The 60,205-nt window shown below is 42.5% G+C and overlaps 2 protein-coding genes across 2 annotated transcripts; one reads left to right on the top strand and one right to left on the bottom strand.

Annotated features, from left to right (window-relative positions):
- Positions 1-7,154: 7,154 nt before the first annotated feature.
- Amdhd1 (amidohydrolase domain containing 1) lies at positions 7,155-29,265 on the top strand. The gene is made up of 9 exons (XM_026398258.2): positions 7,155-7,396; positions 11,677-11,783; positions 13,093-13,157; positions 15,742-16,019; positions 17,633-17,858; positions 20,444-20,568; positions 26,953-27,046; positions 27,915-28,075; positions 28,890-29,265. The coding sequence occupies exons 1-9, from the start codon at positions 7,260-7,262 to the stop codon at positions 28,975-28,977; spliced, it is 1,281 nt and encodes a 426-aa protein (XP_026254043.2). The 5' UTR covers positions 7,155-7,259; the 3' UTR covers positions 28,978-29,265.
- A 7,854-nt stretch (positions 29,266-37,119) lies between these two features.
- Hal (histidine ammonia-lyase) lies at positions 37,120-56,537 on the bottom strand. Its single transcript, XM_026397410.2, has 20 exons — positions 56,196-56,537; positions 55,486-55,546; positions 55,354-55,381; positions 54,811-54,885; positions 54,640-54,712; positions 54,475-54,541; positions 54,195-54,232; positions 53,389-53,514; positions 52,805-52,944; positions 50,963-51,010; positions 50,188-50,335; positions 49,427-49,522; positions 49,274-49,332; positions 47,207-47,287; positions 44,851-44,916; positions 44,608-44,773; positions 43,751-43,885; positions 39,605-39,713; positions 39,436-39,505; positions 37,120-37,869 (listed from the first exon to the last, which is right to left on the bottom strand). Exons 1-20 carry the CDS (start codon positions 56,440-56,442, stop codon positions 37,732-37,734), a joined length of 1,971 nt encoding a protein of 656 aa, XP_026253195.1. The 5' UTR covers positions 56,443-56,537; the 3' UTR covers positions 37,120-37,731.
- Between the last annotated feature and the right edge of the window lie 3,668 nt (positions 56,538-60,205).

Below are 60,205 nucleotides of genomic sequence, written 5' to 3'. Positions count from 1 at the left end.
ATATGCAGTGTCATTCAATAAGAAGTTGATTAGCTATGTCATGCCCCTTACATGTATATTATAGACACACACAGAAACCCCTGAGAGTTGTTTGAAAAGCTGTGTGCCAGACATGAAAAGGAACCAACTCTGGTTTGGTACAATCTCTGCTTTCATCCTGACTATGTTGAAGTTAGAATTTGGTGATTGAGGAACTCACCTTAGCTGTAAAATTTAAGGCCTGTCAACACAACAGCCACTTAAGTTATCAAGATAAATGTCAACCCAGTATTCTAAAAATCCCAACTTAAAATCTATGATGGATGCCATAGTCTTGGCCTCCATAGTGGCCTCCATCGTTGGGAGATGGTGGAGCTTTAATATAGGTGGGGCCTAGTGGGTGGGCTTTAGGGCATTGAGAGCATGCCCCAGAAAGGAACTGTGGGACCCTGGTCTCCTCCTCTTTCTCTCGACTTCCTGTTCCTGAGGTGAATTGCTGGGCTCTGCCACACACTGCGACCACAATGTGCTGCCTTGCTACAGGCTCAAAGCAATGGGTCCAACACATCAAAGAATGGAACCTCCAAAACTTGAGCCAGAATAAGACTTTAACTTTCATAAGTTGATTACCTCAGGTATTTTGTTGTAGTGATGGTAAGGTAACATATTGAATGAAATATCAAAATTGTAAAGCAGACATGATCTGACTGTGCACTTGTATGCATTGATCTCAACCTATAGGTCTTATCTTTATTTACATTTTTGTGATATTTTGTTCATCGTATATTTTTGTGCTAATTTTTTTTTTGAAATAGTAAATTAAAATATTGCTTATTTTGACTACTGAGTTTTTGTTTCTCTCTTAAAACTTGTGGCTAAGGCAGAGTGTTCCTTGCTTGGCCTTAATTCTTATTCTAATTTCTATACTTTTGAGGTATTATTCAGATTTCTCCGTGAGCTTATGTATCTTTCGACCATGAGAAAAGTTATAAAGATATGTTTATTTTTTGGGGGAAAGGATACTCAGGATACTGGGGTTGGGGGTGCGGCTGAGGCAGAAGGTTCACAAGTCCAAAGCCAGTATAGGCAACTTAGTGAGATCCTGACTTAAAACAAAATTTTAAAAGTCCTGGCTATGTAGCTCAGTAACACAGCACCTGCCTAGCTCTGTGAGCCCCTAGGTTCAATCCCCAGGACTGAAAAAAATAAGTGTTCCCATGACAGAACTGATGACAATACCATTTAAATTTATGCTTCAGTAATCACAGAGAGCCATATTTAAAAGCCAGCAGTTCCAGAAACACAGCAGCAAGTGATTAAAAACTCAGTCTTTCATGTGGAAAAGCCTGATTTCAAATCTCAGTTTGCATTTACAGATATGTGAGCAAGTACATTTAACATTCAGAATATATATATATATTTGAGTAACTACTCTTGTGTCAAGCACTGTTCTGGCTGTGGGAGACGGGGCAGTGTTTAAAAAGATAAGGCAGAAGGACAAAATGGACTGTCCTTAGGCATGTCTTTATTGTTGTTTTTAATATCTCAGCATCTCTGAGTTCCTATACCAGAAAATAGGAATGCGAGTTCCAACTAATATCAATGAAGCAATGCATTTTAAGCAACCAAGCAGGAAGTCCAGCATACGGAATAACACAGTAAGTGGCATTATGTGCTAATGTTTGCTAATTAGCATGTGATATCACCTCTGGGACTTATAAAGCAAAGAGAAAAGAATTATGTGAAAGCTTCAAAAAGGCAAAAAATTAAAACCCTACATCTTTGACAACAAACTTTTTCAAATCACTAAAGATTCCCTGCCCCCCAGGTGTTGTGCTCATTTTAACAGGTGCAAAAGAAGGGTTGGTAAAAAACGGATGACAATTTGTTGGTTTGATAAGTATTTGGAATTTGGGCGGCTAATGCTAAAAAGATTTGTAGGTTTTTAAAATTCTATGCTGTGCACTCATCCCAAGATTCTGCTCGCCTCTTTATTGTCATGCCTTTCTTCCTTCCAGTCTTCTATCTATCCACCCTCTCTCCACTCTCATTCTTCTCATCCAAAAAGTCTATCTGCAATGAGCATCTTTATCTATGGCTTCTGGTACCTTTCTGCTCACAAATAAAATAAAATAAAATAACAAACAAAGATACCAAAGTTCCTATTCCTCTAAGTAAAATGCAAATAGCCCAGATCTGCTCTAATTCCATCTCCTCTGTAATTCATAGGACACATAAATGCAGCCATTTATGTACTTCTGTACTTCCAGATGAATTAATCTCTCTATTGATTCATGAAGGGTTGGTGGAGAACCAAAGGTAGGGAGAAGAAGATAACCAGCTCTTCTTAGGAAGAAACAATAAAGTTCCTTTTCCAACCACCAAAAAGTTGAAGACAGGCTTGCTGTGTAAAATAACAAAGCATGATGACTACATAAAGGCTCGGCACCCAAAGAGAAGTGAATTACTCACAAAATGCCTGAAAACTCACATCTTAAATACATGTTCAAATCCAAAGAGCTCAGAAATATCAGCTGGAGTGAGCTGGTTGTGGTGATGCACACCTGTAATTCCAGTCACTCAGGAGGCTGAGAGAGGAGGATCGAGTTCAAGGCCAGCCTCAGCAAATTAGTGAAGTGTTGTCTGAAAATTTAAAAATTTAGGGCTGGGGTTGTGGCTCTGTGGATGAGCACTTGCCTTGCATGTGTGACGCACTGGGTTCGATTCTCGGTACCACATGTAAATAAATGAATAAAATAAAGATCCATCAACGACTAAAAAAATTTAAATTTAAAAGAGCTGTGGAAGTAGCTCTGTGATAAAGCACCCATGGGTTCAATCCCCAGTGCCAATATGTACATATATACATGCATACATAGTGGTGGAGTGTTATTGTAAGCCATTTTTAATTTTAATATTAATTTTTTTTCAGTGCTTGGGATTGAACCCAGGGGTGATCAACCCACAAAGCTACATCCATAGCCCTTTTTAAGACAGGCTGTTACTAATTTTCTGGCCTCAAATTTGCAATCTTCCTGCCTCAGCCTCCCCAGTAGCTAGGATTATAGGTGCGTGCCTCTGCGCCCAGCTAAAACATTATTTTCAGACATGGCACAGATGTGTGGTAAGTACTCTGTAATTGTAAGAGAGTTTAAAGGGTGGAATATGCCTGGCATGATTGCGGAGCCCAAAGGAGGCCACTGGCTTAAACACAGTGACCAGATATAGTGATATTGATAGAGCCAGAGAGAGAAGTTCCTAGAGGGTATGGCAGGTCGCTTCTTGATGAAATGGAGAACCATCAGTGAATCTCTGATGAGAAGAGATGATATAAGGCGATGAGGGTAACACAAGGAGACCTATTTGGGGGCTCCTGCCTTTGCAAATCAAGAAATAATAGGGTCCCTGGGACAATAGCAGAGGTGGGGAGAAGTGGTCTGATAGATGTATTCTGAAAGGACAGTCTACAGGATTGGCTGAGGATTTGGATGTGGGGTATGAAATAAAGGGATGAGGTAAGAAGCCTGGAGTTGCCATCAACGGTGACAGAGAACACGGTGGGGGAGGGGATGGTTGGGAAGATCAGAGGTTCAGTTTGGAGCACAGAAAATTTGAGCTATTTATTAGATAGACAAAGGGACATAGGAGTACAAAATAGTATTTTTCCAAATGAACACCCTCCTGGTTAATTTAACCAACCCTTACATTCCCCTGATAGTTATGCATCATATCTGTTCAGTGAGTTGAGTTTTTTGAAGAATGGTCTCACAGGGACAACAGAATGACAAGTGGAAAGTCCTCAGCCTCAGTGGGCAGGCAGGGTGACTCCTGCCTCCGGCTCTCACAGCACTTTCTCTCAGGCCTAGTGCATCTCTTCTGCCAAATGTAGATCACAATACATTTCTTATAGGATCGTTGCAATTTTCAAATACCGTGGGCTAATGGGGAAATGATCACTTACACTTTTTTTTGAGCTGGACACTGTCTAAATCTGTCCTCTTTCTAGTCCCCTCTGACTTGGGATTAACCACCAGCATTTGACAAACACTCTTGAATCCAAATTCTTGAAACCTAGTCATTAGGGAGGACTCTACTGCAACATCAGTGCAAATTTGGGGGAGCTGGTCCACATGGGTGCAGATTCTTAACATTCCAAACTAGGGAATGAGGGAGAAGGGCTGGGGTTTCATAAGGTCCAATCCTAAAGTGGTAGGCCAGTCCTAAATATCGTTAACAATAACACTGTCTCCCAGACACTACTGAAGGCAGTTTGTGTTTGGTTTTCGCAACCCTGCCTACAACCCAGTGTAAACGGATGTCCAGACTCAACTTGAGATGGAGGGCTGGGGTGAATTTCCCACATCCCTATATGGGATGACCGGTTCTCTCAGACCCAATACCTTTCACACTTTTTTCCCCACCTCCTCCCCGCCCACCTTGGACAAATACTGTGAACTGCGTCCTTGGATGGTGTGAGGACATCACAGCTAGCAGTTTTTTGTTTACCCCAAAGCCAGGAGCCACTAGGTCCTTGGCCTGCAGCCTGATCTGCCTCTTCTGATTAGGTCAGGGCAGAACATAAGGCTGAGGAAACAACTTTCAGCCTGACCTCTAAGTCTCAGCTGGCGTCAAGCTTCCTGTTTTGTGCGGACTTTTCTGTTGACATTTTGGACTGCCCCTTTTGCAAACTGAAAAAACAACAACAAAAAAACACTTGAGGTCAATGAGGGAGGAGGAATAGGGGAAGGGAGTCCACCAATATGAGCCAGGAGATGTGAAAAGTACATATAAACTAAGAGGTGCTATAGGGATGCAGGTTATTACTAAGGAAACTTCTGATCTCCTTGTCCTTTTATAACACTGAACAGTAAGCTCTGATCCCTCCTGCTTCTGCAAACCTCTTGTTTGCAGGTGCTTCCCAGGTAATGTTTTCTATCTGAACTGTCAGTCAGATGCAGTCAGTTCAGCCACAAGCACCAATGCTCATGAAAAAGAAGTATAAATTCTTTAGACTTGCCTGGAACTTGTAAGCTTTCAATATAGTACGTGGTTTGTTCTGTGCATCAGGAAAGGAACTAGAACTACTGGCTGAAGTCTAGTCTTTAACTGACAAACAGCAGGACTGAGATAAACTACTACTGCTACTAACACCTGTTACTTGTTCAGAGTGAGGCACTAGGCTAAGTGATTTACATTTTATTTTACTTAAAGCTCAAACAAATCCATAAAGTGGAAATAATTATTCCTATGGTAAGGATAAAAAAAAAAACAGAAATTTAGGAAAATATTAAGGAATGTCCCTCAGATCAAGCAGATCATAAGTAACAGTAATGGGAATATGACAAGTTTATTGAACCCCAAATCCTTCTATTTTTTCTGTATTTTTACCCTTTATAATTGCATGAATCTGCAAACATGCCTGAAATTGCAAGATCAAATTAACAAATTAAGATATTAAATGAAAATTAAAGTCCTATGCAAAAATTAAATAATATAAAATTTTATAATACAAAAAAATTCTTTTAAATTTTTACAGTATTTTAATAAAATTTTTCTATGACTTAGTGACTATTTCTATTCCCCACTGTTGTCTTTTTTATATATTTATTTTTTATTTTTAGGTGGACACAATATCTTTATTTTATTTTTATGTGGTGTTGAGGATCGAACCAAGCACCCCATGCATGCCAGACGAGCACACTACTGCTTGAGCCACATCCCCAGCTCCCCACTGTTTGTCTTTTTAAAACTGTGTATACACACCCCACACACATCTCTGTGTATCTGAGCTAATTTGTGGGTAACCTTAGGATGTTTCCCCCTTTTAGAACCCTTTCACTCACATTGTCTATGTAACTACAATTTCTTTCTCTTTCTTACCTGAGTTCTGTCACTTATAGGCCCTAGCATAATGCTAAAGTATATTTTTATTGTGTTCATACAAAGGAATTTTTGCTGTTTTTAATTTTAGGATGGCTTTAAAATGACACGAAATTAACTTCCTTTTATATTTTGTGTTTTACAGGTGTGGTCTGCTTTTTGGTGTGTTATTTGTGTTCACATTTGTCTTCTTTTTGATTGTAAATCTTTGCTGCACAGGGGAAGTGTCTTTCTTGTCTTCTTACATTCCACAAGACCTAACAAAGACTTTCTAATAAAAATGTGCTGCATGAACCAAATAAAGTAAGTAAGAATCAAAACCTAGTGCCTGCCAATGTTTTCCTAGCAATTGATGGGCCGGAAGAGACGAGGGCGAGAATAACACACCATCTTACTGAAACTGACTTGATTCTGTCTCCAACCTTGACCGTGCAGACCCCACTAGATACCGTTGACCAGGGGCAGGGCGGACACCGAGCTCAAACCTGTTTTACCTCAGCGACTCTGAACCCAGGAACCGCTTCAATTTATCCTTCAGGAAGGCGTTGGGGACAAGGTGGCCAGAGGTGCCAGTCGATTGTCTAAATCTCGGCTCTATCCTGCCCCGCCCCGGTGTCCCTTCATCTTGGGAACCTAGAGCAGAACTGGCCAACCGAAAAGCGCGCTGCACCCGCCACCCTGCTTGGTGACCGCGCGCCCCCCTGAGCAGCTCCGCCACCGCATCCCCCTCCTCCCCACTCCCAGGCTCCCCTTTCCTTTGCCCGTGGCCCTCCGCGGCCCCAGCCCCCTGTGCAGAGTTTTGTGCCCTCCTGGGGCTCCAGCCCCAGGTTCCCATCTTAGCCCCCTGGGCACAGCGTCCCACCATGCTGTCCCCTCTGGGGATCTAGCCCCGAGTTCCTGCACCTGCTCCTGGACAGAAGTGTCCCACGCACCCTAAACCCTTCCAGGGGCTCTATCCCCAGGTTCCTGCACCTGTCCCTGGGCCAGGTTTCCCCCGCTGCGTACCCTCCGGGCGCCTGCACCCTTGAGGGGACACCCTTAGTACCAGCGATCGATGCGTCCCGCCCCATCTGCAGGTGACAGAGCTTCAGTGTCCTTACGTGAAAAGTAGGGACATAAGATCTACCTTATTGACCCAAAACGTGTAAAGGCGACCTAAAAAGACTGAAGTCCGTGATAAAGTTTATTAGTAATCGTCAAGCTTGTTGGTATTATTATTGTCGTTGTTACTGAGCTATCGTCCGCAGCGACCCAAGGACAGCGTCTACTGGCGCCCGCCCCGCCCCGCCCCAACCTCCCGGCCTAGCGGCTCAGCTTGCGGACCCGCTGGGGACTCCGCCATCCCGCTCGCGGCTGGAGCCCGGTGGCCTACCCGAGAGAGACTTGAGACGCCCGGCGACATGGCAGGCGGCCACCGCCTCCTGCTGGAGAACGCGCGGCAAGTGGTGCTGGTGTGCACCCGCGGCGAGCGCTTCCTGGTGGGCGATGCTCTGCGCAGCCTGGCGGTGCTGGAGGGCGCCAGCCTGGTGGTGGGCACGTAAGTGGCCGGCGCCCAGGGGGAAGGCTGCTAGCGCCCAGCGCCGGGGCGCGATCAGCATGGGCTCCCGCAGCTTGCTGAGTACTTTCAGGGGGAACCGGTTAAAAGCTTTCCTGCAATCTAAAGAGACAGTGGCAATCCTGTCCTTTAGACTCCTGGTGTGAACATGTTGGACTGCTTTGGGTTGTCTTCCGTGAAAAAAAAAAGTGCTCAAACTGAGGGCTCCATTAGAATACATCAGGTCCCCGCCTGGGTTGCTAAAATACCACTGTCCCAACAATCAGAGGGGTTTCATGGCCTCTTCTTGGAGATGCAGCCAGGGACCACCTTTGTCAGATGGAACCAACCAACCTTCCTTCCTTCCTTCCTTCCTTCCTTCCTTCCTTCCTTCCTTCCTTCCTTCCTTCCTTCCTTCCTTCCTTCCTTCCTTCCTTTTTTCTTTTCTTTTCTTTAAAGGTAGGTTTCTGACTCCACCCTTTATTCCCCGACTTTTTTTTTTCCCCTTGTACCCGAGTTTGAATCCTGGGGCCATATCCCCAGCTCTTTTTTTAATATTTTGAGACAGGATCTCGCTGAGTTGCTTAGGACCTCGCTAACTTGCTGAAGCTGGCTTTGAATTCACAATCCTTCTGTCTCTGCCTCCCAAGTCTCTGGGGTTACAGGGGTATGCCACCACACTCAGCATATTCCCAGACCTTTAAATCAACACCTCTGGGGATGGAGTTCTGAGATCTGAACATTTTAAAAAGCACCTCTCTGATGCCGGTGAGCACACTGAAGTCCAATAACAGGAAGACCAATGACAGTGACTTTGGGTGATAGGGTTCAGGATTTGGTCTGATTAAAAGAAGGTATTTTCGGTTATTTTCTCTTAACCTTCTGAATTCTGGGTCAAATGTGAATAAAAGAAAAAAGTTTGGGAGGGTGACCTGGATTCGGATTGGGGGTTGGATGGGGTTTTGCATCCTATCCCCAAGGTGCCAGCTAAGATCCAACCAGATGTGGCAAACAGACCTCTGCTTATCTGAGGCTGCTCACTATTGCATAAGAGCCCGGATTATAGGAACTTTGGTTTTGTTTTCAATTAACATAGGAATAAAAACAGTGTCACTCTCGAAAATTTGTTAAAATCAGAATTGCACCCTTGCTTGGAAAGTTAAGAAAATATCTACCCCAGGTGGGGAAATAGAGGATCCAATATGATATCTTGGATTCCAAGACATTCTATTTCATGTTCACATCAAAACCATATAAAACAAAAATGAGGCTTTGGTTTGGGAGGTGGTTTTCTTGACTTGAATCTGCTCTATGGTTAGAATTTGTTGGATTTATTATATTAAAATGCAGTTACAGGAATATTCAGAACTTTACTGCTCAAATATGACTGGTACTGGATTGAGTGAATCATTTAGGTAATTGCCTCAAATTTTCACATCATTTCCTTATGCAGAACCTGAGTGTTCAAAGACAACCTGATCCTGCTTCTTTTTTGGTAGACAAGCAAACTGGGAGTGAGAGTGTGAGGGGAAGAGGGGTACAGAGAGGACTGGAAGAAGTTCTATTTCAAACTCTGGAAATGAATGGGTTTTGATGGTGTGTTCTGATTAGAATGAATCCCACCCAGTGAGATCACCAGCAGTCAATTCCTTCTAGGCTCTACACAGAGAAAACAAGTCCTAAAAAAAAGAAAAAAGTTGGAGGAATTCCAGAAACTCCCCCTTCCTAAAATTATCTCAGTGATTATCTGCCATGCAGCCTAAATTCCACCAGTGGGCTGTGTGTGTGTGTGTGTGTGTGTGTGTGTGTGTGTGTGTGTGTGTGTTTGGCACCAGAAGATGTCAGAAGAGAAGCACCAACTGTCACTTCCTTTACAAGTGTCTCCTCCAAAGGCTAAAACCAAGATGGAAATGTCATAATGAACAAAAGAAGTAGGAATGAGAATATAGATTCATCCACAAGGGCCATTTGTAATAGTTCTTCAGAGAGGCAAAATAAATTTTAAAAAAATGGAAATGTTGAAGCAAAAACCGATGAGTGCTTTGTCTTCCCTCTTGGAAGCCAGTAAGAGTCAGGTAGATGATGAATCTAAAAAAAAGCAGGACCTTTTCATTCATTCATCAAACATGTACTGAGCTGTCAGATAATGCTGAGCCTTAGGGGTGCAAAATGGCTGAGACTGGTCCTGCCTTCAAAGAACCACGTCTACTGAGGGACAAGGTGCAGGGAAAGATCATTGGAATACTGAATGGTAAGCGCAAAGGTAGAGAGGTATGTGCAGGGTAGGGCTTTTAAGAACTGTGCAGAGAGCCACCTAACTGATGGGAAGGGTGTCATATCTGTAAATTCAGAGCAGTTTTTAGGTTTTAGTAATTGAGACAGTCTATATGTCAATTCTAAAGTTTCACAAAACTCTTGGAGAGCCACTTGAAGCACTGAGCTGCCCTTGCCATCCTCATTATTGTTTTCGTGTGAGGACGGTGCTGCACGTAGCAGTAGGCTTGCTGATTTGCTTTGCTGCTTTCAGAAGATTCTGTAGAATTTTCCTTTCTAAACTTTGCAAAGTTAAGAAGTAAATAAAACAACAGCAACATACCTATTCTCTTTTTCCCTTAAAAAAAAATGACCTGTAGGTATATTTATTGTGGAAAAGTGAGAAGTAACAAAGAATCCCAGCACTATGGACAATAAAAAATATGGAAAAAAAGTGAAAAAAATACAGATGCATGAAAAGAAAAAATGAATCACTCAAATTCAACATTTAGTGAACCAGTGTTGACATTTAGGTGCTTCTCCTTTCAGAAGTTTTTCTATTTAGATAGAATTGCATAAACATACATTTTTTAATGAAAAGAAAGGTACGTATACTATTTTTATACCCTTGATTTTTTTTTGTATGTCACTTAGTAATAAACAAACAGTGAAAATCTCACCAATAGTTAACACTAATAGATATCTTTGTCATAGTTAATGTCTACTTAAAACATTTTTAGGAGAATACATTTTTTGTTTCCTTTGATAACTGTCCTTGGACATAAGTCTTTGTTCAAACATATATTTTGGAATCTACTGATGAATGAATAGCCATAGATGGTAGATAATCATGTGATTAGTGTGGTCTGGAAGAGGACCCAGTGCCCTCAAAAGTCTCCTCCCACACAGACTGAGCTGTTAGAGATTTACTTCTTAGGTTTGGCCCTGTTGGAACACAATCCCTCCTAAAGCAGTGTCAGTCATTAACTCTTTCTGCCGGTAGTTTATCAGGTCTTTTGTCCCATGGCTCCTGGTTAGTACAATTTCCTGCCAAATGGGACATGGTTCTGATAGAGAAGGAGAAAAATAGTCCTGAGAGCATTTTCTTTGACCTTTCCCATTCAAGGGTCAAATTCTAACCCTGCTGGTCTTTTCCACTACCAGGTTCACGGCACAGTAGGAAGACTATTGAATTGGGCTAGATGAAAGCTGTTAGTGACAAAGAGTTGTATAACTCAGGATATAAAACCAAATTTCAAATTTTAATTTCTTATTCTATCCTTAAATGTGTCCTCCTCATAATACCCACCATCTCCCCTCTCCCCAGCCCGTTTCATAATAGCTACCTTTTTATCCAGTTTCTGCTCCTCCTCTCTTATATTGTTAGGTTACCCAAACCTCTTCAGTCCCATTTCTGAATCTCTTATCTTCACCTGCTTTTCGAGGCACTTTCCACCTCTCAGGATGATAGCCCTGAACATCTATTTTGGAAACACTAATTTGTAGTGAGTAACAAAAACCCAAATTAACAATGACTGAAACAGAATAGAGGTCTATTCTCTGCTACATAGAACTCCAGAAGTAAGATTCAGGGCTAGTTGATGGCAGCACTCTGTGGAGTTGTCCGGATCCATGGCCAGCTTTTTACAGAGACTCCATGATCCAAGATGGCTGCTCCATCTCTAGTTATGGATTTCATTCCAGCCAGTGAGAGCAGGGGGTGAAAACAATCCTACTGGCTAGAATGTGGTCACATGGCCACACATGGCTGAAGGGAGCCTGGCTTAAGGTTCTAGTACTGTGAGAAAAGGGGACATTGATTTGGGAACAAGCAGCAATCTCTGCTACACATGGTTTGACTTTCTGTCTTCAGTATAGCTTGAGTCACTTTCCCAAAGACTCAGGTTCAAGAGGGAAGCAAAATAAATGTTAACTGACATCAAGGCATCCAAAAGCATAGTTTAAATAACTAGTCAAATTTATCACAGGATTTCCCCTAAATTTAGTAATATTTTTTGATTTCTCTTCAGTGACGGGTATATAAAAGCTATTGGTCCTGCGGATGCTATCCAAAGACAGTTTTCTGAAGAAACCTTTGAAGAAAGAATTGACTGCTCTGGGAAATGTATCCTACCAGGTACTTGCCTGTTTTTCACAAAACTCTGAAAGCATCTTTATCAGTTACTCTAAGAACATAAAGAGGAAGAATGGCAGCTTGTTTTAAACAGGGTCTTAAAATAGTATGAAAAAATAATAATGGGTCCATGGATTGAGTTTTTCTTCTTGAATGCCTAGTTGCTTTATAAACATGAGTTCATGAGTTCATGTTGAATCCTTGTAACTACCGTGTGAGGTAGAAGTTATTATCTATGTGTTACAGATTAGAAAACTGGAGGTTAGGGGTAAAATATCTTACCCAAGATTGCAGAACAGGTAAAGGAAGAGCTGGGTATCAAATCCACTCGTTTATTCCACTTCTTCCCACTCACATGCTGAAGAGAAATCAGCCATGTTGTGTTCAAGTTCCAGAGTAGTTGGAATAACTTTTTAATCCATCGCATAGAGGAGGCAAGCAGGGCTGTCTCTAATGTTATAAATACTCTAATTTTGTATGAAGACCTACAGACACTGTAGATAATTCACCCCAGTTCACTTTTAACACAAACAAATCATTTTATTAACTACCATCTATGTTCTCTCTCTAGTATGGTTTCACGTGATCACCAGAGAGAAATCTCAAAAACTTTGAGTTTGATGCAAACATAGGGGCTTTATATTTAATTAATTTATTTATATAAAACTATATATACATTTTAATAAAATTAATTTATATAAAATTTTTATAGTTTAAAAATGTGTATTGACACATCGGACAGAACCTCTATGTTCTGATTTTTGGGGGCCAGAATACAAAGTCAGGGTGAAATGTCATAAGAAAAAGAAGACCATGATAGGAAATAATCTGGATAGGGACTTTGGATTTAGTCCAATCAGAACCATTTATGAGCTGCTTTAAATATTTGATAACAACACACTTTACTAAAATGAACGGGATGAACAAAAGTTCCAAGCGATTGCTTAAATGTTTTAAAGATAGATTCATCTTTCATATTTTTCTTTCTCAAAGTTGCCTCGGGGGTTGAGGGTTGTATGATTGTTCCTTGGTGATACGGTCCTTGGTTTTGCTCAACTAATGATTTGGACAACCTGGTTTAAAATCCTGTTTGCTGAGCATGGACTTACTGAGTAAAGAAGCTGTAGCTCTATATGGTTGAGTTACTTTCTTCCATTAGAACATTCTAGATGAGCCATACAGAGGAAACCTCCCTTACCTGGAGGCTGGATGGCCACTACCATGCTTCCCTAAGAGCAGCATGATGCACACTGCCTGCTGTCCAAGTGCCCTCCACTTTTAACTCTAAGGTGAACTGATTTATTGATTGCAGGTTTGGTGGATGCCCACACACATCCCGTATGGGCTGGTGAAAGAGTCCATGAGTTCGCAATGAAGGTAACTGCAATGAATAACCGCAAATCCAAATAAAGCACAAAGTCTTTTGTTCTAAAAAGTTCATAGGCTGTCCACCTTTGCTACATGTTATATCTTTTTAATAGATATTTTTGCTTGGAAAATGGGAAACAAAAGACAACAAAATGTATTTACAGCTGCCCCAAGTCTTTCTATCATGTGTCAAACTGGCAAACACTTGAAGTAGAATAGCATTTGAAAATTTTTAGCCCTGCCGTCCTTTTAGAACAAAGGTGAGCAACTCGCCCACTGATTTTTCCTTTCTTTCCCTCCCACCCCCCATTCCAAGTCACTACCTACAGGAGCATTTGAAAGAGCTCCAAGAAACGGTTTGAAAATTACCATTCATTGGGGTCAAATGTGGAAAAGTGCTTGACAAAATAATCACAAAAATAAAATGTACAAAGTTATTCTCTTTTTTAATAAAAATGAGACTTATTAAGAATTATAAAAGTCTCTGTTAGTTGAATATTAGCCTTAGTCAATTCCAAAATCCTTGGTTGGAGCCATTTTCACGTTGTTTGGCAGGGGTGGGCGGGGTGCAGCTAAATGGAATTATTTCAGAAAAAAAAAGGAAAAACTTCTTCAGGTATATTCCTTCTTCAACAAACTAAAGCTGTTTTTAAGACCATTTTATTAAATCAAGAATTTCAGAGCCAAAGCAGCCTTGGAGATGCATAGTCCTGGGCTATCATTACATACATGGAGAAAGTTGGGTCCAGAGTAGGGAAGGTGTTTACTGAGGATGGCACAGTCAGATGAAAACTCTGGCCAGGAGATCCAGGCCCACATAGTCTGTGTCCCACGCTCTGTAGTACAGAGTAACTGGAGCCTATGAGACCCCAGGAAGAGCCTCTTTATTTGCTTGAGTGACAAAGGTCAGGCTTCCAAATCTGGTGCCCAAATATTGAGACACAAAAATGGCCCTGGGTCTCTTTAGTGGAGATTTGAAAAATTGTAGTGGGGTTCCCTGAACCCTTGTGCTTTGTTGTCTCAAACCCACTCAAAGATGCAGAGAGGACTGAGACTTAGCTGGTACACAGTGGGGACCGACTGGGTTGATAAAATATTGAAATAGTCCTGCAGCAAAGCATTAATTAATTGCTGCTTCCCTGAGATCCCAACTGCCTACACACCACATCTCCCATCTCTGTCTCTCCAGCACCTTCTTGGGAACCTCTCCCCAGCTCCCTTCAATCTGGCTACTGGCAGATGACAGGGCTTTAGGACAATGCGTGTCTTTTTTTTTTTTTTTTTTTTAATTTTGGTGCTGGGGATTGAACCCAGGGCCTTGTACATGCAAGGCAAGCATGCTACCAACTGAGCTATATTCCCACCCCAATATGTGTCCTTTCTGATCTGGTCAGTTAGTGCTTGTGCCCTATTACTGCTGTTTGTTTTTTCTTTTTAACTTTTATTTGCAAAAGTGTGACTAACAATAAATATTTTAAAAATTGTATTTATGCACACACACACACATATAGACAACATAAATTGGCTTTTCTATTGAAATTTTCAATAGAAAATTTATTTTGTAAGATGAGGAATTATGGTAAAAATACTAGCAACATCCATAGGTGTTTTTTTTTCTTTTTAAAATTTATTTACTTGTTCTAATTAGGCATGCACGACAGCAGAATGCATTTCAATTCATTGTACACAAATGGAGCACAACTTTAGATTTCTCTGATTGTACACAATGCAGTGTCCCAACATATGTGTAGTCATACATGTACCTAGGGTAATGATGTCCATCTCATTCCACCATCTTTCCTGCCCCCCTGCATCCTCCCCACCCTCCCTTCCTTTTGCCCAAAGTTCCTCCATTTTCCCATGACTCCCCACTCCCAGTTTTGGATCAGCATCCACTTGTCCGAGAGAACATTTGGAGATTTTGTTTTTTGGGGATTGGCTTACTTCACTTAGCATGATATTCTCCAACTCCATCCATTTACCTGAAAATGCCATAATTTTACTCTCTTTTAATGCTGATTAATATTCCATTGTGTATATATACCACAGTTTCTTTATCTATTTACCTATTGAAGGGCATCTAGGTTGGTTCCACAGTTTAGCTATTGTGAATTGAGCTGCTACAAACATTGATGCGGCTGCATCACTAATAACATGCTGATTTTAGGTCCTTTGTGTAAAGACTGGAGGAGTGGGATAGTTGGGTCAAATGGTGGTTCCATTCCAAGTTTTCTAAGGAATCTCCATACTGCATTCCAGAGTGTTTGCACCAATTTGCAGTGCCACCAGCAACGTATGAGTGCACCTTTCCAAACCCCCACATCCTCATCAACACTTATCATTGCTTGTATTCTTGATAATTGCCATTCTGTCTGGAGTGAGATGAAATCTTAGGATGAGTTTTGATTTACATTTCTCTAATTACTAGAGAAGTTGCCCATTTTTCAAATATTTGTTCTTCAATGGTATATCTTCTTCTGAGAAAGTGACTGTTGGGTTCCTTAGCCCAGTTATTGATTGGGTTATAATATCCCCCATGGAGGTAGGTTCTATGCCTTGTCTGCAACCTCCCCTGACCCAGCGGTGTGTTCAGTTGGCAGGAGCCACATACATGGATATTCACCAGGCTGGAGGCGGGATCAACTTCACGGTGGAGCGCACTCGCGAAGCCTCGGAGGAGGAGCTGTTCGGCTCTTTCCAGCAGCGGCTTCAGTGCATGATGAGGGCTGGCACCACGCTGGTGGAGTGCAAGAGTGGATACGGCCTCAACCTGGAGACCGAGCTCAAGATGCTGCGCGTGATCGAGCGTGCCCGGCGAGAGGGGCGCATGGGCATCTCGGCCACTTACTGCGGGGCTCACTCAGTGCCCAAGTAATCTCAGCGGGTGGGATCAGGGTGTAACTCAGGTAGTGGGAATGAAGCGGAGACTGCGTTCCCCAAGGATGGAGGTGCATCAGTACTTTAGCTCTTGCAAGGAGATAAGGCTTTGGAAAGATGTTCTGCTTCTATGACCAGACATTTAGGACAGGTGGTTTGAGGATGGAGCTACATTCAGTGTTGGAATAATATGAGTCGTTTCAAGCTCTTTTGGTATGCAAAAAGAAATGACCCTTTGTAGTCCTTTGAGACTATAGATGCTAATGTGAATAATTTTATCTGATAAACGAATTCACATAAGGCAGTAAAGTAGCATAAAAGTAGAGGTTAATAGTAAGATCTTATAGAGATCAAACCTTGTAGTCTAGATGACTCAGAGAACTGCCCCCCCCCCCACCATTAGAAGAATTAAAAAAAAATTAACATTAAGTTATAAATATTCCAAGGATCTTTGTTGTAAGTTTTAGCATTTATATTTCTGAAGTTGTTAAAACTTTAAACTTCACTGAGATATTTTTACACAGCCTGTCTATGGAAAACAGTAGATTTTTCCCCCCAAATGAAATAGAAAGTGTATGAGAGTCTGTCCTCCCTGCATACACACAGAAAAAGCCATGTGGTATGGCAAAGTCTCAGACTTTAGAGTGATAAAACTTGAGTTTAAATCCAGCTTATCTGAGTGACTTTGAGGATGTGACAGCTTTTTGGAACATGAATTACATGTCTGTACACAGAGTTCATAACACCCTATTCCTTAGGATTGTCTTGAGAAGTAGAAATTATTTATGTAAGTGCTCATCTCCTCATCATCGACCTCTATCCACCCTCTGAATGGTGTTACTGAGCAAAAGCTTTCTGTGTACCCAATATAGGGTTGAGGTGTTGCAGAAATTCTCTCCATCTGCCAACAACCCTCCGAGTTCTGTGTCTTGATTCCCTGAGGTGCAAATCACAAGAGGTAGAGCTCTGTGTCTGACTGTAAGAGTCCAGTCCTTTCCAAGAAAGAATGACCCCAAATTTTAAAAAAGCATTTCAAGGTCTCTTATTGTCCTCTTTGGCCATGTCTGCTGAGAGTGAGACAGGAAGCCTTAGCAGATGCTTCAGGAAACATTGTGGAGAGAGAGGAAGAAAAAGGCAGGGTGATAACTAGGGCCTAGGTCATGGAACCACAGTTGGGTTTTCAGGGAATCGTCCAGGATGTCTTAAAAGGGTCCTTGGTGGAAATTCACCTTTGCAGTCAGGTGGCCTTAGTGGCATTCCCAAAGGCAGCATGGGTGTTTTAGCATGGGTGAGCAATTTGCATCTCTGTCTATGAGGTTGGTGCATACAGAAACCTCAATACCTCTGCTGTGTTGGCATGGCTCAGCTATAAAGAGTCCTGAGATTTAGCTCTTTTGAGGTTAGAGGTTATTTACCTATACTTCAAATGCCAGATAACTGTTTCTCCATTAAAAAAATACATATATACATGTATATATATATATATATATATATATTTGTGTGTGTATGTATATACACATATATACATATATATGTATTTTGTACAAAAATATATATACATACGGATACATATATTTGCCCATGGTAATCTCATTTTCTTCCATCAGAGGAAAAACTGCCAAGGAAGCTGCTGATGACATCATCAAGAACCATCTCCCGAAGCTGAAGGCACTTGGCAGAGATGGGGAAATGCGTGTTGACAATATAGACGTGTTCTGTGAGAAGGGCGTCTTTGATCTGGATTCTACCAGAAGGATTCTTCAAAGTGGAAAAGAGATGGGGTTACAGATTAACTTCCATGGGGATGAGCTGCACCCAGTGAAGGCTGCTGAGGTATGGCTGACCTTTGGCACATCCTTGTCAATATGCGTTCTTGCACATTCCTGCCATGGGAAACCTAATCCATCTGTTCAAAGTCGCCTTCTGAAAAGATAGAGAGTGGGGAAATTTGTTTGAACAATGTGCAGATTGGTCTGGTTGGGCCTGGAAAAAACCCTGACCTCTACTAAAAAACTTACTTTTTTTTTTCTTCTGCAGATCATTTACTTCTTTTCTTTTGGATGCTAGGGGTTGAACCCAGGACCACACTCACGCTAAGCACATGCCTTACCACTGAGCTACATCCCCAGCCTGATCATTTACTTTTATTATTATTGGCTGGTGGTACTCGTAGAGAAAGAAGTATCTCTGTGATCTCAGTTATTAAACTCACAACATATTTTTGGTTGGCACACAAAGCCACACTGGCACAGTACAGTAATTTCACATGTAGCTTCTAGAATCTTCTTGGGGCGGCATCTGGATCAATGTTGGTGGAGCCCACCATGAACAGTCACAGGGTGGTTTCAAATCTCCCTGTCTTGCCCAGGTTGAGTTATTCATTCTTTCAACCTGTGTGCTGGGCACTGTTCAAGGTGTGACGAATTCAGTAGTGATTAGGACTGTCCCTACAACTGTGAGTCTAGACATCTCTCTTCTGAGCCCTAGAGCTTAAAAACAATTGCCCTGGGTACATAAATACAGCTGCAAACATTCCACCTGCATCTCAAGCACAGCATGGCCAACCAGATGTCTTAATATCACTTCCAGCCTTGTCTTGTGCTTTCTGCCCCAGTGGACAACGCCATCATCCATCTGCTGCCTAAGCATCATTTTGACTCCTCCATCTACCAACGAATCACCAAAGCCTCCCAATTCTCCTCCTATGTCCATCTCTCTCTCCTTACTGCCTGGTTCAAACCACCTTCAGCTCCCACCTGGATTCCTCAATAACTGTCCTCTTGGCCTCCAATCTAGCATCCACCTTAATCCCTTCCCTTAACCCATTCCCTCAATGCAGTTTAACCTTCCCCTCCATCCTTCCCCTCCATTGCTTAGGCCACATAAAGGATGAACGTGGTTCGAATTAGAACAAATTCCAAACACAGTGTGTGGCTTACCAGGATCTGACCCTTCCTTACCTCTCTACCTCCTTCCTCCTTTCACTCCATCCAGCCTCTCTGTCATGAACCAGCCACAAAAAAATCTACTCTCAATACCCCATGCCTTTGTACATACTGTTCCTTTCATCTGAAGTCCCCTTTCCCTGACTAGTCCTAACTCCCGTGTTTCATCTTAGCTACTTTTTCTGGGACTTCTTCCTAGCCCTCTCTAAGACTAGGTTATGGCTTCTCCCAGTCCTTATCCCACTGGGTTAAAATCGCCTCTGGACTATAGCACCCTGAGCGTTGCACCCGATCCTCGCCCGATCCTGGAGGTCAGCACAGCGCCCAGAGTACAGATGGCCTTTCGTAAATCAATACTTGTTGAAATTTTGTTGAATGAACGCAAACTGGATGGTCACCAAGATACCGCTAGATTAAATCAATAGACGTCAATACCCATAACCGGCAAATCGAGTTTAGAAGAGTGAGGGTGGGTCCAAGGTCAAGAAGAAACTTCCCCTGGGGAACATCATCAGTCCTGTGGACCACCACACTCCCCAGAGCCCCAATTCAAAGCTTCTTAGGCCAGAGCAAGCTGCCTGAAGAGGGGTCAGCTCTTCCCTGTCCTGGATGTGGCAATACAGCCTCCCTAGGCCACATCAATGTCAGCCTACTCTCCTTTCCATGTCACCTGTTACGTGCGCAAACTCACTGGCTGGGAATATGGACATGAAGATATTCAGCCGAGGGGACCTTTAAAGCAATGCTTCCACCGTCATCAGAGCCTTCCTTCTTCTTTGAGTGCTTCTAGTAATCTAGCCCCAGCTTCTCACCTGGAGGGAAATCAAGTTCAAGTTGATAGTCTCAAATCACTGATATAATTCCACATTTTTTGAAGTGTATTCTCCCAACTGGTATGTTTCGCAGAGTGCAATGACATTCCCCAAACACACATCTCTGTTGTCTTTTTACGATGCTATTATGATAATTATAATTTATTTCCTTCGGATCTGTAAGCTTCGTAAAAATTTCTGTTTCAGAACTGTCTGAAAGCATTTTTGTTTAAAACTAGTTTTAAAAGTAGCACCTAGCAACTGGGCATTGGTGGCACACACCTGTGATTTCAGCAACTGGGGAGGCTGAGGCAGGAGGATTAAAAATTTGAGGCCAGCCTCAGCAACTTAGGGACACCCTGTCTCAAAAACAAAAAAATAGAAAGGGGTGAGATGTGACTCAGTGATGAAGTGCCCCTGGGTTCAATCTCTGGTACCAAAAGGGGGAAAAAAAGTAGCACCCAGCTAATTTTCAAATGAATGTCAATTATAAACCATGTGTCCATTGTGGGACTTGTGCTTATTTTAAGAGAGAGTTGACAAGAAATCTTACTAATAGAGTGTTGTTTTCTTTTTGTAGGAAAATCAGTTTCAGGGTGCTGTGTGGCTTTGTTGTTGCTGCTGTTTGTTAAACCTTTTCCTCTCTGCCCATCCTGCTTAGCTTGGAGCTGAACTGGGAGCCCAGGCAATCAGCCACCTGGAAGAAGTGAGTGATGCAGGCATCGCTGCCATGGCAACGGCCAGGTGTGCCGCGGTCCTTCTGCCCACCACGGCGTACATGCTGAGGTGAGAAGACCGGTGCTCACCCCGACACGCAGGCCAGCTGTGGGGACATAGACTTCTAAGGAGTCTAAATTTTATGCCATGGCCCCTACAAATCCTGAGAAATGCAAATGATGGAAACTAGCTCAGGAAGATGCCAATTCTGGATAAATGTTCTTAAATTAATTACCCTCCGGAAGGAGCTTAGCCCAATTGCCTTTGGATGGTGAGATTATTGAGGAAGGTGATGCTTTCTTTTTCCTTTCTTCCCCCTGGGTTTCAGAAATTTCCAATTAAAAATCAGTATGCATTACTTTTATCATTAGAAAATAATGAAACAGCAGAGCTGGAGCTCAATGGTAGAGCACTTGCCTAACATGTGTAAGGCCCTGGGTTGCCAGGTGTGGTAAACACACGCCTGTAATTCCAGCGGCTCGGGAGGCAGATGCAGGAGAACCACAACAGCCAGCCTCAGCAACTTAGAGGCCCTACGCAATTTAGCAAGACCCTGCCTCAAAATTAAAAAAAAAAAAAGTTTTGGGGATGCGGCTTAGTGTTTAAGCACCCCCTGGGTTCAATCCCTGGTACCAAAAAAGAAAATAATGAAACAGGTTCTATAATTTTAAGAACAGGCATAAGATCTTAGGGATATTCATTCAGCAACACTCAGAATCTGAACGAGATGTTTTCTAAATGGATGCTTATAGTCCCATGATTGAGTACCAGAATCCTCAGGACCCCTGGGAGTGGGAGGATGAGGACACATGTGAACTAAAGTTTGTAAAAACTTCCTAGAGATTTTTGCTGTGGGCCCTCTATGAACTGAGTACGCCTTGCCCACTGCTCTAGTTCTGCTGAACATGAGATCTGAGGTCCTTTGACACTTTCCATGGTACCTCTTCCGTGATAGCTCCCAAGTCAGTGGTTTGGGAAGCCAGCATTCAAGAGTCAGTTTATTAGCTGGATGTGGTGGCACACACCTGTAATCCCAGAGGCTCTGGAGGCTGAGGCAGGAGAATCGAGAGTTCAAAGCCAGTCTCAGCAAAAGTGAGGTGCTAAGCAACTCAGTGAAACCCTGTCTCTATTTTTTTTTTTGAGAGAGAGAGAGAGAGAGAGAGAATTTTAATATTTATTTTTTTTAGTTTGTGGCGGACACAACATCTTTGTTTGTATGTGGTGCTGAGGATCGAACCTGGGCCGCACGCATGCCAGGCGAGTGCGCTGCTGCATGAGCCACATCCCCAGCCCCAAGACCCTGTCTCTAAATAAAATACAAAATAGGGCTGGGGATGTGGCTCAGTGGTTGAGTACCCCTGACTCCATCCCCAGTCTCCCCACCACCCCCCAAAAAGATAAAGTTTATTTTCTCTCAGGACAAGGTGCTTTCTGTGTGGTTAGGCTATATGGTTCTGGAGTGGGGGGTGATTCTGCAGTTAGAATCTTCAGATAGCTGTTCTCAACTGTAGGGCAATTTTGCCTGCCAAGGGGCATTGACAATGTCAGGAGACGTTTCTAGTTGCCACAACAAGGTCGTGCTACTGGAGGGGATGAGTAGAGGCCAGGATGCTCCTAATCATCCTTCGATACACAGAGCAGCCCCCCACAACCGAGAAACATCCAGGACGAGACATGAACTGTGCCAAGGTTGAGAAAGGCCAGGCTTCAAAGTATTCTTAAGAGGGAAAAGAAAGGAATATCTCAGTGTTATTTTTCCCAATGTATAGGATTACATACATACATACATACACACACACACACACACACACACATTTTTATTATTAATATTTACTTGGTTTAAGAGTAGATGTGATGTAGGCTACAATCAGAAAATGCCAGTAACAGTTCTTGGTTTGACCAACTGCTTCTCTTACAGATCTGGATAGCATTAGTCGAAGTCATCAGTCAATATTTAATTTGTCTAATCCTCCACCATTCAAGGAATAAGTTCTTATGCACACCAATAAAAGGCTTTCTTTCCTTTATCTTTACTCTCTTAACATGGAGCAAAAGTCTGAGACCTTGGCACTGATCGGCTGATAGGCTTGTGTCCTGTTTGGACCACAAGGGCAGTTAAAGAGGCCTCACTCCTCTCTGACTTCTCTGTTCCTGTATTTTTCTGGAAATATAATCAGGAGAGACCATCAGGGACCCCTGCTGTACCCTGAGCTCCCTGTTTGTTTGTTTGTTTGTTTGTACTGAGGATTAAACCCAGGGGCACTTAAACACAGGCTGCATCCCCAGACCTTTTTATTTTTATTTTGAGACAGGGTCTCACTAAGTTGCTTAGGGCCTTGCTAAGTTGCTGAGGTTGGCTTTGTACTTGTGATCCTCCTGCCTCAGCCTCCCAAGCTGCTGGGATTACAGGCATGAGCCACTGCGCCTAGCCTGAGCTCCTTCTTGATTCTCTCTCTCTCTAATGTATATATTTTTAGTTGTAGGTAGGCACAATACCTTTATTTTATTTTTATGTGGTGCTGAAGATCGAACCCAGTGCCTCACACATGCCAGGTGAATGCTCTACCACTGAACCACAGCCCAGCCCTTGATTCTCATTTTGACAACAGCCATTACCTAGTGCCACTGAACAGCTTCCTTTCGCTGTGTATTTTGTGAATATTTGCATACAATATTTATTCAGGAAACACTTACCTTCATTTTTAATGGAGCTCCTTTAATACTTTAAGAGCCTCACTCCCCATCCCTCTGAGTAGCTCTAGAAGGGAGGAGACCACCAGAATAACCTCCAGGAAAGTTCAAAGCTACAGTCATCTCCCTGATCTGCAATTTTGCCTTCTGAGATTTGCTTACCCCTGGTCAAATGTGGTCTAAAAATATTCAATGAAAAAGAAATCCCAGAGAGAAACAAGTTTTAATTTTAAATAATTTTTACCACAGAATTTCGTTATGATTGTTCTAGTTAGTTATTGTGATTCATCTCTTACTGCACCTGATTTATGAATTCAACTTTCTCATAGGTAGGTATATACAGGAAATGCACAGTATATATTGGGATTTGGTACTATCTGAGATCCCAGGCATCCACTCAGGTTCTCAGACTGGATCAGGGAGAGGCCGACTACCTTTCCTTGTACCCGACCTCTGCTTCACTGACATGTTGTTGGGAAACATTTTCAGTGATCCTACAAGTTATCAGCCCAGACTGGAAATACTTCAAGGACAGGAGTCGTCTCTGCACTTCTCATAATTTATTAATTTACACACCAACCTGTGTGCCGAGGCCTGCTGGCTGCCAGGCACTGTTCTAGGCACTGGGGATGCAACAATAAATGCCAAAGTCCTCGTCCTGAAGGAGTTTGCTTCTAATGGTAGGAGACAGACAAGGTACTGAGGACAAATGAATATACAAAACCTTGGGCGATGCAAAGTGCTATGCAAAAGTCAAAGTCAGGTAGATGAATAGGGAGTGCTGGTGGGGAGGGGGCTGTGATGTGAGGTTGGGCTGTGATGTTCTTAGGTTGGTCAGGAAAAGGCTTTTTTTTTTTTTTTTTTTTTTTTGTACTAGGGGAGCCACATCTCCAGCCCTATTTTTTTGTATTTTATTTAGAGACAGGGTCTCACTGAGTTGTTTAGCGCCCTGCCATTGCTGAGGCTGGCTTTAAACTGCCTCAGCCTCCCGAGCTGCTGGGATTATAGGCATGCATCACTGCGCCTAGCAGGAAAAGACTTCTGAATGAGGAATGTTCCAGCACAGATCTAGAAGTGAAGGAGTGAGCCGTGTCTGGAGGGGCGGGATTGTTTAGGAGGGTGTTCTAAACAATGAAATAGTGGAAGAGCACTGAATGTTCTGGGAGCAAGAGTGAGGCCTGAGAGGCTCACTTGTCAGGAAAGGCGGTAGCTGAGGGTAGCAAGGTCCTTGTCAGGAAAGGCGGTAGCTGAGGGCAGAAGGAAGGGCACACTTGATGGGCTTTGAGTCCTGGGGAGCCTGTAAGTCGATGGGAGGCCACTGGAGCATTTTTCAATAGCTCAGTGACATGACCTGACTTATTTTTCCAAAAGCTTCCTCTTTCCGCTCTAAGGAGAATAGATAGTAGGGTTTTCCTGGAAGCAGGAAAACCTGTTAGGATGGTCTTACAAATATCCTGGCAAGAGGAGAAGGTGACTTGGATCCATGCTGGTAGCAGGGGTCTGCATATCATTTGGAATCTGGATATATTTTTAAGGCAGAGCCAGCAATATTTTTCTGATGAATTGCCCCATGAGAAAAAAAAAATTAAAAATAGGACTCAAGGATGACTAAGGTGCCACCCAGCACATGCTAACTGGATGCTTTCTGAATGGCTGGCTGCATCTATGACCCACCATGTTTCACTAGGCACCGTACATGAGATGGTACTCTTTCCATTGAAACTGCCAAGAAGTGCCTGTATTGGGGGGAAGGAAACAAAAGATTAATGCAACAAAAACAATAATGAAAAATTAATGAATGCCTCCAGCAAGTATATCGAGCAGCTGTTTGTGCCAGACACTGTACTAGTGCTGGGGGTGCATTGATGAATAAACGGATAGATGGTCTGGGCCTTTAAGAACTTGAGTCTAATGCACAAATTCTGGTAAATGCAAACAGACCTGGGAGAGTTCTATTGTTTTTGAATGGAGTAAGGGGTGTCGGGGAGAATAAGCAGCGAAGGGTGAGACGTGGACTGGCTTTAGATGATTGCATCTTAGGCATTTTAGACGAGGAGAATGGCAAACTCAGAAATGTCCAAACAGGGAACTCTGGTGGTTGGAATGCAGCATTAGGTAGGGTAGTGACGAGAAATGAGTCCCAACCAATCAATGATGTAAGGCCAGAGATAGAGTAGGTTTGGGGGGAGGGCCCAGGGTCACCCTCGATAGCTGTATGTAATAATCAGTAAACTGTACTGTTCCATCCAAGGCTGAGGATCAGTCCAGGCATTATCATGAAGCAACAGCAAGCAGTCTAGTCCTGTAAGGGCGAATGAGGAGTGTGGGGTGCCATGGGAGGGCAGAGAAGGTGGTAGCCAAAAGGGATGGTTGGGAAGCCTTCCCAGAGGGGGTAGCCTAGGCCTCCACCACGGGCTACAAAGACTGCTGACTCAGCACAAATGATCTACTCACCCACGCCCCTCCAAGAGACTGCAACAAACCCCTGCAGAGTTTCTAAACAGCTGCATCCCTAGGAGGACCCTGTCCCTCCCTTCCTTGCAGTGCCTGCCTATGAAAGCTCAAGGGTGCAAGGAGAAAGTACTCTTTGTTCCAGCCCAAAATCTGTTGATAGGCAGATAGCCCACCTCCAGACCTTCTTATAGCAGTTACTTTTAAAAGCTTGTGATTTTAAGTTCTTTCTCTGCCTCTTTGAGATGTAAATCTTCTGCAACCCAGAAGTGTCTTCTCAAGGACTTGAGAGCCCTTTCTTTGACAGGCAATCCTTCAAGCAGAAAACTTTCACTGGGTTCCCAGGGCTGGGGCCTCTTGCTCTAACTAGGCCTCTGCCTCCCGCCTAAGGTACAGGTTTGAATCCCCTCCAGATAAACACCAATTAAGGAACCCAGAGCTCACAGACCAACCCCAAGCCCCCAGTGTTTTGCAAATTACCACTTCCCAGACAGTTTGAGCAACTGCTGCTTTTTCATTTCTGCTCCCTCAATCTCTCTCTAAAACACCAGGTTACCTCTTCACAAGTGGAAGTTGGTTCCATGCCTATTGTACTCTTCCTTATTGCAATAGTTATTATTGAATCCAGTCTCATCACTTTAACTAGTATCTGGTCTGTTTATTTTTGACGTAAGTTTTGAGTTAGATCCTGAAGAAGGTAGACTCTTGCCAAGGAGATCTAGGAGATGCCTAACCCAGAAAGAAACACAAACATTTCACACATTAAATTCTTTAAATAGGTCCTACCCCAAAAAACTTTTAAATAGGTCCTACCAAAAAAAAAAAAAAAATATATATATATATATATATATATATATATATATATATATAGATAGATAGATAGATAGATATAGATAGATAGGAGGGGCAAATGGAAATTAATAAAAAGTAGCATTATGCTAACATCATTAGTTGTTTAATTTGAAAGTAACAAAAAGTTTATCAGATTTTATTAGAAAATTTTATTGGTTTATTGAAAATCATTTGTCTTGTAAATGATATTTTTCTCCCTTAGCAACAATCTCTGAAGATGCATACAAAGATTGACAAAATAAATGACCACAAATTAAATGATAGGCGAGTAATTCCAAAAGCAGAACGAGAAAACCAAGAGTCCTAGAGTGCTGCACCACTGATCATGTAACTTGGAACTTCTGTTTCTTCTTCCAGACCACAATGGGGCTGACAGTCTCAAGTTCTCTTCCATTCTAAACATCTGTTTTGTGAAAGTTCCAACTCTGGAGACTGACCTCCTTTTCTTGTTCCCCTTAGACTGAAGCAGCCTCGAGCCAGGAAGATGTTAGATGAAGGGGTGATAGTAGCCCTGGGCAGTGATTTCAACCCGAATGCATATTGTTTTTCAATGGTAATTATTTTTTTCATGTGTTTTTCTGAGCACAGTCTCTACCAAGCATATAAATAATTCAAAAATATTTCACCATCTGTTAAAATGTATAAAGGTTATGAAAATATTTCCCTGTAAAACAAGAAAGTGTAGACAGTAGAATAATTGGATTTCCCTGCACCACAGGAGTGCCTCCAGGCCTGAAGAGAAGAGAGAAATTTCTACTTGCATTATTTTCTGATTCAGCCTTGAGCATTATGGTTTTACATTAACCAGTTTTCCTTCTCTGGAGCAGAGCAGAAACTCAAAATGGTTTTAATTATTAAGTATGAATGGAAAGTTCATCTTCTACAGAGGGTGTTGAAGAGTTGTAAATGAATATTAAAAACACAATTCTTTTTTTTTTTTTTTGTACTGGGGATTGAACTCAGGGGCACTTGACCACTGAGCCACATCCCCAGACCTATTTTGTATTTTATTTAGAGACAGGGTCTCGATGAGCTGCTTAGCACCTCACTTTTGCTGAGGCTGACTTTGAACCTGCCATCCTCCTGCTTCAGCCTCCAGAGCTGCTGGGATTACAGGGGTGCGCCACTGTACCCAGCTAAATGATTCTTAATAATAAAGAATATTTTCCTAAAGCATAATAACCTTTATGTGTACATTTAGATTTTCCCATAGTAATCCAGCAAGTCCCACCTATATATTTCTTGTAAGGTGCAAGGTTGTGGGTGCGGGATCAAGCTCAGGACCTTTATTTGCTGAGCACAAATCCTGCCACTGAGCCACATCCTCAGCCTGGACAGTAATCTACATTCACTTGTTGTGCTGTGTGTCCTGAGAACACTATCTTGTCACTTTCCTTCAATACTTTCTTGTCCTGCCTTAGCCAATGGTCATGCATCTGGCCTGTGTGAACATGAGAATGTCCATGTCAGAGGCCTTGGCTGCTGCCACCATCAACGCGGCTTATGCACTGGGAAAATCTCACACACATGGATCTTTGGAAGTTGGCAAACAGGGAGACCTCATTATCATCAATTCATCCCGGTGAGTGTTCTCAACTGGGCTATTTTATTTTATGCCCACTGCAGATGCAGATGAGGTTTGAATTCTGTTTGTAGTAGTTATTAGTATCAGGCTCTGTCTAGACTCAGACACAACCCACTCCTCTCTCTCTTCACCTGTTTCCAACCAGAACATCTGCCTCCCTGGGCCAAGCCTCAGCGGAGACCGAGTTTTCTGGTCTCGTCATCTGTCTCGTATGTTTCATGGATTTCCAGGTCTTGCTCTGTTTACTTGGACTGTGGACTTGGAGTGTCCTCTGGCCTGTGTTTTTGTTTTTCTGCTTGGTTCCTGACCTTCTGCTTGCTCCCAGCTCCAGCTTGTCATCCTGGTTCTGACTTTTGAGATCTATTTCATTCCCAAATCTCCCATGCATCTGCTACTGCTTGGGCCTCCGCTGTGACAATTTGGGTCTTATTGTTCTAAATCTAAAATATTGTACATGTGCTTGACCTTCATGTGCTGATCACAGCCCTTGGACCCCGTATTCAACAGAGGAGAACGGCTGTACAGTTCTACCCTTTATGGTAGGAATTCACTCCTTCCATTAAAAATAATGAGTGGTAATTCATGTTACCATTTGTGCATCATGTAAGGAAGAAAATATTATAAGATCAAGTTCTTAAATGACATTATTAAACAATACTTTATTTATTATAGACTAGTTAGATATTTACCACTTTTTTAAAAAGCTCAAATGGACTTGGTGTAAATCAAGTTTTTAAATGCATTTGCAGATCATGTACAGTGATGATTTTGACTTGTATCCATTGGAAAAAAATGTTTGATTTCTTTCTAGATGGGAGCATTTGATTTACCAGTTTGGAGGCCATCATGAATTAATTGAATATGTTATAACTAAAGGAAAAGTCATCTACAAAAAATGATAATCTGGAAGGAAAGAGAAGACACTTCCACTGTGTCAAATCAGTCAATTCATCTGTAAGAGATGGTACCTTAGTGGTTGACCAGAATCATGTCATTTAAACCTAAATATACTTCATTGTATTATTAATTCACTTGAAAAGCCCAAGGAATTGATTTGAATCAAGGGACATGTAAAAAGGTAAACCTATGGTGCTGATAATCTGAAATCATTAAATGGTCTCACAAACATTGGTTTTAAAATTCTGAAGATTGGGGTAGGGGTTGTGGCTGAGTGGTAGTGCACTTGTCTGTCATGTGTGAGGCACTGGGTTCGATCCTCCACACCACATATAAATAAATAAATAAATAAATAAATAAATAAATGGTATTGTGTCCATCTACAACTAAAAAGTATTTTAAAAAATATTCTGAAGATTAATATAGTGGGGGAATCACAGAAATACCTTTGAGGGAAAAGCAGACTTGGCTTGAAATGTCCATTTTATTTCTGAATCTCAAATTTCAGTTTTGGTTTTTTTAAAAATTTTTATTTGTTTTAATTAGTTATACGTGACAGTAGAGTGCATTTATGCACTTTGATATATCATACATAGATGGGATATAATTTCTCATCTTTCTGAGTATACATGTTGTAGAATCATATTGGTTATGCAGTTATATATATATATATATATATATATATATATATATATATATATAGTAATAATGTCTGTTTTATTCTACTATCTTTCCTATCCCCACATCCCCTCCCCACCCGTCCCTTCACTTCCCTCTACCTAATCTAAGGTAAAGCTATTCTTATCTAGGGCCCCCAGCCTTATTGTGAATTAGCATTCCCATATTAGAGAAAATGTTCAGCCTTTGGTTTTTTGGGATTGGCTTATTTCACTTAGCATGATATTCTCCAACTCCATCCATTTACTGGCAAATGCCATAATTTCATTCTTCTTTAAAGCTGAGGATTATTCCATTGAATATATATGCCACATTTTCTTTATCCATTTATCTATTGAAGGACACCTAGATTGGTTCCATAGTTTAGCTATCATGAATTGAGCTGCTATAAACATTGACGTGGCCGCATTCGTATTATATTTGGTGAACAATGTGGGATGGAAGCAAATCCAAGTGATATGCCCCAAATTGAGCTAAAAATATAGCCTTTTCTAACAAGCAAACAGTATTTTCTCTCTTTACACAGTTTGTCTTTCTAGATGCTCTTCAGATGAACTAGTGTCCCCAGGGGAAAGATGTCCTTCCATTAATACTGTGTTTTCAACCCTAGCCATGAAGTGTCATGGTGGAGTTCAAGATTCCTCCGTTTACATAGGGATACAGGAGTCTTTTGCATTTTGATCAACCCCAATAATGTAGTTTTTTAAAATTGTTAAGTCTTTGATTCTCACTAGTCCCTAAAAAGATTTTACAACTCTCAATAAATATTTGCTGTTGCTATTACTATTGTTCCTTACAGCCCTGGGAGTAGATCACTGTATTGTCCATCCGAGTTTTGTTTTAACAAAGTTGAACAAGCCAATTGCAAAATCATTTGCAGAGTGAATGATTATTTATATAAATGGGTATTTTTAAGCCATGTGAGTTTACTGAAATCTTTTTAAAATGTTTACATTAGCTTTATAACCACAGCTGCATTGTCAAATTTTGTCCTATTTATAAAAAGTAATTTGTCAAGTAAACATTAAATACCAAATTATCACCAAATTTAGGTTAACAGAGTCTGCATTAGAGAGACTTTACCATATTTGGTATAAACCAAATCAAAATGCCCATATTAGTTTTTGTTACTAAAATGAAATACCTGAGGTATGCTACTTATGAAGAAAATAGGCTTAGTTAGATCAGAATTTTGATTGCTGAAAAGTTCTGAGTGTGGCATGGGTTCTGGCAGGGGTCCCCTTTGGCTGTGTCAACTCATGGCAGGTTTCAGTGGTGGGAGTTTGTGTGAGAGGAAGCAATCACATCTGGATACATGGAGCCAGAGAGGGACAGTGTGAGGCCAAGCTTAGGCTTTTGTAATAATGGCATTGCAAGAACTTGCCAGAGTCCCAGGAGAAAGGCCTTATTTCTTTCAAGGACACACCACTAGATGACCTAAAGACCTCCCATTATGCTCCACCTTCCAGAGGTCCCACATGCCAACATTGCCACAGTGAGGACCTAGTGAGACATGCAAAGTGTAGGTTCTTTGTCTCAGGAACAATGGAGGGTGAGAGCAAAGTAACAATTTGTTTTTGAAACAGAAAGGAGCAGATCTCCCACAAGGGAGGGGTCCCTGGTGGGTTGCCACTGAATTGCTGCTGTCTAGGGATTTATATGGCATTGCTGGATGGGACCTTTTAGAGAGAGGAGTTTCTGCATCCAATTAGAGTGAAACTGTCAGCAATCATGTGCTCCCTGTCCAATCAGGACGTTGGTCAGGAGCAGTTCATGTGTTTGGTCACCTGCTGTCTGGTTCATCAGATACTTTGTCCAGGAAGCTGGGCATGATGGGGTAAGAAGCCTGGAATTATTGCAATGCTGGTCCCCACCCTGTCCAGCATATCTTCTTTCTGGCTCCTGCTCTCACAAACTTCTAGCACAAAGACCCTTCCAGGACAAACCATATCTAAACCACAGCAATGCCCCTGGTGGGAAGGTTAAGGGTAACATTGCATGTCATTGTCCCTGCCTCAGGGGCCTTTGGGCCTTTGGCCATCATGTGATTGGTGAAAGAATCTTGAAGATAGATACAAAAGCCCAAACTAAATGTTAGATCTGCCCCGGGATCCAAGTCACACAGGATTATACCCTTTCAGCTAAGGAATAGAGAACACCTGCTAGAAGGTGTTCACTCTAAACAAAAAGAGAATTCATAGCTTTTTCAAGTGAAAGCAGAAGAGGGTGCCCACCTGAACCACCTCGGTCCTTCCAGAAGTGCAGGACCTTGACCTCACCCCACACCTGCTGAATGAGAATCTGCCCCTTCACAAGCCTCCAGGTGATTCACGTGCCCATTAAAGTTCCAGACGCACTGGGCTCTAGGCCTTGGTCCCACGGGTCTTCACACTTCCTCAAACACATCTTTTGAGCCAGCTGCTCTGGGTTTTGCAGGGCTGTTCCCTCTGCCTGGGATGCAGTGTCTCCCTGGATCTACAGAGGAGATATGTTCCAAGACCCCCAGTGGAGGCCTGAAACCACTGATGGTACCCAAACCCTATCCATAAGGCACTGTTTTTTTTCCCCCATACATTCATACCTGTGATAAAGTTTAATTTATAAATTAGGCAAGTGAAGAGAAAAACAATAAGAAAAGAAAAAATTTTAAAATAAGCTAATAAAAGTTACATGAGTGTGGTCTCTCTTTCTCTAAAACATCTCATTGTTCTGCCGAGCGTGGTGGCAGTAGCTCAAGAGGTTGAGGCAGGAGGATCACGAGTTCAAAGCCAGCCTCAGTAAAAGTGGGGCACTAAGCTACTCAGTGAGCCCTGTCTCTAAATAAAATACAAAATAGGGCTGGGGATGCGGCTCAGTGGTCAAGTGGCCCTGAGTTCCATCCTCGGTACCCTCCCCACGACAAAAAAAAAAAAAAAAAAATTGTTGTTCTTTACCTTTCCACTTGAAGCACTTTACAGCTTCTCTTTGGCACATCTGAACTGCCAGCATCACTACTCTTACACTTTGGGGCCAGGATTAAATAAAATTAAATAAAATAAGGGCCACTTGACTGAGCACAAGTGTTGTAATACCAGGTCAGCTGGACTGATCGCTGAGAAGCAAGCATGCTGGGCAGCGGGATGCCCTGGATGACCCAGGCGGGATGAAGTGAGATGGCTTGAAATGTCATCATGCTACTGAGAATGCAGCACAACTTAAAACCTGTGAATTATTTATTTCTGGAATTTTGTATTTAATAATTTCAGGCCACAGTGGACTGCAGGTAACTGACACCACAGAAAAGCAAAACCGTGTAAGGGGAAATGACTGTACTTTGCTTCTCTGGAGGGGGGGATGCTGGAGCTGGCTGCCCCTCCCCCATGCTCCCACACCTCTCTAGCCTTGATAGCCTTGTCCTTTAACTGTCTTTCCCTTTTGATGGTGAAGTAACAGAGCTGCGACCTTGTCAGGCCCCCATAATCCAGTGTAGTGACAGATGATCAGTGAATGGATTAATGAATGACTGCAGAAGCCTAGATAGTGAAAATTATTGATCAAGATACACTGTTAAGCCAGGCACAGAGGCACCCAGTGACTTGGGAGACTGAGTCAGGAGGATTGCAAGTTTGAAGCCAGCCTCAGCAACTTAGTGAGGGCCCAAGAAACTTAATGAGACCCTGTCCCAAATAAAAATAAAAAGGGCTGGGTATGTGGCTCACTGTAGTATGACCCTGGATTCAATCTTCAGTTACCAAAATAAAAAGTCAAAACGCTGCTAAGCTTGCCCACCCCAGGATGTAGTGCAAACGCTTACTTGTGAATGGGACAGAGCATACGAATTCCTTAATAAAATGTCAAAGGATGATGCTCATGAGAAAGTAAAGTGTAAAAGTAAAAGCAAAGAGAGAAACAATTGAATGGGGTGGGGAAGGGCAGCTTTGCTTGGCTTGGAAGTTTGGGAATCCTTTTGATGAGACAGAAGGGCTCCACAATGGTGTGGAAAGTCATGAAGTGTTCTGAGGATTCAAGAGACCAGTTGAAACTTCATTCTAAAGGGGCCAGGGGAAGTCACTGAAAGATTTTGCACAGGGGAGAACAAGGACGAGTCTTGTAAAAAATATACGCGACTGTATGACCAATGTGATTCTGCAACCTGTACACTCAGAAAAATGAGAAATTATACCCATTTAATTCAAATGTATGATATGTCAAGATCCTTGTACTATTATGTGTAACTAATAAAAAAAAAGATTAATCTGGCTTTGGTGCACATAGTAGGCCCTCAAATATTTGTTGTATGAATGGATTCAGCTACAAATTCTGATCAAATTCTTTGGTGGAGAGAGTAAAAGGTATCAGATACCAGAAGTTCAGGTGGAAGGATGGCTCAGCAAGATGTGATAACCCCTAGCGTGTGCTTCATTGAGCTAAAAACAGCAGCTCTATCAAACCTTTTAAAATTATCAGAAAATTTAAATTTCCCTTTAAGAAAGAAAATTGTGTTAGGATAAAACTTGAAAGATCACAATTCACTATAATATGAATTTTTTTTTTTTTTTGCCAAGAACCAATTGTCACTCGTTTGGGGTCCATATCAGTTCTAGTGAGATAAGGATGCACACATTAGATGCTGTGAGGAACAGGCAAGCTAAATGAGACGCTAAAGGAGACATGAATCTGGGCTTTGATTTCATCTTGAACTCTTTATCTATCTGTCAAATGAAGAGATTGGATTCCTTCCATCTCTGAACTTCTGGTCCTAAGTTGGGCACTGCCTTCAGGAAATGTATAACCCAATTAGAGCAGCAGGATAGATGGATATTAAAAAGTAGAATCAATGCCAGGCAGGGTTAAGAGTTTGTTCTCTTAAAAGAGTAACTCTCTAATGGAACATACTAATGGCATTATTTAAATCTGGATTTCCCACCAATCCCTAGCATCTTGGCCTTTCCAATAGTAAGAGGTTGAAGGATAAAGCCAAAATGCCCGCCTCTTGTTTCCCCCAATTTTTCCTGCAGAAGCTAAGATAGACATGGGGCACCTGGTACCCAGGCGATGGAAACTACCATTGAGTCCAGCCTTCTGTCCCTGCTCATGCACACTCAGAGGTGTTCCTTGCTGTCATTTGGCTTCCCCTACTGTTCCATGAGCATTAATCATGCTCTCCATGACCAGGCTCCTGAGCACGCCCTTGCTCTCCCTGGTGTGTTGACACCCTGCCATTGTTTGTTTTCTCATCTGCTCCTGGGCTCAGCCTATAAATCATGACCAAAGCCACTCATTTAGACATTGGCCAAGCACGGAAGTGGTTTCCTGACATGAATGCCTCTCTGACTTCCGTCCTGCAAAGCCCAGCTCAGTCACCTCTTCCCTGCTGATTCCGTGGAGCTGAGGTTGTTCTTCCTTCCTCTGGGATATGGCAGTTGCCATGGTAGGTCCTCAACTAGATGGAAGAGTCTTTGAAGACAGAACCACGTGTGCTAGGTGACCCACCACAGCCTGGCTCAGCCCCTCATGCACAGAGGCTGTGTTGGCTAGGATGCTAAGGGCGACGAGTATCAAATCCTCGGCTAAATCATTTCCACTGGAAATTCAGAGGCTGGGCAGATTTCAGGACTGGTTTCCCCAGCAGCTCAATGATGTGGAAGACCCACATTCCTCTCTTCCCTCTGTTCTGCTCTGACTTCTACAATGCCCTGGGTCTGGCTGGCTATTGATAGCCATTTAGGTCAAGTAGGAAGGGGAAAGATGACTTCCTGTGGCTCTCAGAGAGAAACACTTTCTCAGAAGCCTCTGATAAATCTCTTCCACCTCACTGACCCAAATTGCCATCCCAGTCTTTTTTACCCATTGTCTTCTTTTTGTGGTGTTGGGGATTGAGCTCAGCAGTACCCTATCACCATCCTCCATCCCCAACTCTTTTTATTTTGAGTCAGGATCTTGCTAAATTGTCTGAGCTGGCCTTAAACTTTTGATCCTCCTGCCTCAGCCTCTTGAGTCATTGGGATGACAGTTGTGTGCCAATGTGCTTATCTGTTCCAGCCCCTTCTTGACCTATTACATTAAGCAAAGGGAACAGGATCACCTTTAGACTAATCAGGCCTACCCCATTAGACAGAAAGACTGTCCTCCAACTTTTTTCTTTTTTTCTGGAGGGAAAGGAGTATATTTTCAATGTTTACATTTAATGAATTAGTACCTTCAACAAAGGTAACCAAAATAGCAAAATGATCATACTATTAATGAGAGAGCCATAATGTTTAATAAAAAGATATACATCTGCTGACCCGTCCCAGAAGTAAGACATGAGTTTTAACCAGTATGAAAAGTATCATCTCTTTTAAAATATTTATTGGATATTATGTAAGTGGTAGATAATGACCATGAATCATGCCAAATCACACACCCATGCCCTTGAGTATCACTCTCTCAAACTGACGCTGGGCTCGGCACGTACGTGGCTTGTTTTGGCCACCAGGACATGTGCAAACATCTCCCCATCCCCCCCCCAAAAAAAAACAGACGTATGAATAAAGCCACAACAAGACCATTGAAACCGTTTATTCCATATTTACCTTGAAAGTCTCTTGAAGATAGGTGACGTCAGCTACTAACAGAGTTGCATCAAATGCCCTTGTGCCCCAAAGGACCTCAGGGGTGGACAGAGTCCAGCATTCCCCAAACTGGAGTGAAGGGCAGCCATTTGCTGTGGTTTACTGGCTCAACTGCAGCTTGTGTATAAGAATGAGTAAACTTCATTTGTGTAAAGTGTAAACTTCCATTTTTAGCAAAGAACAGCACCAAGAACAACTGCTAGGTAGACAAGTACCTCAGCACACGTTTTGCTTCAGCAGTTTTCACTAGGATCTCCACCTTTCCTCTGGACAGGTACAATCAAGACTGAGGAGCCCACTGTGAACCACACCTCTGGGAGCACCATAGGCTGTCCTCAAGCTGGGAAAACGGGCAAGTGTGTCTGTCCTTTTCTTTCCCAGCTACAGTCCTCAGAGCCAGCACTTGGAGTGCTTTGCACACATTTGTACAGATGGGTGCAAAGTCACAGATCTTAGCCTTGGGATGCCAAGTAATCATCTGACCCAGTCTTTCCCTGGACAATGACACTTAAGCCTCCCCAGAAGGTCCTTTATTTTCTTGAGGGGAAAACACATTAAGTCATACATCCTAGGGCCCCACCTGACCTCGGTCAACAGGGCTTAACTTTAATGATTACCATTAGAGGGAGGGGGTTGGTCAACCTCCACAGATCTCTTATCTGTGAAATGAGGAGTCATTTTAGCAGGGTCAACTGTCTACTGTGAATAGATACTAATTTCAAACTCCAGCTCGAGCAAATGAGTAAACAATTAAAAGATATATGTAATGATATTTGATAAACATGAAAGACGCAGTACAATAAGGGCCACCCAAAATAGCAATCTTTATATTCATTTCTTAACTTTATATTCATTTCCATATAAAACTCCTTGTGGGTGGTTTTTTCCACCTCTGTACTTAACTGCTAAAAAAAAAAACCTATGGACTATTCTTCAATTCAACTAATAAAAGGAATAGCACCTTAAGAACAAATTATGACTTAAAATGGTTGTTTAGAAGGGCATAATAAGAAACATTAGTCCTATAGCATAATACGATCAGCTAAAGAAAGTCAACTAGCTTGTGGAAGTGAATTAAAAAAATAATAAGATTCGCTAACAAAGTTTTTTTTTTTTGGGGGGGGGAAACAAAATGCTGTCAATTTGTTTTCAATTGAGTTCATCTAACACTAAGAGTTAAAAACAGACCCATTGCAACTGTGGCTATTCTTAAGAATAAGCAGCCTAATGATATTGTTAAGAAAGAAAGAAAAGTCCTTCCACCTGAGGACTCCTGGCGCATCTCAAGCTGTGGCAATGGGAACACAGAGCTGGACTCGGCATCTGTAATAATGCCATTGGCTTAGCCAGAGCAGGATCCAGGATATCTGCAGTGTATAATAGACTGATCCACCTAGGAAAGTTCTCAGGTTTTCCCTCAGCGCCGTACTTGTTTTGTGTTCAGCTAAGGGCCATCTGATCTGCTAAGCTGATCTGACCCAGCCATTAAAGATCCTCGGACTCTGGGATTTTGGTGGTCTTGTGTAGAGATTCCAGTGAAAAGGCTGTTGGAGAAATAGGTCTTGATTCTGGAATATGCTCCATTCTGTATTTCTCGATGTAGGGTACAGCTACGTCCCAAACCTGAGCAGCAAAGACAGAGGAAGTTGAAAGATCAACAACACTGTTTCCACATGCTATTAGACATCAACTTCTCCCCAAGTCAAAATATCCTGTATGCCTGGCTAGACCTAGGCTGAGTGGCTGTCCCTCTGCTTTTCTTTGGAGCCATTTGAAACATGATCTATGTCAATTAGCTGCTGACTGTATAAAAAGTCTTTAAAAATACAAAGTCCAAAACATTTCTAAGGTTTTGAAGGTGTTGAGATGCTTTCTCTTTCAAAGCAAAACAAGCAAGCAAAGCAGACAACAAATAGAACCTAGAAAATTCAATGCGGGCATAGTCAAGGATGGCTTCTCAAGGGTATATCATGACCTTGTGCTTTTTAAAGAAGCCTTAAATGATAAAAGGCAGTTCTTTGGATTTTCCCATGGCTCTACCTCCATGCCACAGTGCCTTGTGCCTTTGACTCTTGCTACTCCAGTATGGCCTGTGCCAGTCCCCATCAGTGTTACCTGAGACAGGTCATAGTCTTATTGCTCAACTCTAAAACTACTGAATCATACATTTTCACAAGATAGCCAGGAGATTCATGTACATATTCAAGGTTGAGAAGCGCTGCCTCAGATCCTGGCTTAGTTTCCCCCTCCATCTATCAACTTATTCTCTTTTAAGCATAACATCTTTTCAAGTTATGAAACCCATTTTTTTTGGTTTGCAGCTGCTTTTTCTCTAATTATCACTGACAGCCAAGAACTCTCTGACCTTAGAAACTGTCTCCTTTCAGAAGCTAGTTCCTCATACATACACCTTTCACCTAGTACCAAAGTGGGTATTGGGCGAGTGGCTTCCCCTAGCAGGGTGCCAGGTGCACTTAGAAATGACAGGTAGAACGATCAAAGAGAAAATTTGTTTTCCTGAAGCAGAGCAACTATTTGGGGAGGAATCAAGTGATTTTTAGGGAACACAGGATACTCACAAATTATTCAAAAAGTTTCATATATGTATGATATTTATGATGAATCGGCATGCTAGGCAGCTATATCAATCTTCTAATCCTATGGTCAATGTAACCAGAGGAAAATAAGTGGCAAAGAAAACCTATAACCCTCCCAGCAAGATGGGGCAAGGACATACTAAAATACTAGATGAACTCAAAGCCCCTTTGAAATAAAAACCTGGAACTTAATTTCCCCCAGGTCTGTAAAGCCCTTGCACCTGGTGGGGGTAGTTTTGACAACATCACCAGAAAGAGAAAGTACTTTTGAATGAAAGAGAACATCGTGGGGAGGGGGATGGCCTATGAACCTCTCATCTAATTTTTTTTCTCGCCACGAATATTGGTCTCAAAACTCTTAAAAATTCATTTCAGTTTCCAAGCCTTAGGTCATCAATGTTTGGGTGCAGCATGAGACACTGGTTATCAAATGGCTTCTGCGTGGCTTTTCAAGCTGCCTCCCTACCTTTGTGTTCACTTCCAAGGAATCCAGGACACAGTAGAATCAGACAATGTTTCTCTCTCTCTCCACTCTCACTTTGCTTTCTCATAACAACCCCAAACTAAGAAATAATCCAAGCAGCCAACTTGCCTTCTGTTCCAGGAGCAGCCTGTGTGCCGCCTCGATGTCTGGAGCCATGAAGCGATCTTTTATCCAGGGCCTACAGAGAAAAGCATATCAGTCCATCAGCCAAACATTTGGTATTGCCAAGGTTCACAGTTCTGAAATGGTGTAACTTCCAGGGACCTGTTGACTTTACCTTACAACAGAGCGCACCAGGTCATAGACCTTCTCCAGTGGAGTGGTTGTTCTCAGGGGTCGTAGGAACTCTATGCCCTGGCAGGCTGCAAGGAGCTCAATGGCCAGCACTAAAACAAAAATGCCAAGACAGTGGCTGATTAAAGCCTTTTGACGTCATGCTTGAAGAAGAGAAATCATCCAAAGTCAACAGTCATCAATAGCTAACAAACAGGTAGTGCTTCTTTGTCTATTGGGGGAATGAAGTTGCATTGGTATCAGTTATCATTTTAAACCTGCTTTTCTAACCTCTTGGAAGTATCTTTAATGGTGAGAAAGGGACAATTGAGATATTTACCTAGATAGATTATGAGACTTCCTTACCTAGATTGGTAAGGAAGCTTTTGTAAGCTACACCAATGAAAACTGCCTTTTCCCCCATTCATATCTTCCAACCAAGGTTTGTTGGCCGGGTTTGTGTCACGTGGGTAGGACAGGAAGTCAGAAAGAATATCCAACCCTGATCTGGATCCCAAACCTATTAAGTCAGTCTATATTTCAACAAGATGTTCATTTATATTCCCCTACATTTCAATTCTTTAGTTAGAATCTTCTTAGATGCTACAAAGAGTTGCCAAGTTGTCCAATATTTGCTTTTCTGTCTAGACTTTAATTTCCAGGAGGGCGGAAGCCAAGTATATCTCATTCGCTGTTTAACCCACTGTGCTAAAGTGGTAGATGCATGTCCACCCCAACCAGGTGGGCATATTTTCTTTCCATGCTCCCACTAGTTACCTGTTCAATAAATAATCAGTAGGTGATAAATAGATAAGTTTTTATCTTATACTTTATATATAGCACCAGTGGATTCCAAGATTTATAGGTATTTGTTAAATATCTATAATCAAAACAAACTTAAGTAATGAATATGCTTGAAATACGAACTGCCATTTCCCCCCAATTGCACTTCCCTGGCATAAATGGACAGAACACTGGATGAGCTAGATCTACCATTTATGTGTCAAGTCTATAGCAGGCCCTTTATTACGAGTTCCAGGCTCATTCAGGGATGTGACCCAAACAAAGATCCCTGCCATCATAGAGCTTGAATCTCACTGGGAAAGACAAATAGACCTAAGTATAGATGAGTTACTCAAGCTCCATTAGAACAATGGAGAAAGAATGGCAATTGCTGATGGGGAAGGCATCAGAGATAAAAGCTGGTCAACCACCTAGATTAAATGAAGAAGGGAACCACGCAAAGTCCAGAAGATCCAGGAAGGTACAGAGGGAAGGATGTGCTCATTGGCAGGTACAAGGCAAAACTGTAGCTCCAGAGTAGAGAATGCAATGAAGAGAAGAGGCAATGAGAGACAGAACCCAAACCACTTTGTGGACTGCAATCAGGGTTGGATTTTGTTTTGAGCCCTAGGAAGTAACTGGCAGATTTTCAGCAGGGGCATGGTATGTTCTCAATTATGTTTGTCAAAGTTCACCCTGCTTTGTTGTGTGTGTCGACTGCCAAGGAATTGTAGTGAAAACAAGGAGACTAAATAGGAAGTGCCAGTCTTGCTTTGTTATCTTTGGAAGGTAGGGTTGATTTGCTGACGAAATGGAGAGAAGACAAGAAGATAGATAAAAACAACTATTTAGGTCTTTTGGTCCAAGCAACTTGTGCAATGGGGGAAACATCTGAAGAGTGAACATTCAGAATGCACTGTGGTAGACAATAACATGTCCTGGTGAAGATGTGGAGGAATCGGACCCTCAAACACTGCTGGTGGGAATGTAACACAGTGCTGCCATGTTGGAACATACTCTGGCTGTTCCTCAAAAAGACAAATGCAGAGTTAGCATCTGACCCAGGGCTCCACTCTAGAGAAATGGAGACTTGCCCACACAAAAACTTGTACAGATTCACAGTTGCATTATTTATATGAACCAAAAGGTAGAGACAAACCAAGTGTCCTCAACTGATGAAACAATAAACAAAATGTGACCTATCCATATAATAGAACATTATTTGACCATAAACATGGATGAAGTGTTGACACATGCTATAACTAATAAATACAGGCTACAACTAATGAATCTTGAAAATATTAGGCTAAGTAGGAGAAGCCAGTCAAAAAAGATACATATTGTATGATTCTGATAGTATGAATTGTCAAGAATAAATAAATCTATAGAGACAGAAAGCAGATCAGTGGTTGCCTAGGAGTAGAAGGAGTAGGGAGAATGGGTATGTGATAGCTAGAGGGGCCGAGGTTTCTTCTTGGGCTGATGAGCAAGTTCTAAAATTGATTATGGGGATGGTTGCACAACTCTGTGAATACACTAAAATCCCTAACTGTACACTTGAAATTGGTAAATTGTAAGAAATGTGAATATATCTCAAAACATCTATTATCCCCTCCCTAAAAAACAATATTCAATTTTTACATTTATCTTAAAATAGTTCCGATCTTTGGTCAGCCAATAGTATTTATGAAATACTATTGCATAAACTTAGGAATTTAAGAGGATAATGTCTAGAGGAAGGCAGTTTCTCTTTCTTTAAAAAATAAAACAAACAATGATTAAGAAAGCAGAGAGAGGGTTACTTATCATAGCTGTCTCCGTGATGTTGCTTTGTCACACAAGTTGGACCTAAATCTTAGTAAGTCTTTACATTCAACTGCAATGTATAGGAAATGTGTGGGACAAATGACAAGTTAAAAGTGACACCAACTCCATCCATTTACCTGCAAATGCCACGATTTTATTCTCTTTTATTGCTGAGTAATATTCCATTGTGTATATATACCACAGTGTCTTTATCCATTCATCTACTGAAGGACATCTAGGTTGGTTCCACAGTGTTGCTATTGTGAATTGTGCTGCAATAAACATTCATGTGGTTGTGTCCAATATAAGGTGGCTGATTCATAGTGGGGTTGGGAGCGGGAGCATGGGAAGATTAGACAAACTCTAGATAGGGCAAAGGGGAGGGAGGGGGAGGAAAGGAGCAAGGGGGTAAAAAAAGATGGTGGAATGAGATGGACATCACTACCCTAAGTTCATGTATGAAGAAGACATGAATGGTGTGAATATGCTTTGTATACAAACAAAGATATGAAACATTGTGCTCTATATATGTAAAATGAATTGTAATGCATTCTACTGTCATATATAGCAAATTAGAATAAAAAGATTTTTTAAAAAGTGACACCATAAGGAAGCCAACAGGCAAATCTAGAATGTCAGTCTTTCTACAGGAAAACTAACCTGACTTTTCCATTAGTTAAAGGCACAAAGGGGGAAAAAAAAAAACAAAGGACTTTATAGATTAAAAGAAGTTTAAACTGGGCACAGTGGCACATGCCTGTAATCCCAGTGGCTCAGGAGACTGGACAGAGGATCACGAGTTCAAAGCCATCAGTAAAAGTGAGGCACTAAGCAACTCAGTGACCCCCTGACTCTAAATAAAATACAAAATAGGGCTGGGGATGTGGCTCAGTGGTTGAGTTCCCCTGACTTTAATCTCCAGTATAAAAAAAATGAAGTTGTTTAAAATTATGACAACCAAATTTAAAACATGGTCCTTGGATCCTGACTTGAACAAACCAACCATAAAGACATTGAGACACTGTAACTGGGAAATTTTGAATTTGCATTTGGTGGTGACTCCAGGATTTAACACTGAATGGTGTTGGATGTGATAATGGTGTCTTGGTAGATAAGAAAGCATTCATATTGAAGAGAGAAAGGATATGGGAATAAAATGATTTGACACTGGGGATTTGCTCGAAAATAATTTGGGAAAAGTAAAAAAAAAAAATGAAGCAATTGTGTTAACTGTTGAGTCAGGGTGAAGTGTGCAAGGGTTCATGGTACTATTCTCTCCCGTTCTGAATGTATTTTTAAGATTTCGTTTTTTAAAATCCAAGGAACCAGTTGATCTTGGCATAGTTCCTTGGTGTATAATTCTCACAAGCACCAGAGTCACCTGGAAGAATCTTTGAACAGAAGTTGCTCCTGTCCTGTCTCTAGAGTTTCTGGTTCAGCAGGTTTGGGAGGGAGCCTTAGAACCTGCATTTCCTAATGAGTTTCCAATTGTTGCTGCTGCTGGTGGTGGGTAAGATCTCACTTTGAGAACCACCAACATAATATTTTACAAGCGTGTTACCTTGTTCCACGTGTTCAATGACCCGGAGGGCCTTCCTGGCTGCCCACCCTCCCATGGAGACGTGATCCTCCGTGGCAGCACTGGTAGAGAGCGAGTCCACAGATGAGGGGTGGCACAGAGCCTTGTTCTCAGAAACTGCAAGAGACCAGTGCAAATTAAGAAGTGCTCCCGGGAGGATTAAATACCAAAATGACATGTGACTTCCTCAAAGTCTCCATAGCATGGAAGACCATCACCTGGAGATCTTGGCCATGACCCAAGCGCCAGATGGTTCAAAATCACTCTGGGAAAAAGGAAGCAAGTCAATTTTTCCCCAGAGTGAGAAGGACTCTAAAGTTCTAGTGAGTTCTGAGATAAGGCAGGGATGAAGAGCTTAGACTCTCATATGACAAGGCCAAATTGAAAACACTGGAAGCATTTCGTATGCCCTGGAGACTTGGAGAAAAAAGTCATGAATGATCATGTTCAGTTACTGGAAAACAATTTGACTGCTTGTGTAAGCAGGAGCAACAAGATTAGAGTTCAGGTGTGACATCTGAGGGCTGAGGCTGGTCCTACAGGTTTGGGGCAGAAAGATTTAACAGTTCCAAATGCTCAGCATGACATAAGTGACATTCTGAATTGAAATAAGGGCTTAGTGGTGGCCAGAGATATCTCTGGGAGGTGAGGGAAGCTTTCAGTGGGTCCTCTGAAACTTGATTGTGCGCATTGAAGTCATAGGAATCTTGCTATAATACAGATAATGAGTTTGGGTTGAGCCCTGAGGTCCCCTTGTTCTAACAAGCACCCAGGACTATACTTTAAGCATCAGGGACCTAGTGTAAGGAACTTGAGTTCCAAGAGGGCAAGGTCCTCACCAAGGGCTGCGGCTGTGCAGTGGGCTATCATGAAGCCAGAGTTCAGACCACCTTCAGCCACCAGGAAAGCAGGCAGCTCACTGAGGGAGGGGTTACAGAGCCTTTCGATTCTTCTTTCACTAATCGCAGCAAGTTCATGGACGCCGATGGCCAAATAGTCAAGGGCCTGAAAGAATCTTGCAGTTTAGTCAGCCTCTATTGGAATATGTATTTCAGGGTTGGGAGTGATTTTCAAAAGCTTACTTTGGCTGGGTATTCACCGTGGAAATTTCCTCCAGAAATTGTCTCTCCCCGACTGGCAAAGACCATCTTTGAAAACAGGTTAAGGTGGAATAGAACTTCAAGCCTAACTCCTGCCCCACCTGCTGACTTTTAGCATTGAAGCAGTGGTCCTTGTACAGATGTGGGGTAAAGGGAAAGAGACAGTCTTCCTGAAAGCACATTGACATAAAGGAGCACAAAAGAAAAAAAATAATTAAAGGTAAATTGTGTATACCCACTGGGGCCACAGAAATATGGAGTATGAAATTGTGACTTCTCTGAGGTCAGAGATTCCCAAGCACCATAATGTACTAATCTGATGATTAGCAGTTGCATTCAAAAACTGTTTAAGTTGAAACTGAGAATAGAGACCAGGATGCCTGTTTGAAAGCAAATTTTATTTCTTCAGTGGCTACTGTGAGCTCGTGCTCCATGAAGGAACTTGTTGAATGGAAGACTAGGATGATGAGTGACCATCAAAATATCTGAAACAATTGATGCTGGGAAAAATTTCAAACTCTTTACTCAATAATTCTGTTGCCCGTCAGTGTCTAACAACAGTCGGCAGTGAATGGATCCTTCCAATCCATCAGTATGAGGCAACTTTAGGCTCACGGAATAGTATTACTTTCAGAAATAATTCCAACCTTTCATAAACCGGCGGGCACCCAGGCAGATACATCCTGGTTCCAAAGAGCTCATTTTCACCTACTAAAGAATACAATCGATCCCTGTACCTACAGATTCTGCATCTAAAGATTTGATCAAACCCAAATTGGAAATATTTGGAGAACTGAGGATGTAGGTCAGTGCACTTGCCTTACATGCACCAAAACCTGGGTTCAATCCTCCCCTATTATAAGAAAGAAAGAAAGAAAGAAAGAAAGAAAGAAAGAAAGAAAGAAAGAAAGAAAGAAAGAAAGAAAGAAAGAAAGAGAGGGGTGAGGGGGAGGGAGAGAAGGAGGGGAAAGGAGGAGAAAAGAAAGGAAAGGAAATATTTGGAAAGAAATTGTGTCTGTATTGAATGTGTACATACTTTTTTTCTTGTCATTATTCCCTAAATACTACAGTACACTATTCATATTATATTAAATACTACAGTACATTATTATATTAAATACTATATATACTATTTATATTAGGTATTATATTTATATTATATTAGGTATTAAAGGTACTCTAGAGATGGTTTGAAGTACATGTAAGGATGTGCATAGTTTATCTGAAATACTATGCCTTTATATAAAAGGAACTTTGGCATCTTCCCGTTTTGGTATCCCCTGGGGATGGGGGGAGGTCCTGGAATGAGTCCCCCACAGAAACTGAGGGACAACTCATTAACTGGGAACTTACCGTGTGTGAGAAAGGGTCTGACCTTCAAAGAATTCGTGTTGCATGTGTTACATTAAATTAGTCAAGTTTGGAGTGACTCTATGCACTCAACTGGAAACTGATTAGGCCTGGCTCTGGCTCTTCTCCATAAACCTACCCCACCACAGGCCTTGGGCTCTCCTTTCTTTCAATCCTGGGAGCCATTGATCACTGTGCTCATTGAGGACTTAAGTATGTTCTATTGTCCTGTAGTTGTTCTGAGTTTGTCTGTTGGCTATTGGACTATAGCAATTAGACTTTAATGTCCATAGTATCCAGCACTATGTAATAGGTGCTCTATATCTGCAATAAAAAATTGAGGCATATATTCTTTCAGGAGAACTCCCAATTATTAGCCTACATAGAAATCATAATGAAGTCTTTCATTGAGAAAATAAAAAAATTTGTCCCCTCCCCCTCATCCAGGAATTCAATGGTAATCCATCCTTCCTTTCTTTCCCTCCCTCCTTCTTTCTTTCTTTCTTTCTTCCTTCCTTCCTTCCTTCCTTCCTTCCTTCCTTCCTTCCTTCCTTCCTTCCTTCCTTTCTTTTTCCTCTTCCCCACCATGCAAGAATGGATGCATGAGATGAGATTCAGTAGAGTTCATGAACACTACGATCCCACTTGGTGGCCAGAGGGGAAGGGGACTGTTTGAGGTGAGTTGAGAGATCCACAATCCTGAGGATTATTTAGTGTGGGTTTGAGTTAACTATGAAGCAATGTGAGAGAATCTAAAACACACATTCTAAGATAGTTTTGTCAGAAAACACACACCAAACGTCTTGTGAGAAACCTTGCACAGGTATTGTGTGATCATCTGCTAACCCAGACAATGAACTGCATTCAGGGTGTTAATTGTGCATTTTCTCCAGCATTGAAATGCTCTGCAAAATGACTGCTGAAACCAATCCTAAAATTACCAGCTGGTATTCTATAAGTTCAGATCAGCAGACATACAAAAAGATACAGGATTATCTGTTGCACTGTTCAGTTCGGTGGTAATGATGTCTTTCACAAACGCTATGGTGTCATTCACCACACCATGGATCTGAAATACAGTCATATAAATAATATAAATACAATCATATCAAATAATATAACCCATTAATTCCAGTAGAAAACAATGTTCTAAGGTAACATCTTTAGTATTTCCCCCAGAAAAGTGGTTTGAATTTATAATCATGACAATTATGCTTGATTCATTTAGAACAGGAAAATAGCATGGTTAAATCTTCTGAATTTTCATTGAACCAAATTAGAATAAATGCATTATAATATGAATTTACATCAGAACAATCTATTACAAAACTGCAGGATGTAAAATATAGGATGTCAATTCCAGGGGGTTTTGTTTTCAGATAGGATGTGGCAGCACATGGGTAAGTTACTGAAGTCTATAGTTGAAGCAGAAATGGAAAACAGATGACAAAACTTACCTTACCGTGTGTGAGATATAAATAAGAAAATGCAGACAAACTCTCAGACATGATTCACAGAGATCATTCAGATGATGCCTTTTATCCAGGGAGGTTAAGTTTATGAAGCACGAAGGTATCACATTAAAAGATACTCAGAAGCAAGGCAGCCACCCTGCACCAAGCTAAGGATGGCCATAATGCTGCATAGCAGCGCCTGCCATCTGGCTTCTTCCAGATGTCAAGATAGTTGAGCTATCTTGGCCAAGATATTTAACTCTGTTTCTCAGTTCCCTACTATAAAATCGGAGAAAGTACCTATCTCGTAGAAAAATTAAAATTAAGGGATTAACGCATGGAAAACACTGATTGTGGTGCCTGTCACATAGAGTCAACTGTCATTCTTAGACTATCAGAATGCCCTTAAGCCAATTCATTTGGCAATTCTTTCCTGTAAATATTCCAGAATAAGACTTGCTGAGGAAAAGAAAATAAGGGTGTTTACTCGAAGGAGGACTCAGTAGTATACTTTAGACTGAACTTGGCACAAACTAACTGACATTTTTTTTTAAATGCCTGTTAATCTCTCAATCAATTTATAGGAATTGATATAATCAGCAAAACAGAATGCCTAATGCCAGCGCAGCTCATCTGCACTTTAAAGATTCACATATTAATTTATGATAATTTACCTAAGAGGCAGATAAGGTATACTCATGGACAGGTACATGTATTTTATTTATTTATTTGTTTATTTATTTATTTTTCTGATTTGTTATATATGACAGCAGAATGCATTACAATTCATATTACACATATAGAGCACAATTTTTCGTGTCTCTGTACACAAAGTATAGTCACACCATTTGTGTCTTTTTAGATGTACTTAGGGTAATGATATCTATCTCATTCCACTATCTTTTCTATCCCCATGCCCTCTCCCTTCCCCTCCCACCCCTCTCCCCTATCTAGAGTTTATCTAATATTCCCATGCTCTACCTACCAACCTCATTATGAATCAGCCTCTTTATATCAGAGAAAACTTTTGGCATTTGTTTTTTTGGGGATTGGCTTACTTCACTTAGCATTATTTTCTCCAACTCCATCCATTTACCTGCAAACGCCATGCTTTTATTCTCTTTTAATGCTGAATAATATTCCATGTGTATATACACCACATTTTCTTTATTTATTCATCTACTGAAGGGCATCTAGGTTGGTTCCACAGTTTAGCTATTTGGCACTTGAATTTTGAAAGATGGAAAAAGGGTCTCCTATACACATCCCTGACCAGCTGGTTTAAGATTTATCTAATAGGGTGAAACTCTTTTAACTCTATTGAGTTGTTGCTCTAGATCAACAAAGCAAGTTGTCTACTGGACTCTGAAAGGAGGTTAAGGTAAAGCTATTCAAAAGAAACTGGTTTAGCACAGAGAGTAGAGAGTTTTTAGTAACTGGAAGAATGCAGGCATGATGCACATAATTTTTCATAGAGGTACTAAAGAAAATTGGATTATGATTGGCCATGACATGGTTTTCTAATACCTCTTTTTCTATTTTCTCTGATGAATTTGGGAAAAGAAAAGACACTTGGTTGACTGTCTTGCTTTTTGTCCTACCTGTGGACAGCAACGCAAGGTGTAGGCATCCTGAACACGGTCACAGAACCTGTGGCTCTCTGTGGAAGAGGGAGAGGAGACAGGTTACCTGTTACCAATTCTTCCTAGAGAACACCCAACCAAATAAGCTTACTCACATAAACATGCCCAGACCTGCTATCTCTGAAGGGTGGTGATCTGAGTCCAACAGAGATCGAAACCGAAAAGCCACTTCAATTTGCCCACGGTGAGGGCGGACAGCATGAATGTCTAGAAATGAGGAAGGTGAAAAGATCTGAGAAATTAATAGACTGCTATCAGGACCATCCAAAAGTCCAGAGGTCCTTCCCTACCACTCAAAATTAGAAACTCAATTCCAAAACCAAAATTTCCTTTACTATTTTGTACTTTAAAATACTAAGGTGCAGACTATATGTGGATTCTACAAAGAACTGAACTGGAGACACTCAAAAGAACTGGGCTAATGATAGCAGGGAGCTCAAATAGTGGCCTCATTTAAGATTATTTTTCTGCCTTACTTCTTATTATATAGGGGCTTTTAAAAATTCTCTGCTTTCTCAATAAGATACTCCTCTAGTTTTTCTCCCCCAATTTTCTAATGAAGACCAATCCTGATTCTACTCTAGTTTTAAAGTCCTGCCAACAGATTCCTCAAACAACACCCAGTTTGACACAGGCACTGCACGATCTGGGGCAGGTCATTTAACTCCCAAGGTCAGCACCTGTAAACATGGTCATTGCAAGGCTCAAGTGTGGCATAACTCAGAGGAAGCTGTATCAGAACTGGGTGTGCCGTGGGTATCTGGGTTTTCCCTTTCTTCTCTACCCCCACAACTCCCATGCCTAAAACCTGCCACCAACTTGCCCCACCAGCTCTGGGGGAAGAACCTCACGGATGGGAAGAACCCACTGACCGGTATCAAAGGCTTTGGTGGTTCCCTTCAGCACCTCCAGGGTCAGGGCCGCCACAATGTCAGCCTGCCTGGCGATGGCACTGGCTCTCTCTACAGCTTCACAGCCCAGGGAGGTGATCATCTGCGTCCCATTGATGAGTGCCAGGCCCTTCGGGGAAGGAGAGAAAAGTTTCCTAGTGTATCTATTATAATGAGCCTAAATGAAAGTGGTTTCCATATCTTTTGCTTTTGGAAGAGAAATATTAGCCAGTCAGCTGAACTGTTTATCCACGTTTCTAAAAGTGCAGGGCAGTAATGCTTATTGAAGCCATTGAGGAATACTTGCTATCATATGTGAAATTGTTAGTACAAATCTGAGAAATGAATACCTGTTGAGTGTCCCCATTCTCAAGGCAGCCATGTATCTCTGGAGGATCAACAGCACAATCTTTATTATGCTGCCTTTTTCCAGTTTCTCACCATGATAGGAGAGACATCCTAAAACAATTCTGGTCCAAGCATTTTGGCTTAGAGCATCCTAAGGGACCAGGGCTGAGAGCATGTCTTAGGAATCCTTAGAGAACTAGATTTAAAGTTTAGGAGATCCACCCAAGCATTTGTGGCATGAAGAATCTCAAATGCTCACACAGGGAGAGGCTCTTTCTTCAGTGAGCAACTTCTAACAAACATGTAAGTCACTTTTGATTTAGATAATTAGTGAGACTGGCTGTACACTGGAGATGGTAGGTACAGGAACACTCGTTAATGCAAACAAATTTTCCTTGAGTCTCATTACCTCTTTTGGTTTCAGAACAATTGGTTTCAATCCGTGAGCTTCCAGGACCTATAGATTGATCCAAAGTATGAAAATGATTATCAAATGAAACACCAGCCCATTTCTGATTTCATATGGAATCCAATAAAAGGTCTTTAAGGCCAAAGAGGGTACTTGGCAGAGCATCTTATAAAAGAGTAGACCTACAGGAACTGGCTCTGCTCATATTCTCTACTCCTGTTCTTTAGTCTGAAGACAGACTGGTCTTTCAAATAATTTTTCTACTTTAATCAGGGACTCTTGTCATCTACAGAATGAATTTTGGTTTCTAAGATCTTTGTGTTCAGTTTACACCTTTGACTCACTTTTATTATTGCTGGCTCTAGACATACCTGCTCTAGGCTAAGGCTGGGTGGGTCCTGTATGCATGTAAGCCTGTCCCTGCCTCCAATCTGGACCTCTCATCTCTCCTTTCTCTAAACCCTGGCAGAACCCCAGCACAGGGCTTGGGTGGTAAATGTGTGTGCATCCATGAAGAGGGGATAATGGAATCCCCTCTACCAGATAGAGACAGAATCTTGGAGGAAAGAGGAAGAATAGCCTTCTCCTGAAACAAACAAACAAAAATAGTAAAGACAGTCACTAAATATGGTCCCTTTAGGAAAGAAGGAAGAAGAAGTAGAGAAAGATAATGCTAGTACTACTTAACTAGGTCCATTTCACAGGAAGATTTGAGCACCTATCTCATGCCACATTCTCTTCTCTGGCTTAGGCTGGGGCTGAGGGTAGAAAGATGGAGACAAGCTCAGGGGCAATCAGATAATGGTATGTGGAGTCCTTGGAGATGTAGGAAGTGTGTAGGGTACACTAGGGTGTAATCAGTGAGCTGCTAGGAACGCATAGAGGGTGGGCACGAGGGATGGGAAGGATAAGGAAAGGGACCAGAGGAGCAGAGAGAGAAGATTCCTAGAGGACTTCTCAGAAGGAGAAATAGGAGTGAGGCAGATGGGGAGGCCTGATACTGTGCTGGGCTCTGCCAAGTACCCAGCACACTCCAGCTGCAAGCAACCTCTAGAGTCTGTAAGGAAGAACCCTGGAAAGGAGGGATTAGAGGATCACAGGAGGAACAAGACCCCGGAAGCCACATTAAGTCTAGACTTTATCCTGAGGATAATGGGAAGCATGACAGGTTTTAACCAGAACATTCTTGGATTTGCTGTTTAGAAAGGCCAGGATGACTGGTGTGAAGGTAGAAGGGGAAACTCTGTCCACAGTCAAGAGGGGGCTGCATAGAAGAAAGATGATCTAGAATCTGAACCCCGACATGAGGATCTAGTCCCTTAACTTCTTCCCCCTCCTTGACCCTCCGTCTCTTTCACTTACTGTTAGGGGACCTCCCAGTAAAGGACACTTTGGGCTGATGAAATTTATTGATGGATGAGGAAACATGGATTTATTGAAAACACACTTTTCTGATTAGCCACCAGGGAGGGAGTTTGAAGGAGGCCACACAGTCAGTGCTCTGGCCCACTGTCCTGCATTAGTAAATCTAGTTCCTAAAGACAACTGGGACAGTATGTGACCTTCCCAAAGGCCACTAGAAGTATCATGGGTGCAGAATCAATTCCTAGTTAACACTGACAGCTCTACCTTTTCATGGAGGTGATCCCCAAACCCAGGAGGCTGACAGTTGGGAAGGGAAGCTAACGGCCTCGACTAGTTTGACTTCTAAGCTTGGCTTATCTCATCTTTAACATAAGCACAGCAGTGACTCCCTCACTGGGCTGTCCGAAGGATCAAGTGACAGAAGGTCCTGGAGAGCACTCGGCATCCAGCTTAGAGAAGTTGTTGTAAAAGTCTTACATATTTAGCATCAGCCCAGCCGCTCTTTGGAGACCACATCTTCCCTTCTCCAATTAGCCCAAGAGCCAGATGAGAGAGCGGGGCGAGGTCTCCACTGGCACCAACAGTGCCTTTCTCTGGAACGTAGGAAAGGCAGGAGGCTGCAAGAGAGGTGGCCATCAGCGGCTTAAAGGGCCCTTCCTTCCTTGTGGTTATCCCGGCCTTGCCAGGGAAGACCACCCCCACCCCAAACTGAGTGTGGCATCGTCTTAGGGCAAAAGGAAAGTCAATTCTTCAAGCACAGCTAGGGCTTAAGGAACAGCCTAGTTGAAGGTTCTGTCTAGTCCCTGAATTTAAGGGACTAGACTTAAGAGGCTCATTCTAGTCTTCAAGATGCCAAGTGCTAAGTGAAGGGTGCTATTGGGTGGGTTAAAGTTCACAGGAATAACTGTCATTCCTTCTGCTCCCCTAGTCCCATCCTTCCTCCTTCTTGCCAAACCGATTTTTGTCTTCTTAGCGGACCCTGAAGCGTCCAGTCAATCAAGTCCACTTTGTGAGCCATGCCCAGCCTCTCTGGAAGGTTGGTCGGGGGCTTCATCTCTTACCATTAAAGGCTTCAATAACTTGTTTGAGGGTCTCCAGGGAAATGCCACTGTATCCTTTGGCTAAGACATTAATCCTTAAAGCCAGGAGCATCCGGCACCTCTCAGGACTGAGCGGTTTCCCAACACCTACAAAAACAGAATTGACATTTTCCCCAAGGAAACCAAACCCTTTTCTACCTCTCAGCTGCCTCCATCTCTCCAATCTTTTCCCTCCTCATCCCAGCCTCCCCTTGCTCTCTGTAGCTGGCTGGTTGGCTCTTTCTGCTGTCTGTCTTGCTTCTTGAAGCCTCAGCTTCAGACAAAGATAAAGCCTTAGATTTGCCTTTTCAATTTCTCTCCCTAGAATGCCTCAGTGAACCCCAGCCTCCCCAAAACCTTTAGAATAGTGTCACCCAGCACCCCACTGCCACCCCCCCCACACACACACACACATACAGTGTTGAGATTCCTCAGCACAAACTCTGGCTCAGTTTCATGAGTACCGAGTTTTGAGAGATTTTTGTCATCTCATCTCACCCATCCTAACTCATTCCCTGAGTTCCCACTTCTCCTGAACGCACCACCGTCTCTGAAGGGTTGAGGCCCAACCTCCTCCTCCACCCGGCTCATTCCTTTTTCTGAGGTTCAGCCTAAAGACAATCTGATCTGATGCCATCTCTTTTCCTTCCTCCACCCCAGCACCTTGTCCTTGGAATGCACTGGGAACACAACTGTTCACGGCTGTTACGAAAAGACTCACACCGTGCTATATTTTATTCATGAAGCAAACAAGAACTTGGAGGCACCCCATGCTCTGGGTAATTTACCTGAAGAGTGGGAACGAACCAAGTTGACCTGAAGCTCCCTGGAAAAGAAAGTTAAAAACTCTCTTAACTTGCTCCAGGTGAAAACGTGCCCCCAGTTGGGAAAATGAAGGCAAGAAGAGTGACATCCTCGGATGTCACTACCAACTAATAATGCAGTTTAACCCAAGCATCACCCTGCTCATCTGTAAATTGGGGCCAACATCAGTGAGTTTCTTAGATGAAAAATAATTTCAAAGATAGGGGTGTTTGAAAGGTGAGCGCAGGTGAGTTTCAAACTTACTGTAGCTTATTGACAGGTATGACAGTTCTGGCAAATTTCCCAAAACCTGTAGTAATGCCATAAACAACTAGAATAAAAAAAAAAAAAAACAGATATTATGCAATTAGACGCTGGAAGTTTTCTTGACAATAAAAAGAATTTCATAACATAAAGAGAAATCCATACCTGTTTTTTCCTTTATGATGCTGTCTATGACTTCCCTGGATTCCTGTACCTTCTTTTCAGCAATTGGAGTGAGCTAGGAAAACATTGGTCATAACTGAGCACCTTGAAGGTGTCTGCATCAAAACTTCATTGGAAACGGCCAAAGGAGGTCCTTCCCTCCCTCCCCCATACCTTTATTTTGTAGTGTCCCTTTCCCAAGTTGACCAGATCCTCTGTGGTCAGACTGTCCCCATCTAAGTCAATGTACTGAAAAAGAGGGAATCTCAGTGAGGATGAACAGCTTAATCACTCTCACAAGAAGCCTCCAGCAGGATGGAACTTTGACACTCCAGAGATCTTATTACTGCGGCAAAACATCCATGTTCTAACTTTAAAAGCAGCTGGCTTAAGAGGAGGCTGGAGGCCAGGTGGTGGAGCATGCCTATAATCCAGCTACTCCAGAGGCTGAGGCAGGAGGATTGCAAGTTTGAGGCCAGCCTGGGTAACTTAGCCAGACTCTGTTTCAAAATAAGATAAAAAGGGGTGGGGATGTAGCTCAATGCCCAGCATGTGGAGATCCTGGGTTCAATCCCCAGTACTTCAAAAGAAAAAAAAAAAAAAAGCCCAGGAAAGGAGGGTTTGAAATGCAAAAGCATAGTAATGCATTTCCCAAGCTCCCTTTCCCTATTACAGAAAGCTGGGGAAAGCCCTAAAGGAAAGTGGTTTGCAGCTTACCTTTTCAGGCTCCCGGTATTTGCTGTATCTGAAGCCAGGTAAAGGAAAAGATTGGACAGCATGGAAAAGCCCCGGCCCCACTATGTCCCAGTGGTCCCCAGAGCTAAGCAAAGATCCTGCAGGAAAGGATACAGGTAAACTCCTTCCGGCTGAGAGGGAATGAAGTCAGGGGACATTGCATCGCCTTCTATGACTGTAACGACAAGCAAAATAGAGCCCTTATGGCCCACAGTTTACAGCCATGTTTGGGCTGCTGCTAAACCAAGAAAGGCCTATGGGTTGTCCTTGGATTCTATAGAAACGGCTGCTTTAAAACAACTTCCAAGGCTTTCAAGTGGTCTTAGCGTCTTTACACAGGAGAGCAAAGAGCAGAGATAGAGCCCCAGGTGTTTACATTGAAAGTGCAAGATCTGCCTGCCACCTCCTTCCCGTCTCCTGACCGTGCTGCCTTTAAAATCTGAACTTCTGATGCCTCTGTGCTCCCAGGATCCAGCCTGCTGAAGTCTATCCAAGGGCAAAATAACCTTTGAAATGATTTGGTAACTGCAAAGGGATTCAGGCCTTCCGTCTTGAGTTCAAGTTTAGGCTTTGTCACTTACCAGCTGCCTAAATGCAGCACGAATAGCTGACGGACTTACTGGCTCCAAGGTGGACAAGAAGCTGACTGACCTCTCGCACAGAGGCATGGCAGATGCCCACCCAGAGCAAACACTCAACAAGTGCTCCTGTTCTCATCATTTCCCCTGAAATGGGGGTGACAGTAGAGCCTCCTTCTAGGCCCTGTAAGGACAAAGTCCAGCTCTATGGCCACCAGCTTGTTCCCCTCCCCTGAGGCCACTCACCCACTTCCACAAACTCATTGTCCTCCAGGGCCACCTCCAGCAGATCCTCATTGTCCAGCAGGCCCAGGCCCTTGCACCGGCGCACAAGGAAGCGCACAGCGTCCACGGAGGCAAAGCCACCATTGTCTGGCTTGTTCTTCACGTAGCGTCGCACGGCCTCACGGCCTAGCCAGCCCACTGTGAGCTGTGGGTCGGTGCAGGGCACCGCCAGCCATTCCCCTCGCACATGCACCGTGTACCTGGGCATTGCTCCGCTCCTGCAGTCCCGTGGCCCAGTGAGGCCGCTGCAACGAGAGCTCTTTCTTCCCGGGAGATAGTCTTGGGAGGGAGAGTTTTTATCCAGCTGTGACTGCTGGGGTGTGGTTGGCCTGGAGGACGGGAGGACCAGGATGGGCTTTCAGAACACACCCCCTCCCTCGCCTTTACTCATTCATGAATTGGACAAATATTTATTGAGGGCTCCAGGTGTCCCTTTGCATTTTTGAAACTGAGCTAGGTGCAGGAAGTGGGGATGTAGGCAGCTGAGACCCTGTCCTTCTGCGAGCCAGCCCTGTGGACAGACAGGCCCAGGGTCTCCCGCCCTGGTGATTTCAGGCACCTTCTACTAGTCCCCTCTGGTCGGGGTCCCCGGTTTCTCCCTTTCCCCTTGTTTTCATACATTCTCCTACACTGGGGGGCAGCTTATAAACACTATGTTCCTGTCTTTATCTGGAATTACTCAACCGCAAAATGCATCCTACTGGCCAATTGTGACACCCGGGAGTGTGGCAATCTTCATTCATTTGTTTATTCCACAAATACATATTGAGTAATGACTCCTTGTCACTGGTAAGCGCTTCTGAAGCTCTTGCTCCACAAAAAAAAAAAAAAAAAAAAAAAAAAAGACTGCAAAGGCCAGAGATCATTTTCACAAGTAAAGGTCATCACCTAGACAAATGGACCGCCATGGCTTGGCGATCTATGACTTATTAGCCCAGAGCCAGTGAGGTATTAGCCTTTGTCTCCTTTTCAAAGGCAAAGGGTCTATCTCCTCACTGCAGAATTTGCAGTAGCTAGCTAGGAACAAATCCTGGTTCTGGATATCTGAGCTGTTTTACCTTCAGTTTCCTCACTGTAAACTGGTAATCATGAAAGTGCTTCTCTCAAAGGGCCATTGGGAGGATAATGCCAGTTCATGCATGTAAAGCCCGTAGGATAGCCTCTGGGTATTGGGAATGCTATGGAAATGTTTGTGATCACTATCTTCTACATGCATAATACTTTTGATGCTTTGTCAATATTTAGTCTCCGTAGGTGGGTATCTCAAATCAATCAAGTTTCTTCACCACTGTAATTGCTCCCAATACATAATTCATTTATCCCTAGCATAAAGAATTCTGACAGCATGAAGGAATTAAAAACTGTGTACACTATTTTAACTAAGTAGCACTTCAGTAAAGAGCAAGTTAATAGAGATTTGGTTACTGCAAGATTAAATTCTGAAAAGTGTGTTTCCACCACAGACTCTTTGGACAGAGACACAGCCACTTCCCACAAACACCCATACCCACACCCACAGTCTCTTTCTTGGACAACTTCCTGAAAGTAATTGAAACTTGTCCTTCAGTACTCACCTCCTGAGTGTGGCCTGGAATTTGTCATTGCCTGCATTTGACTCACATAAGTCATCTTAAATTCCAGTAATCCACCTTTTGACTCAACCTTCTAACCTTCCAATTCCCCCTTACTCCTACTTTAACCTTCTTTTACCTTGACCCTGACCTCTGGTTGGTCCCTTCTTCCCTCCACTCCCCCACTTGAATCACTCTTAAAAATTTTCAAGGTCCTTTGCACCCCTCAACCTATGCCCTGGGTCATCAAAACAAATTGCCACCTCTGTTTACCCAGGTAGAAGATTTCACTACAGAAGTCCTGAGATCCTGCAGATTCCTAGTACTGTCCTTTGCCCTGCTTCCCCTCCCCTAAGAATTTCCATTCACCTAACTCTCAGGGGAAAGCCTAACATCTACATCTCTGAGAAAACGGAATGTCCTCAGGTATGAACCATCTTTACTCTGCCAGCCTCCATTCATTCATTCATGCAACAAATATTTCTTGAACACCTGTTATGTATTACGTTCTATGGGAGGTGCTAGGAACAAAATATAGATAACTACACCCTTCCTTCGTGACAGTGTTTGGTGATGCATACAGACTTAGACCAATAAGATGTCCAACTACCCCCATGCTGGAAGAAAACCCAAACTCCTGGGTACTCCAGCTGACAGGCCCGGCTGAGCTCAGCTTTTGAGTAATTCCAAGATGACACCAGCTCTCAGTGATTTAAGTCAGGCCCTCCACATTCCTGAGCCATTTAATCCTGTTACCCTCCCTCCAACACTTCCCAACTTTTCTGCTTGGTAGCTATGTCTTTTTCCTGAAGTCTTAGTTCAGGTCTTTTCTTCTCCTGGGCAGTATTTCCTAAACCCTTCCTTGGCTGGGCTGGTGAAGCAACCCCTTTCTAGGCTGCTTTAGCATATCTCCTCCTGTCCAACTTTTTGCACAATACTGGGGAAATCTATGCATGCTAGATTTCTAGGCAAGCGTGCTACCATTGAACTATGTCCCTATCCCTTTTGGAGTCAGGGTCTCACTAAGTTGCCCAGCTGGCATTGAACTTGGGATCCTCCTATCCTCAGTCTCTCCAATAGCTGGAATTACAGTGTACAGCATGGCGCCCCAGGTTTCCCACCCCAACCTTTAGCAATCTATAGAAATTACTTATCTTTGTTCATCCCGTAATCATGTGTGTGTATCAGACCTGGCACAAAGACACTCAACATGTTAGCTGAAGTGTCAGTGTGAACTCCAGGGAAACCTGTATGTAGATGGGTTTGTCTTTAGCGCCCTCTACCTTCTTCATAGCACTTTTCCACCCCATCTTTCAAGCATCCCAAGGGATTTTTGAAAAATGGTACTAGCTTAGTACCATTTCTTTTAAGCTCATATGGCAAAAGAAACTTTAAAAAGCATTATTTTTTTTGGGGGGGGGGTGCTTGGGTGGTAGCTCAGTGGTGGAGCGTTTGCCTAGCATGTGTGAGGCACTGGGTTCGATCCTCAGCACCACATCTAAATAAAATGAAGGTCCATTGACCACTAAAATATATATATTTAAAAAGCATTATTTAAGTGCATGAATTTGTTCAAGTCTAAGTACTCAGAATGTGATTATATATTAGGGACTTGAACTGACCTTTCTGCTCTGGTATTCCTGGCAAAGTCAAGAGAGAAGAGAGCCTTGAGAAACAGACCAGTAAAGGTCTATGTCCCAAAGGACAGCATTACTAGGGCAAGTGGAGCAAGGGAGATGGCGGAGGATTCCAGGAGGGACAGGAACTTGCCATTTTAATACCTCATCTTCCCTGTTCACTCCTATTTTAAGACTAGTCACTGTCTGAGCCCTTTAGTCTGGTGATGTCACACCCCCATCATAAGACAGTTTTCTGCTTGGCTAGAGTTTATGTGGCCAGGGTTGACCCAATCTGGGTCAGTCTCATGTCTGGGAATTTGGAATTGAGATGGTCTCTCCATGTGGAAGGAATCATTTGAAACAGCAGAGCCGGGGGCCATCCAGACTGTACATTGTGCACCAGAAAAATGGATGAGTCAGGAGTAGTGATGGGCTACCGTCTCCTGTCCTTGGGTTCTGGTAACCTCTATCTTGTCTCATTAAGTAATCTCTCTCTTCCCTTGTGACTTCCAGTCAATTGGGTTGTCATTACTTGCTGTCAAAGAATCCTAACCAATACAGCTGTGGTTCCTAAATTGTGTGCCAAGGTGCTTGGGACATTGCACTGCATTCACAAGGGTGCTGTTATTCCAGTCTTAAATATGGTTCAAGTTTGATGTTTTAAGTATGTTTCTATATTCTGCATGTTCTATGTGAAGAACACCAGCTGGCCACACATGAGGCACATTAAATGACTATCAGGAGGCTACTTGAGAGACTGATGGAGGTACTGATGCTCAGG

Source organism: Urocitellus parryii, chromosome 5, assembly GCF_045843805.1.
Source record: "Urocitellus parryii isolate mUroPar1 chromosome 5, mUroPar1.hap1, whole genome shotgun sequence".
In the NCBI taxonomy this organism is placed as follows: Eukaryota; Metazoa; Chordata; class Mammalia; order Rodentia; family Sciuridae; genus Urocitellus; species Urocitellus parryii.
The sequence above is the reverse complement of the archived record's forward strand: the minus strand, read 5'-3'. Positions and strand labels throughout refer to the sequence as shown.

Coding starts and splice junctions, on each gene's coding strand:
- Hal (XM_026397410.2), bottom strand. CDS start 56,442: ATGCCCAGGTACACGGTGCATGTGCGAGGGGAATGGCTGGCGGTGCCC. Junction 55,382..55,485: donor CAGCCGGAAGGAGTTTACCT/GTATCCTTTCCT, acceptor ACCTGGCTTCAG/ATACAGCAAATACCGGGAGC. Junction 39,506..39,604: donor CTGGTGCGCTCTGTTGTAAG/GTAAAGTCAACA, acceptor TTTTCTCTGTAG/GCCCTGGATAAAAGATCGCT.
- Amdhd1 (XM_026398258.2), top strand. CDS start 7,260: ATGGCAGGCGGCCACCGCCTCCTGCTGGAGAACGCGCGGCAAGTGGTG. Junction 13,158..15,741: donor TCCATGAGTTCGCAATGAAG/GTAACTGCAATG, acceptor CGGTGTGTTCAG/TTGGCAGGAGCCACATACAT. Junction 17,859..20,443: donor ACCCAGTGAAGGCTGCTGAG/GTATGGCTGACC, acceptor CATCCTGCTTAG/CTTGGAGCTGAACTGGGAGC.